The 60,948-nt window shown below is 45.0% G+C and overlaps 1 protein-coding gene across 1 annotated transcript; it reads left to right on the plus strand.

Annotated features, from left to right (window-relative positions):
- Positions 1–25,605: 25,605 nt before the first annotated feature.
- On the plus strand, positions 25,606–60,481 carry CCDC68 (coiled-coil domain containing 68). Its single transcript, XM_063128694.1, has 11 exons — positions 25,606–25,626; positions 29,101–29,243; positions 31,173–31,262; positions 35,482–35,619; positions 38,073–38,198; positions 40,029–40,157; positions 43,738–43,820; positions 47,886–47,991; positions 54,151–54,234; positions 55,522–55,598; positions 60,392–60,481. The coding sequence occupies exons 1-11, from the start codon at positions 25,608–25,610 to the stop codon at positions 60,429–60,431; spliced, it is 1,035 nt and encodes a 344-aa protein (XP_062984764.1). The 5' UTR covers positions 25,606–25,607; the 3' UTR covers positions 60,432–60,481.
- The last annotated feature ends 467 nt before the right edge of the window (positions 60,482–60,948 follow it).

The raw sequence follows: 60,948 nt of genomic DNA on the forward strand, positions 1-60,948 counted from the left end.
CCTGTGCTGCTGCCCTGGAGACCCTTCCAAAGCCAGGGCTCACAGGTTTAAGCAGCTGGTAACCATCTAGCATGTCAATGTACATCCCAGGAATATCCAGACGGAAAATGTGCCATGGCTCTCAATGTTAAAACCAGGGCCCAGAGGTTTTTGAGTAGGAACAGCTTTCCTCATTATTTCAGCTTTGCCTTCCACTCCTCACCTGGTCACCAGAGGTAACCGGGAATTCCATCCAGGTGAGTGAGATGGGGAGGGTCGTTCTGTTCCTCTTCTGTCCATTGGGTCCATTTCCATGCAGGCTGCCAGGGTGGGGCTGAGGCCATAAATGCTTCTTACGCCTCCGATCAGCTGTGAGGCAGGGGGGAGGCTCTTGGTGACCCTGCAACTGCGAGAACTAGCCGTGCAGGGACCAGGCTTTATGGGGGAGCGGCAAGGCATGGAGAGGAGTTTGGGTACCAGGGGCAGAGCCTGAGGAGGGGGCAGAGGGGGCCAGACACCACCCTCTGGGCAACTTTTATTCATTACATTTCTATACTGCCCAAGAGGCAAAGCTCTCTGGACCTCCAAATGTTTTGGCCTACAACTTCCATGAGCACTCACTGCTGTCTAGGGCTGATGGGAGCTGTAGACCAAAATATCTGGAGGGCCACAGGTTGCCTTCCTCCTTCTTCCTCCTCCTCCCTATGAAGATGCTTGTGGACCTGCTGCTATTGCTGCTACTTGCCCAGGTCCTGGGTGGCTACTGATCAGCCATATCAGTAAGATTGGGGATCTGCATAGATTGTTTACCTAGCCAGCCAGTGGTGCAGCTAGGGCTGGACTTTGGTGCCAAGGTCAAATGGCCCAAATGATAACCCATAGAGCAGCAGGAGCACATGGGCCAGCATGGGTATGCCAGGGCCATCAGGACTAGGGAGACCATATGGAAAGGAGGACAGGGGCTCCTGTATCTTTAACAGTTGTTTAGAAAAGGGAATTTCAGCAGGTGTCGTTTGTAGGCATGAAGCACCTGGTGAAATTCCCTTTTCAGCACAACAGTTAAAGCTACACTAGAGTGACCAGATACAAAAGAGGGCAGGGCTTCTGCAGCTTTAGCTATTATGATGAAGAGGGAATTTCACCAGGTGCTGCATGCCTACAAATGACACCTGCTGAAATTCCCTTTTCTATACAAGTGTTAAAGATACAGGAGCCCTGTCGTCCTTTCCATATGGTCACCCTACCAAACTAGCAACCATCTCGGTTGGAGAACCAGAATGCGTGGCAATTTGGCCTGGAAGAATGTCTACATCAGTGTTCCTGAACCTGTTATTGTGCAGATATTTTTGGACTTCAAATTCCTTCAAGCATGGCCAAAAGTGTGGGTGGATGGGTGTTGTTGACCAAAACCTCTTAAGAGCCTCCGACTGAGGAAGACTGACTAATGTGCCTGATGTTATCTTGCTAGCAAATGCCAAAGGTGCAACATAAGGAACAGAAATGGTAGTTGTTGAGTTTCTGCTCTTTGTAACTAGAAGTGGTCCATGTCCCACTGACACATAGTAGGCCTGAGAATACTGGCCTGGTAAACCAGCATCTTTGAGGTTAATTTGGCACCATTCCAGGTACGTGTGTTTCCATTTTGTGCTGCATTGCTATAGTGTCCAAAGAAAAGCCTTTGCATCTTAAAGCCACATCTGAAATGGCTCTTAATAACTCTGTCAAGCATTGCCCAATTATCAGAGGCAGTAAGCCTATATTCAGCAGTTGTTGGGGAACATGGGTGGGAGGGTGCTGTTGCACCATGCCCTGCTTGTGGGTTCCTGGTTGACAGCTGGTTGGCCACTGTGTAAACAAAGTATTGTATTTTATATTATGCTTTTATACTGGTTGTTTTATATTTTGAGTGGTTTTAATTTTTGTAAACCACTCAGAGAGCTTCGGCTTTTGGGCGGTATAAAAATGCAATAAATAAATAAATAAAATCCAGCATGGCTATTCTTATGTCGTTCAAGAGACAAATGATCGGTCACTCTTGTGTGCAGGAAACAGAATTAATTAACTACCATGCAGTGCTGATAGAGGGTCACTAGACTTCACCAAAAGCTGTGAACTGAAATAAATACCTTTCATTTACACACACACACACACACACATACACACACACATATATATATATATATATATATGAATGAATTGGTGTGATTTAAGAGCCAAAACAAGAATTCGTTGAAGGCCTGAATATTAAAACACACAGTACACAGTATAATTATGATGATGCTATACAATGTTTCATCAACGGTGATTCACAAGTCACTTAAACTGTTGTATTCTCAATGAAGACAACGGAAGGTGAGTAATTTGAGTATCAATTTTCTGAGCATCTCCTGCATGGAAAGCCCCTTTAAAGGAATGGAAGAAATTGTGGAGATAATGGCGAAAACTTCCAGTGTTGGCAAAGCTGGCAAATTCTGACCGATTGGTTGAAGAAGAACGATGTCAAGATTACTTTGGCCACGCGCTGAAGACATTCTCCCTTGGATGCAGATTAGAACTGCGAAAGCAATTGCTTGGAAACCGCCCCCCTGTCCCCCCACATCTGTACCTAAAATATAACCTTCCAATGCAATGTCCCAAGTAGCTACCAAAGGATGTCTAAGAGCGGGAAGAAATGTGAATCAGCCAAACCTGATATTCCAGAAGGAATCTTATCTGATTAATGAGAAGACTTCCTACACAGGAAATTACAGCCTTCATACAGACTACAACGTGATGTTGAGATATGATATCTCAGCAGATGAATATGCGAGATCTAAATAGGCAGGTTGGTATGCTTTGTCATATCATAAGTCTGAAATCACAGGCAGAAAATGTGCCATCACCATATTTACTAATCATGATTTCCATTCCCTGACTGCTGGTCCTAATGTAGCCAAAACAATACTACCCACAAACAAAAGGGAGATATCAGCAGGTTCAGGGGAGCCCTGAGGGTTGGAGAAGTATAAAAAATCCTTAGCAGGGAAACCACTTCCCTTTCAGAAACTCCCCTGCACAGCGCTCAGCATGTGCAGTGGTGTGAAATGCTGGTTGACTGCTGCAGGGGACAAGAGGGAAAATGGAAGGGAGTGGCTGGCATCTTGAACAGGGAGCACGTCATTTTGTGACAGGTCCCACATGTATCCTCTATTTCCAATCATCAGAGGTGAGTGCCGTTGCTTATGGGCTCCTCTAAGCTGAGCGATTTATTGCGTGCTCCTGATTGGGCACTTATGGAAGTTTTCGGGTTAATTTCAATGATGTCAATGACCAGGATAGTTCCCGCCAAAGCCTATGGAAATCCCAGGATAAAATGAATCACTTTTAAAGTGGTAAATAGCTGGGAAACAGCAGGATCTCGTTGCCCTTCTCCTCTTGTGTAATTCAGCCCATAGCAATCATGCCAAAGAACCAGGAAGCGCAAAAGCCCTGGGTAAACAATGTTATTTCCCTTAATGTAGAGACACTCTATGTAGCCATAAAGGGACAACTCACACAGAAGAGGGAGACATCAGCAAGCTCAGGGAAATTCCAAGGTTTGCAGAAGTTAAAAAGTGTTTCTTTTGCTTTCTTTCTTTTTTAAAAATAAAAGAACCTTAAGAGAAGAGGGGAACCCCAATACAGCTCAGTGCTAGCTGAATATTGAAGTTGGTGGTTGGAAAACCCGGGTAATGAGGAATGTAATAAAGCATCATAGAAGTGAATGCAGCTGGCTAAGTGGCTCTCTTGCTTTCTCTTACATACACACACACATTTTGCCTTTAATTCTGAGCCTCTTGCTGGGAATTAGACATGCTGTGTCAGCAACTTCTTGGCAAAGCTAAAAACATCATGATAAAGCTATAATTTGAGGAGCAGGGTTTCTTGGGATCTGGAGATATATCTGTGCCACTTAGTCCTAATCTACACAAAGCAGAATATTGCACTATGAAAGCAGTATGAAAGTGGCATATAAAAGACAGGAGCCACACTACTGGTTTGCAATGGTACAGAAGTGCACTGACAACTGTTAGGGCTCATTGACATATTTTTATTTATTTATTTATTACATTTCTATACTGCCCAATAGCCGGAGCTCTCTGGGTGGTTCACAAAAATTAAAACCAGACAAAGTATAAAACAACAGTATAAAACCATAATATAAAAAACAATATAAAAGCTCAACCAGATAAAAGCAGCAATGCAAAATTGCAAATTTAAAACACCAAGTTAAAATTTATTTATAGACTATTAAAATGCTGGGAGAATAAAAAGATCTTCACCTGGCGTCTAAAGGCATATAATGAAGGTGCCAAGCGAACCTCCTTAGGGAGCTCATTTCACAGCCGGGGTGCCACAGCAGAGAAGGCCCTCCTCCTGGTAGCCACCTGCCTCACTTCCTTTGGCAGGGGCTCGCAGAGAAGGACCCCTGAGGATGACCTTAGGGTCCGGGCAGGTACATATGAGTACATACCATATACCACCTTCATACCGATATATCCTGCTTGGTGTGGCTCCTGCCTTTTACATACTGCTTTTGTACCTCTTTCATAGTACAATATCCCGCTTGGTGTTGAGTAGGCCTTACTTAGATCAAAACGGCCCACTGAATGGGCCACGTGCACGTTGTTTACTTCCTCTTTCAAAAGAGGAAGTAATGAGGGACAAAGGTGAGGCAGAGAAGTGATGGTAAGGAAACGTAATTTTCCCCTTTCATCTTCATGGAAGTCAAGGGGGATAATGGGTGTGTGAATTAGCAGTGCTGGCGCCAGATTTCTGAGGGCTCCAAACCCAGGAAAATAACACATATTTTGTACATGTATATACACACATGGTTCTGATCCAGGATCTGCCTTCTGCGAGAAGAAGGGCTCTGTTTGCAAAATGTTCCTCAGACTGATTATTGGGGATTCCCTTTCCCCTCTCACACCACAGCTTATCCCATTCAGCAGGGTCTCTTCTCTTCTCTTCTCTTCTCTTCTCTTCTCTTCTCTCTCTCTCTCCATAGTATTTCCACAGGGCCGGGGGGCTGCTGTGGAAAGGAGAGGTAGCTATATTTTTTCCTGATGTCCAGCCAGAATCCGGCTTCCTGTAACTTGAGCCCATTATTCCATGTCCTGCATTGTAGGATGATCGAGAAGAGATCCTGGCCCTCCTCTGTGTGACAACCTTTCAAGTATTTGAAGAGTGCTATCATGTCTCCCCTCAATCTTCTCTTCTCCAGACTAAACATGCCCAGTTCCTTCAGTCTCTTGTCATAGGGCTTTGTTTCCAGACCCCTGATCATCCTCATTGCCCTCCTCTGAACATGCTCCAGCTAGTGCTAGGATCTCTTCATCTGGAAGTACCTCAGACCACATTGGGAAGTTCCCCTTAGTTTTTTGCTTTCTTTTGGAGCAAATGGCCTGACTTACTCACTTAATTCATCTAGAGCTCTATGCTGTGGATTCCTTGGGTGGTGTCCTGCACCCAGGTCACTCCAGTATGTGACATGCTGTGGTTTGATTGTGTGGTCTCTTCTTGCTCTAATATTCTGTGATATCCTACAGATACCCAAGTGATGTAGAATCCAGCCACATGGAAACACCTTCCACGCTGCTCCATGAATGTCTGACTCTGTCATGCCGCCACTGGAGGAGTCCTCCTCAGAGGAAGAACTAGAGCACCCAGAAATCCAGGTCACCCCAGACCAGGGCCTGCCTCCAGGCCCTCAGGAGGCTGAGCCCTCAGGGGAGATGTTTGCAGGGCCATCCCTGTCCAGGGAAAGGGATTCTGTGGGTCTCGGGCCAGTCACTGGCCTCTAGCTTTTCATCTGAGGAGGACTTTTCCAGTGGCATCATGATAGACTCAGCCAACAAATGTCGAACTCACAATAAAGCAGACATGTTGAGCAGCTTTATGCAAAATGAACCAATTTCCATATGTATTATCTGGGAAGAAAGACACTTTTCTTTCATGTGTAGACTTTGATGTTCTCGGTGCAAAATTTGAATGAAGGGTGATTTACAGTACCTGAATTGTTCTGCTTATTATCTTCCAATCTAGTATGAGAGTGGCAATAGACTTTGAAGCCATGCCCTGCCTTTCCTGGTTTGCAAGTCAACATGGAGAGAAGTCAGAACTGATTTTGCTTTCTCAAGGACTATAACCTTTGGTTGGAGGTGGGAAAGGAGTGGCCCAGACAGAAATGCTCTTTAAAAAGACGTTGCTTTGTAGATAAGCTGTATTTCTAGGATGTAGCTAGTAGTGATTTGATTTTAATCTGAGATAGGATTCACAATATTTTAGCTCTAGAACCATCAGGACTAGAACTGGGAAACTATAGATCTATCTACTAAGGTGAGCTTGTCTGGTGAGCCATGAAGGCTGCAGGTTGGATGCAATGGACTGTGAAGTACAGGACTAGTGTCATCTCTTAGCATCTGCCGTGGCTGTAGTGCCCCAACAGTCTGGGAGCTGCCATTTCCATTTCCTAGTGCTTCCAACAGCATAATTCCAGGGCATTGTGGTAAATTAAAATGGGGGGGGGGGGGAATCCTAGATTCTCATTGGGAGCTGCCCTGAACTCATTGGTGCATTGCTGGCACCGCCCACCACGGCTACCACTACTTAAGCCCAGCAGGGAAGCCACACTGGTGTAGGATGTCTTTCAAACCTGAAGGCAGACCCAGGCCAGAGCTAGACCTAAGGTTTATCCCTGGATCGTCCAGGGGTCAAACCTGTTCATCTTGGTGACAAACAGGGGATCCAGTCCTCAGGCAGGGGTGAACCCTGGATGATCCCAGGATAAACCTTAGGTCTAGCTGTGGCCCCAGTAAAGTGTTCCGAGGCTCTGGACTGATGCCACCACCCTCACTAGCCATTGGCTGCATGTGGAATGTCTCTAATGGCCTCCAGGTCACTTTGCCTGGGCACAACAGTGTCTGGCTTATCACTTTCTTACTCTCACCCAGTGGCTTTCTAAGGCACAGCATTTATTTATTTATTATTAATTTCTATAGTGCCCAATAGCCAAAGCTCTCTTAAAGGAATCTGCTTTGAAAGCTAGGCACCAATGGGAGTTACTGTTTTTTCTCTGTGTCCTAGCCAAGCCAGGGGAGGAGGTATTTAGATTCTGATCACACTGGGGAATAAAGACATTTGCCTCCCTTTCTTTACACTCAGTATTTATTCTATGGATTGCTCCCTACTGTACATGCACCTAGAATTGAGCAAAACCGGTTATGTAGCTGCGTATTTACAAAAAGTCTGCTATGGCCCTTATCTTGGGTCCATTCCTTTTGTGCATCTACAGCAGGAGTGGGCAACTTGTTGTCCTACAGATATTTTGGGCTACAACTCCCATGATCTTTCACTATTGGCTACGCCTGATAGGGGTTGTTGGCCAAAACATCTGGAGGACCACAAGTTGCCCACCATGATCTGTAGAGTACTTTTACTTCTACGGTTTCCAGAGGGGTAGCTGTGTTAGTCTGCTGTAACAAAAACAACGAAGAGTCTTGTGGCACCTTAAAGACTAATAAGTGTGTCCTGGTTTGAGCTTTCATGGGCATTGTCCAGGTGCATTCAGTGTTAACCTCAAACTGGAAGATTTATGCCAACATGTTACAGGATGGTGGGAGGAAAGTAAACTGTGGGGCCAGGGGGAATTGTTGCAGCAAAACAACAAAGGCCATGGTTAGACCTGCTGATATCCCGGGGATCGCCCTGCTATCATCCCTGTGCATTCACATGACACAAAGGGGATCCCGGGAGCAGGGAGGGATGATCCCTCCTTTGCCGAGGGATATCGGCATAACCTTTCAGCCTGCTTTTTCTGTGGTCTTGGGATGATCCCGAGACCACGGAATGTGTGGGTGGGCATCGTGGTTTGCCCTGGTTCCTCACGAGTAACCGCAACGAGCCGGGAGCTGGGCACAGAGCTCCTCAGGGGTGGGTGGGGATTTTTTTTTTTTTAAACTTACCCTTTTTCGCACGAGCGCTCATGTGCTTCATCCCCTTTGAAAACAAAAACAAAATGGCGGACGCAACGTCCGTTTCCTCCTAGGATGTCGCGTGCCGCGTGTAGACAGAGGGGAGATCTTGGGATAACCACATCATGAGATCCTCACCCCTCCGTCACACTAGACCAGGTAGGTCTAGACATGGCCAAAGTGTCCATGGCACCTTGCTCTAGTGTAAGCTTCTGTGGAGAAGTCTAGATGCCAACTTTGTCCCCTATCTACTCTGGCAACACTATGACAGGTTCTAATCATGCCATCTACAACATTTGGGGTCCATACAGCTGCTCAGCTTCCAATGGGATATATGCCATCAATGCCCTTCTGCATTCCGCATAGGACAAACAGGCCTATCTCTATGCAAAAGAATCAACAGACACAAAACTTACATTAGGAATGGCAATATTTAAAATAATAGGGCGGACATTTCAGACTCCCAGGATACTCTGTCAGTGGCTTTAAGGTGGCCATTCTTGAACAACGGAATTTCAAAGCCAGAAAGCAATGTGAAATTGCAGAAGTCTAATTCATCAAGGTATTCAACTCTATATTCTGTGAGCTGAACAAGGACAAAGGATGTGAGTTTTTAATCACACCTCATAGGTTAATCTGCTCGCCATTGCAATTATGACAGTGTGTAACATTTATAACATTTTGGGAATGGCAACTGTTAAAGTAATTATCACTGTCTGTACTTTTTTGCATTTCAGTTCCCTCTGACCACATGACCTACATCACCCTCTCCCCTCACCCCCATCCCACACAGACAGCATATATATTTAAATCTTCCAATTTATATCCTGATGCTGAATTCTGAAACTTTCATAAAGTTAACAAACATAGTCTTTGAAAGAGGGTTTCCAGTAGTTTTGCCTGAAGGTTGCAAAGATATGGCAAGTATTTAAGAACACAGTGAACAGATTGCAGCAATGCTGGGCCCTGAACCAATCAACCTTCTTTTCTTTGGAGGATATTTGCATGCACAGTTTCTATTGGTTGGAAGGCTTAAAGAGGACAAACCCACACCCCACATGCATACCTTTAGACTAGTGGAGTTGTGGGTAACAACGGTTAAAATCCTGATCCTGTGACAAGAATTATGGTAAAAACAACAGAACTTATTGACAACTGGCAAATCTCACGCTGTTCAGAATGATGCATGAAGCAACAGCCATGCTACTTCCTATTTAAAAGCATGCCTTTGCAAAGTGACAATGCCTCAATTTTATGTTGGCAATTAGGCCTTGATTCAGTCTTACTTATCAACCATTTGGATCATGCGTTTACAAAGGAAGAAAGGCAGGTGGCTACCAGGAGGAGGGCCTTCTCTGCTGTGGCACCCCGGCTGTGGAATGAGCTCCCTAAGGAGGTTTGCCTGGCATCTACACTATAATCTTTCAGACGCTAGGTGAAGACCTTTTTTATTCTCTCAGCATTTTAACAGTCTATAAATTCAATTTCAACTTTGCTGTTTTAAGTTTGTATTTTAAATATGTATTTCAGTACCGCAGCTGATTTTATCCTGGTTGTGCTTTTATGTTGTATTTTGTATCATGTTTTTTTATACTGTTTGTTTTATACTTTGAATGGTTTTATTTTTTGTGAACCACCCAGGGAGCTTCAGCTATTGGGTGGTATAAAAATGCAATAAATAAATAAATAAATAAATAATATGATTCACATGACTGAAATAAACCAAAGGGCACCACTGTCCTGGTAGTGGGCAGATGAGCCTTCGGGGGGCAACTGGAGACTTGCACTGAGGGGCCCCTTCTAATGCTATCTTATTGTTATTAATGAATGAATGAATTTCATTTATAGACCACCCAATAGCTGAATCTCTCTGGACGGTTCACAAAAAATTACAAACTATAAAACAGTATAAAATTTTAACCTAATATTATGTTTTAATTTCTTGGATTTTATAGTTTGTATTTTTTTGTGAACCATCCAATAACTATAATAATAATAGTAATAATACCCACCACCATAGAAAGAGTGGGTGGGGGGAGATAAGATTATGAAGCCCGGGGCCCCGAAATTAGGCAGTTGTATTTGGTGTTTTTTTTTTTTTTAAATCTTTGCTTTGGAGCTCCAGGTAAACTTTTGCTATTACATTCTTTCCTCTTGCTAGATGGGCGAGGCAGCAAACATCCCCCTTGGGGTGTGTAAGTATGTATGTGAAGCACTAACTTCTTTTCATGGGTGAAATCCAGCTTTCTCCTGGGGACGATGGGAGATGTAGTCCAACACACCCAGAAAGCAACACCAGGCTGGGTGAAATCGACCCGCAGGCCCCTGTTTCTAGCCGGGAGGGGGTGGAAAGGTGCCGCGCGCGGAGCTTCCCACCTGGAGGCGCGTGGGAACGCGGCGGCTTCCAGCTCGGCCGGCTCAAAGGGGCGGGCGAGAGGGAGGAGCTGGGCCCGTCGGTGTTTGGAAGGAGCCGAGCAGGAACTCCGCGCAGACGGGAGAAGGAGCGGCAGAGGTTGCGGGGATCTTTGCCCGGAGAGGGATACAGACACACACACACACGAGAGGCGCTTGGACTGGGGTAAGACCAGGCGAGGGATCGTCCGGACGCAGCCCCCGAAGGCTCATCCGCCCACTACCAGGACTTGTGGGTCAGGTTCCCCGCCCGTCCAGGATTGATAGGGAGGTGTCTGGATTCCGCTTTGGAAAGCCTGCCCCTCCCTGGAGGTAATTCTGTGTCGGGTCATGAAGCCACAGCCGCTGCGGGTTTTTTCTCCCCAAGCTGTTTTCTCCGACAGCTTTTTTGCTTCTGGACTCACACTTTGGGGGCTGGGGTGGTTTGGGGGAGATTTATTGATTGATTTATTACATTTATATCCTGCCTTCTTACCCCCTTGTAAGGAACCCAAGGCGGTTTACATGGTTCTCCTCTTCTCCATTTTATCCTCACAACAACCCTGTGAGGTAGGTCAAGCCGAGAGTCCGTGATTGGCCCAGTGAGCTTCATGGCTGTATAGCCACTAGACCTCCTGAGCCCCAGTCCAACACTCTAACCACTACACACAGGGTCTCTTTTGGAGCTTTTCTGCGTTTAATTGGGGAAAGTGAAAACTGTCACCCTGCTTTGGATGCAGAGAGTTTCAAAAGAAGGGAGAGGAAAGGTATGTGCGCTTGGTTAAAGAATTCTGTATATCTCAGAAACTTGCTTACTATTATGCCCGATTCCAAGAAAAAATGTCCCGTGTCTATTTTGGCCACTTGGGGGGCATTGGATCCGTTCATAAACTCATGAAATTGAGGAAGGGGACCATGGACAATGCTTAACTTTTGTGGGTGTAGGTGACGGGACCCTGGGGGAGGGGAACTAAAATCTATCCGAAAGCAACACTTTTTGATTTGGACATCCATCTCTCTGATTTTTGACTTTCTGTAATTTAATCCAGAGGGAAATGCGCTCTGCCACTGGGTAGGGAACTTTCATTTATTCTTACTTCATAGTATTATTATTTTTCGGTGTTTACATGAATATTCATTGTATAGGTTTGGAACACAGGAATCCGCCTTATACTGAGTCAAACCAAGGGTCCATCTAGCCCAATGTTGCCGACACTGACTGGCAGCCACTCATCAGAATCATAGAATCATAGAATGGCAGAGTTGGAAGGGGCCTACAAGGCCATCGAGTCCAACCCCCTGCTCAATGCAGGAATCCACCCTAAAGGATCCCCGACAGATGCTTGTCCAGATGCCTCTTGAAGGCTTCTAGTGTGGGAGAGCCCACAACCTCCCTAGGTAACTGATTCCACCGTCGCACTGCTCTAACAGTTAGGAAGTTTTTCCTGATGTCCAGCCAGAATCCGGCTTCCTTTAACTTGAGCCCGTTATTCCGTGTCCTGCACTCTGGGAGGATCGAGAAGAGATCCTGGCCCTCCTCTGTGTGACAACCTTTTAAGTATTTGAAGGGTGCTATCATGTCTCCCCTCAATCTTCTCTTCTCCAGGCTAAACATGCCCAGTTCTTTCAGTCTCTCTTCATAGGGCTTTGTTACCAGACTCCCGGCAGGATTTTTCCTAGCCTTGCCTGGAGATGACGGAGTTCGAACCTGGGACCTTTTGTGAGCAAACCAAGTGCTCCACCACTGAGCCACAGCCCCGGAGCTCCTTGACCAAGCACCTGGTTGATAGATGATAGATGGATCTTAGACTGTAGTTTTGTCCGCAGCCTCAGTTTTCCTTATGAATTCTAGCAATAGATTAGTTAGTGCTGCAGCAACTGCCTTCTGGAATGCTCATTCTAATTAACAGATCTACCATCTTGACTTTGAGATGTCTCGTTAAGGCTCATCTCTTTAAGCAGGCATTCCCTGAGGTGTGACTCAGCTGGTTACAGTTTTATTGTTGGTCAGGAGTATTTATTGTTGTAGTGTTATGTTCACGCCTTTGATAATTTCATTAGAAATTAGATGACTGGGAAAGGAATTGAAAATAAAACAACCAGGGCCATATTTAGTTAGTTAGTTCCCAGGTACAAATTTTATTCATGGCTACCCTAAATGGGTTTTTGCCGAACACATATTATCACCCATTATTACATAAAAAAATTGAAATTAGCTAAACTCCATACAGCAATTACTCCCATCAGCACACATCTTCTACAGTAAACATATCCTAATTTTTCATTGTACTCTGTATATCTATGGTATATCTATTATTTACAATCATCCACCTGAACGTGGATTAGTTAATGACGTCAGGAAGGCTGAAGCTGAGAATGAGCTGAGTGCAGGACACGGTCATCAGGAAAAGCTTCCTGACTGTTAGAGCAGTATGACAATGGAACCCATGACCTTGGGAGGTTGTGGGCTCTCCCACACTAGAGGCATTCAAGAGGCAGCTGGACAGCCATCTGTCAGGGATGCTTTAAGGTGGATTCCTGCATTGAACAGGGGGTTGGACTTGATGGCCTTATAGGCCACTTCCAGCTCTACTGTTCTATGATTCTATAAGTCAACTTCAACTTACGGGAGCCCTATGAATCAGCAACCTCCAGTTGCATCTATTGTAAACCACCCTATTCAGGTCTTGTAACTTCATGTCCATACCTTCCCTTATGGAGTCAATCCATCTCTTGTTTGGTCTGCCTCATTTATTTATTTATTGCATTTCTATACCGCCCAATAGCTGAAGCTCTCTGGGCGGTTTCCTTCTACCTTCTGCTTTTCCTAGCGATATTGTCTTTTCTAATGAGTCATTTCTTCTCATTATATGCCCAAAGTAGGGTAGTCTCAGTTTCATCATTTTTGCTTCTAGTGAGAGTTCTGGCTTAATTTGTTCTAGATCCCAGCTATTTGTCTTTTTCACAGCCATGGTATCTGCAAAACTCTCCTCCCTTGTACAAAACTATGGTTTGTGGCCACACTTAGAATACTGTGTACAGTTCCGGTCGCCATCGTACCTACAAAAGGATATTGTAGAGCAGAAAAACGTGCAGAAAATGCCCACTTAGGGGCAGACTTCCCTAGCCAAGGGACCCTTGGTAGGCCAAGGGACTGAGTTATACATCTACTCTTCCCAGCACTGTGGGGCAGCCCATCCCGCAGGAAATGGAGTGGACAACCCTCTTTCTTAGGTGGCTGTACGGGCACACTATGGCGTGGGCCATGCCTGGGGTGCCCCTAGGCAGGTGAGGCAGGCTCAGTGTGGCAAATGCTGACAGCTGAACTTAAAGCCTTCACTGTGTTGAACAAAGTACTGTTCAAACCTGTTCGAAGCCGGGTCTGTTTGCTAGTTTCAGTCACTCAGACAACTAAATCACACTGTAGAGGAATTAGAAGAGCTGGTGTAGTAGCTAAGGCTGCAACATTACACACATTTACTAGGGAAAACATCATACTGAAGTCAGCGGGAGTTACTTCTGAATGAAGATGCTTTGGTGTGTTAAGCGCAACAGAGAGCCAGAAAGAGACTAGTTCAAAACTTAACTTTATGCCATGAACTCATCAGGCGACATTAGGCCATCTACTGTCTTCTAGCACCCCTTATAAACATAAGAATAATCATATTGGCCTACTTTACAGGGTTGTTGATGGGGATTACTGAGAAACTGCCAAAGCAATTTTATTGTTTAAAGAGCCTAATATAAACGTTAAGTATATCGCTCCAGCAATGTGTGTGTGTGTGTGTGTGTGTGTGTGTGTGGTATTTGTGAGTCTGATTGCTTTGGGTAATGTGATGTGCAAGTGTTGTAAGTACCTATTGGACAGTACATGTGACATCATTACAGCCCAGTGCCACAACTTCTGCCAGTTGTGTCATTTTTGTGTACTTTTAAAAAGTGTATAGCACTTCCAAAAACCTCTTTAAAAAAAGACACAGCAACAAGACACCTAATAGGGCTGACAGCATAACGGGGTATTTTTGCCACGCCAGAGTCTGAGGCTACATTTTCTTCAAAAACATCCATGATAACTGTTTCATGTACGACCTCTCCCTGCTCTTGGCTGGGACCAAAGTCCACTGGCCACCACTAGTATGGCAAGGATAGCCTATTTCCTGGGTGACTCCTCCTAACTAAATCACCGCAGGGCTGTTTATCTGAAATTGTTTTTGCAGAAATCATGAGTCTCTGATTTTGCTCCTACTTTTCCTCACAGTAACACTGAACTGTAAAAAAAAAAAATTGTACAAAACGACAAATGGCTATAGGCTGTTTAACTGTGTGATGAGTTCTTGCATATTTATTACAAAACCACTTAAGTCTCCAGTGAGTTTTCCTCCAAAAGGAAGCCAAACCCTGGAACTTCTCACTACTCAGAGAAGGAGGGAGTATCTAGCAATAGTTTAATGATAAAAGCTTTGTATGAACAATAGGTTAAAAAAGGTTCTCTGGAAAGGTGGCTAGCATTTGCTGTGTCATCTTACTTATTTATTTTATTTATTTATTATTACATTTCTATACCGCCCAATAGCTGGAGCTCTCTGGGCGGTTTACTTACTTTAAGATGTAATACTGTAAAGTATTTTATCCCACTTTACAGTCAAAAGATGTCTAAGAATTTGTTCCCTTGAAATGTGTACACATTTTATTTAGTTACCTTGTTATTAGTAGTAAATACAAGTCAGATCTGCAACAGAATGTTGCAGGGGTGGAGTGCTTCTGTTCAGTGTGCCAGCCAGCCAGCTCTGCCTACTTTCAGGAGACTCCATTCCATACCCATTCCTTCCCTTTTCACCTGTCAGCATTTTGTGGTCAGCATGACCAGTCCTCATTGGGCTATTTTTGGGCTCCCCCTCCCTTAATTTTTTTCCCTAAAGTATTTTTTAAAACCTTGGGCTTCCCTCATATCCTTCTTGTACATGGGTAGTACTGTTTTGGCTACACCAGTATTCACACTCATACATTGAGTTTCAAATCAGTAAATTACATGAAGCTGAAAGATCTGCAAGATAAATATGTGCCTGTCTGCCACTGGGAATATTCCTCTCCTCCATCTGATGATGACTGAAGATGTGAGTTGGGAAGTTCCATGCACGAGTGGCATGGAGCGTGGCCAATTCCCAATCACCCCAAAAGAGGAAACGCATCAGCAAAAAGGAGGACAAAAGAAGGTACCGATTTGCATAAGATTTGCACATGCTAACTGATATGTTTTAAATATTAAGACGTATATAAGTACTATTAATAAATAAAATAAATATCATTACATAAATAATAAAATATGTGCAAATTTAGAAATTCTTATTATAATTTAAATAGAAATACGATACTTCTCACCATAGTGTAGAAGATGGTGGCCAGGCGGCCTGTGTGCTTTACTCAGCTTGCTAGCCAGGTGCTGTTGATAGGCAACTTCAAGGCCCAGCTATTCCTTTGGACGGCTCTTTAAATCGGACTTGGACTAGACAGCCTTTTAAACAGAGGATGCCTTCAAAATAGAGGACTGTCCTCTGTAAAAACAGCAACAGGACACATAGCCACTCCAGTGGCATGCCGCCTTTTCAGAATTATGGTTCTGCTAAGCCGGCAGGTCGCCCTATCCTGCATTTGCTGGTCTGTGACAACTGGCTTGCAACTCAAGCCCAACACTCTAGCTCACCTGTGATTTGGAATGCTCAGTGCTGGAACACTGGAGGTCAATTTTGTGTACCAAAGTCCTGAGGGTTAGTTTTGAAGAAGACAGGTTAATTTCCCCCCCCCCCTCTTTTATGCTTTTCTGATGAACAAGGTTTTTTGGATTATGGTTGTAGCAAATGTCCACTTTCTCCCCGTTGTGTCAGAACCTTAATCAATTCGATAGTATATCCCTGTCAATAAGCAGTAAGAGCCCCCAAGCATCTTTTTTTAAAAAATAAATAAATAAATCCCTCCGACCGTTTGGACACCTTACAAGTTACCAAAGAGTACATGCAATGTATTGCAAATATAATAAAATGCCAATCAAATATGTCCATGTTTATACCTGGACAGTTATGCTTGCTCAAATAATAATATTCAGGTTTTGGCAGTTTCCAAAACAGGCAAGAGTTAATAAGGCAAAACCAGGTGCCTCAGGGTGAGTATTTCTGAATGTGTAAACGAGAATCTGAGCTCAGCCCTTCCTTGTTTGCAGTAGTCGTTTGTAAAAGGTGATTAAAGCACACAGAAGTTTTGTTGGAGGAGATGTGGAAGTGCAGCTGACAGACGCAGTTCCAATGAGAGAAATGGAAGGATCTTAGGAGGCACATGTATCGTTTTTGGAACCATGGGGTCTTACTATGTCAAATGCAAGCATATCTTGCCCCCCTGAAGTTGAGTTTTGTTGTGTTTCTACATAACTTTGAAGCAGAACCTGGATGTGCACCGTGCTGATTGGCTTGCCTCCTGTGAGGTCAGCAAGAAAGCTTTCACGCCCATCCTCGGAGCAGTTCTGCTTTCCTTTCTCAACCATACTTTAATAAATTAATAAGAGAGAAGTGAACAGGTTAATACCCAAATGTTCATCTGCCACTGTAAAGATATAGAAATGTTCTGATGTTTGGAATAAAGGCAAGACTAATGGCTGAATCAAACTTTGATTTGCTGTCATTTCAGCTGCAAACCCTGCAACAGAGGAATGATTTTATATATATTCATTCATTTCACTTATGTCTTGGCTTTCCACTAAAAATAGTCTGCTGTGATTCCCTTTTTTAGACTACGTGTCGTTACTCTCTGTTATGGGTGAGCAACTGGAGGCCCTCCAGATGTTTTGGCCTACAACTCCCATGATCCCTCACCATTGGCTAGGGCTGATGGGAGTTTTAGGCCAAACCATTTGGAAGACCACAAGTTGACCACCCCTGCTCTCCATTTGAAGGTCAAGACTGTTCAATAGTGCCTTTGGCCAGTCAATACTTAAACAAGCAAGGAGGGTTCTCAAGTACATGCAAATACTTGCTCTTGCTCAACTTTTTATTGATTTATTTATTTTATAAATAAATACACTTATTATGAAATCATTTCAGTTGATTAACTGTATGTCTTTTTAACTAATTAATCAATTTAATTACAGTGCCCCAGGGAATGATGCAAAGCCATGATGAGGCATCAATCCCACGTGGCATTATGTCCCAAATTACAAGGAAGTTCTACTGGACTTCTGAAGGCAGCCAGAGCACGCATAGCTCTGTGGCTGGTTGGACCAGGAGAAACGGTCTAGCGGCTGTTGCTGCCACCCTTCAGCGTCTGCCGCCTGAGACAGTTACCTCACTTTGCCCAGTGGTAGGGCTGGCCCTGAAGCCTGGCCTGATTTCTACCAGAATAATACAGCAAAACAACTTTCAGGATGCTTGTACGTGATTCCTTTTGCCTACTGGGTGTTTCCTCTGCTATTTTATTGATATTAGGATTCTCCTGGTAGTATTTTGAGCTCTGATCGGGTGACTTGTACTTTTTAAAGAGAGACGAATGGGCAACCAAACCTAAGCTTATGGAGATATTTGCTTATGCAAATCCTGACATTCTTTCAAACCTGTCTGCTGGCATGCATAAAACAAAGAAGGAAATTCCCCTCCACCCACCCTTGTAGTTCATGGAAAGCAAATAACAGAACTGCTAAACAATTATTCGGTTCAGGATGGGAATGAGTATTTGCAAACATCTTTGTAATAATCTTGGTAATATTTGTCTGGCAGTTCAGTAAAGCTCAGATGTGATGTTCAGATGGAGAGAGGGGGGTGGTTGGTGGCGATGGCGTGGGTGTGTTTTTTTATAACCATGTAGAAAACATGTGGCTGCATACTGCCTATTCCCTTACGGTGTAATCGACTATGCATGTCGATTCAGGAATTAACCCCATTTAGTTCAATGGGACTTACTCCCAGGTAAGTGAGTACAGGGCCTAATCTACACCTAGCAGGATGCTGCACTGTGAAAGCAGAATATAAAAGTCAGGAGCCACGCCAAGCAGGATATAGCGGTATGAACGTGGTATATGGTATGTGTCAGTGGGCCCCAACAGTTGTCAGTGGACCTCAATACCACCATTTATTTTATTTTATTTTTATTTTTGTTTATTACATTTTTATACCGCCCAATAGCCGAAGCTCTCTGGGCGGTTCACAAAAATTGAAACCATCATAAAAGAACCAACATGTTAAAAGCACAATGACAAAATACAGTATAAAAAGCACAACCAGGATAAAACCACGCAGCAAAGTTGATATAAGATTAAAATACAGAGTTAGAACAGTAACATTTAAATTTAAGTTAAAATTAAGTGTTAAAATACTGAGAGAATCAAAAGGTCTTCAGCTGGCGACGAAAGGAGTACAGTGTAGGCGCCAGGCGGACCTCTCTGGGGAGCTCATTCCACAGCCGGGGTGCCACAGCGGAGAAGGCCCTCCTCCTAGTAGCCACCTGCCTCACTTCCTTTGGCAGGGGCTCACGGAGAAGGGCCCCTGTAGATGATCTTAAGGTCCGGGCAGGTACATATGGGAGGAGGCAGTTATGTGGCTCCTGCCTTTTATATACTGCTTTCATGCCACTTTCATAGTGCAAGATCTTGCTTGGTGTAGGCTAGGCCAGTCCTTTGAACAAACGCCAGCTTACTTCTCACTATTAAGCCTGTGTGTGGGCTGCAGCCAACTGAATGCCCCTTTATGCAAGAAAGTTCCCTGGACATAAAACTCTAGAATGTCAGGGAGAAGACAAGGCGGTCCCAGATTTTTCATTTTATGGAAGTCCTGCTGGATCAGACCAATGGTCTATCTAGCTCAGTATCTTGTTTCCAACTGTGGCCAACCAGATGCCCCCAGAAAGTCCAACTGCAGGGCAGAAAGGCAACAACCCACCCCTGCGCTCTGTCTCCGCCTGCACAGCAACTGGCATACAGATGAACACTGCCTCTGAACCTAGAGCAGGGATGGGCAATTTGTGGCCCTCTAGATGTTGCTGGACTGCAGTTCCCAGCAGTCCTAGACAGCATAGCTAGCAGTGGGGGTTGCCTGGAGCTGCAGTTCAATAACAGCTGGACAGACACAATTGCCCACCCCTGATAGAAAGGTGTTATTAAACATGGAATTAGCTTTCTTTATCACCACAGTGCACTGAGTCAACATTTCCCTTAAACTGTCTATCAGGATCTTTGCCCTGGCTTGCCAGGATCCACTTTGGACCCATTCAGCATATGTATGTGAAGCGAGGATTACTTTGTCCCAGTGAGTGCATCACTTTGCACTCATTTGCCATTTTGTTGCCTTCTGGCATTTTTTGGAGCATGCCAGCATTTCCTAAGCCCTGCCAGGCTCTTCCTGGCAGGGTGGAAGTTAAGGGCCCTTTCTACACCTAAGGATTATCCCAGGAAAATGGAGGGATTGTCTCTGCCTGCTCCTGGGATCCCCTGTGTGTCATTTGGATGCACATGGGTGATCCCAGGACAATTCCAGGATAAACGGCTGGTGTAGACATGCCCAGGGACTCGCAGAGTTCGCCACCCTCCTTCTGTTGTTTTTTTCTTTAAAAATATTTCCTTACAATTCCAATCAATGGGAGAAAAAGGATTAAGAGCCTAAGGACATAATATGAGCCCTGCTGGATCAGACCAAGGGTCCATCTAGTCCAGCACTCTGTTCGCACAGTAGCCAATCAGCTGTTGACCAGGACATGGTGCAACAGCACCCTCTCACTGGTGTACATACAACCTCTTAGCAGCCTTCCACCTCCAGATGTGTTGGAGTATATCTCCGGTACACATACACACACCCCTCCCTCTGCTAGTCATACTGTCTAGGGGATGCTGGGACTTATAGTCCAACACATCTGGAGGGCAGGAAAGGCTGCTTTAGACCGCCCTGTGTTGAGGGGGGCGGGAAATTGGTGCAGGATTGGGATGGCTTCTACATTCCACCCATGCTCTGCCCCTGACACCTCCTCTCTCTTCTCTGACGTAGGAAGAGGAATGGCTGCAGAAAGATCTGTGTGGCCTGGCATGGGGTCTCCATCTCCGACTCTGGAGGGGAGATACTTTTTTTTCCCCTGTGGCTCCTGGGATATGACATCCCAGGATTGCAGCCCTACTGCAGCATCCTGTTTCCAACAGTGGTCAGCCAAATGTTTACGGAAAGCCTGGGCAACAGGCCTTCTCCACTGTTTGTCCCCATCGACGGACACCAGCTACGAACCTAAGAAGAGCCCTGCTGGATCAGATGAAGAGTCCATCTAGTCCAGCATTCTGTTCACACAATAGGCAACCAGATGCCCAACAGAAACCCCCAGGGAGGACATGAGTGTAACAGCGCCCTCCTGCCCATGTTCCCCAACAACTGGTGTACAAAGGCATACTGCTTCTGATAATGGGGGTAGCACATAGACATGAGGACTAGTAGCCCTTGATAGCCTTCTCCAGGAATTTGTCCACTCCCCTTGTAAAGCCATCCAAATTGGTGGCCATCACCACATCTTGTGGACGTGAATTCCATAGTTCAGACATACTGCCTCCAGAAACAGGGCAAGAGAAAATACAGATCTGCTGTCTGTGAATTTGTTTATCCCTCTTTTAAGCCATTTGAGCCAGCGTCTATAAGCACATCAATGTGGTTTCCATTCTGGAACAGGCACCCAAATTTTCCCAGGAACGTTATATTGAGTCAGTCGGGTGAATCATTCCCTCCAGACAAACAAGACAGGTCCCTTCCAGACTGGAAATGGGGATGATGACACCATTTGAGACCGTTGCCTTCTTGGGTCTCATTAGAGAGAACACCAAATCATGGATTAAGTGGGATAACTGGAGGGTGTGTCATGGTGCTGACAGCTATATCCTGGGAAGGATAAACAAACATAGAGGTTGTAGACCAACCGGAGTATCTGGGATTAGTGCTTTAAGTAGCAACTATGCCGCTGTTAAGTTCTTTTCCCCATCCCCCCCCCTTTTACTTCAATGCCCTATCAAAGGAAGTGGCCACCAGTGAAGCTGGGGCACCCATAGGGCAAATGGAGCATTTGGTTTCAGTGCAGCCTTTTCCCAGGGACCGGCATCACAACAACGGCTCCTGGTTATCACCACGCCAGCACACTCACTGTTGAAGCCTAGAGTGGGTCTGTCTCCTGTTACAGAGGACAGTCCTCTCTTTGAAGGGCTGCTAGAGGACCGTCCTCCATTTTGAAAGTGTCCTCTATCTGAAGGGTGGTCCAGTCCAAGTCCAGAAAAAAAATCACTAAAGAACTAGCTTTACTAAAGAAGGGAGAGGTGGGTCTTGAAGGTGTCCCATCAACCTTTAGCACCCAGACAAGACTGAGCAAGGTGCCCAGGTTAGCTGGTCATAGTCTTCCATGCTGTGGTCTACTTATTTTCATTCAAATTTTAATAATTATTTCTAAATTTGCATCTTTATATATAAATTAGCATATTATTTTTATTTATTCTTTATTACATTTCTATGCTGCCCCATAACCAAAGCTCTCTGGGTGGTTTACAAAAAGGTTAAAACATTAAAAATCAATATACAAAAATTCAAACCATAAAAATATAAAACAGACGGCATACACAAAGGCACCATACATCTGAAAACAACTTTGAGCTGTCAGCCAAACTTAAAAATAGATCCGGGATCGATTAAAAACTCAACATATGCTGCTGAATGCCTGGAAAAAGAGAAAATTCTTGACCTGGCACTGAAAAGATAACAATGTGGGCGGCAGGCGGATCTCGTTGGGGAGATCATTCCACAATTGGGGGGCCACCACTGAGAAGACTGTTTCTTGTTGCTGTTATCCAAATTGGTGCCTTCTTTTTGGTTGGAGTCCTTTTTTTTTTTTTTGGCGGGGCAGGGCGGGCGGTAATTCTCAAATGGCCACCTTAGCCTTTGCCCTAGAAAGGATTGCATAGCGTGTATACTGGTCCCCCTATTCAAGAAATCTCCGTCTTTAATAGAGAAGGGTTGATGTAGCATAGGGCCTAAATAACTGCTTTGTGAATCAGAAAGCCCCAGGTTTGAATCTCGTTGCTGGCATGGGCTCACTAGTGCTAGTGCGGTGCAGTGGTTAGAGCAGCATTCCCCAGCCTGGTGCCCCCCAAAGAGGACGTGGACTGCAACTTTACCATGACCAATCCGGAGGAGACCAAGTTTGGGAAGGCTGGGTTTGAGAAGTAGCACAGAGCTAGGAAGATCCAGGATTAGGGTGGCCTCTTATGAATCACCAAAAGAGGACACCATTTTTCATAAAATTAGCATATGTTAATTTATATGTACAGATGCCAATTTAGAAGTGATTATTATAATTTAAATAGAATAATAGTTATAATTATTAGAATTTATTATACTTTACCATAGAAATAGAAATCTCACCTGTGTGTGGAAGACAGTGCTGGGATGAGCTGTGTGCCTCGCTCAGCCTGACCTCGAGGGACTGACTGTTGATGGGCCAAAGTTCTTACGCTTCATTATCTTTAAACTGGACTTGGACTGGACAGTCCTTCAAGTAGAGAATACTTCAAATAGAGGATGGACCTCTGGCAGCCCTTCAAATAGAGGACTGTCCTTTGTAAAAGAGGACATGAAGCTACCCAAGATGGCATTTACCGCTCATAGTCAGAAAGGGCTATAACTCATTGGTAAAGCACATGAGTTGCATGAAGACCGTCCCAACTTCAACCTTCTGGCATTTCCAGTTTTGGTTGGGAAAATATCTTTACAACCCGGAGGGCTGCTCCCAATCCGTGGGCTGTGGGCTCTCCCACACTAGAGGCATTCAAGAGGCAGCTGGACAACCATCTGTCAGGGATGCTTTAGGGTGGATTCCTGCACTTAGCAGGGGGTTGGACTCGATGGCCTTGTAGGCCCCTTCCAACTCTGCTATTCTATGATTCTATGAGTGTAGATAACACTGGAGTAGATGGACTAATGGTTTAACAGCATCATATGTTCCCAGTGTTCCATCCAATGAGGTGCTCGAGTTTCCACTTTTACAAAATTGGACTTCTTCTTCTTCTCCTCCCATCCTCTGCATCCCTTTGGCCATTTCCCCAATCCTGCTCTGTATGGTTACCTAGCTCTCTGGGAGCAGATTTGTGGGCACACGGGGGGCAGGAGCTGCACGGAGGAGTGGAGTCTGTTCCAGGGTTGGATGGACACAGATGGTTACAGACCCAATGTGGTGCAGTGGCTAAAGTTTCGGACTGGCAATCAGGAGATCCAGGTTCTAGTCCCTACTCGGCCATGGAAACCCACTGGGTGACTTTGGGTCAGTCACAGACTCTCAGCCCAGCCTACCTCACAGGGTTGTTGTTGTGAGGAGAAAATGGAGAGGAGGAGGGTTATGTACGCCGCCTTGGGTTCCTTGGAGGGAAAAGGAGGGATATAAATGCAGTGATAAATAAAATAAAATAATACAAGCCCTAGTTTGTAAGTTCTTGTATTAAAAAGCGTTTACGTGGGGGTCATTCCATGGAGCTGGTTGGTGGGAGATTCAGGACAAATAAAAGGAAGGACTTCTTCACTCAGCGCATAGTTAAATTATGGGATTCACTACCACAAGATGTAGTGATGGCTACTACTTTGGATGGCGTTAAAAGAGGAGTGGACAAATTCAGGGAGGATATGAATCCTGATGGCTATGTGCTGCCTCCAGGATCGGAGGCAGATTGCTGGAGAACATGGGCAGGAGGGTGGTGTTGCACTTGTGTCCTGCTTGTGGGTTTCTGGTCGACAGCTGGTCGGCCACTGTGTGAACAGAATGCTGGACTAGATGGACCTTTGGTCTTATAGAATCATAGAACAGCAGAGTTGGAGGGGGCCTACAAGGCCATCGACTCCAACCCCCGGCTCAATGCAGGAATCCACCCTAAAGCATCCCTGACAGATGGTTGTCCAACTGCCTCTTGAATGACTCTAGTGTGGGAGAGCCCACAACCTCCCTAGGTAACTGATTCCATTGTCGTACTGCTCTAACAGTCAGGAAGTTTTTCCTGATGTCCACCTGGAATCTGGCGTCCTTTAACTTGAGCCCGTTATTCCGTGTCCTGCACTCTGGGAAAATCAAGAAGAGATCCTGGCCCTCCTCTGTGTGACAACCCTTTAAGTATTTGAAGAGTGTTATCATGTCTCCCCTCAATCTTCTCCAGGCTAAACATGCCCAGTTCTTTCAGTCTCTCTTCATAGGGCTTTGTTTCCAGACCCCTGATCATCCTGGTTGCCCTCCTCTGAACACGCTCCAGCATGTTGATCCAGCATGGCTCTTCTTATGTTCTCCCCCCCCCCTAAAATTGGATCTTTGATTTAATAGATCAAAAGGTTTTTATCTGAGCAGTCTAACTCATTAATCTAGTAAATGCTGCAGGCCTTGTGAGGTGGACAAGTAACTGGAGCTTCAGCAGCAGGAGGGAAGTGAAGGAGAGGAGGAAGGCCACAGCAATGGAGCCTAATTTTGAATGGAGGGACAAGTGTGGAGAAGGGAGAGGAAGCCATACCTCGGTAGTTGTACCCTTGCTTTGCACACGGAAGATCCCAAGGTTCAATTCTTGGTGTTTTGAAAGATCAGGTAGCAGGTGATGGGGAAAAGAACGTCATGGCCATGGCTGAGAACATGGGGAACTATTGTTAGTCAGAGTAAGCAATACTGGACTAGATAGAACAAAGGTTTGACCTGATAATGAGATGACAGGTGTGACATGAAGTGTCATCACACAGGGGGAAATCGCATTTGCTTACTGTCGCTTCTCCGCCCGTGTGTTTGTCCCTCATTACTTCCTCTTTTGAAAGAGGAAGTAAACAATGTGCACGTGGCCCATTCAGGGGTCCGTTTTGATGGTGCTGCTTCTCCTTCACACAGCAGGAGATAGTGGCAACATCCATTTCAAAAAATCGGACATATTGGGGTGGTTTTTGGCGCATCTAGTAGGCTAGAAGGGGTGGGAGGCAGATGACACCATGAGTGCCCAGAAATGAGCGTGCAATAAAACGCTCATCTGACGGAGCTCATGGTGATGAGCAGGGATATGAAGCAGGAATGTCCTAAGGTGTTGGGCCTATCACCTTTTCCTCACATCTCATTTCCCTCCTTTCAATTCTTTTCATCCCGCAGCCATCTCTGAACCTAGGCTGGCGATCTTTTTGCCCTCAGGATAACTGCGATCACGTGCGCTCCCAAACAGCCTTTCAGGAAAGGGGCAGTGTCTCTTTCAACATGAACCATGACAACTCAAGTATGTACTGGCGCTTGCTTTGTGGGGGCTGGGAAGTCCTTTGACCTCCAAGCCAAGTGGGAGGAGTTTTTTTTAGGGCAGGTGGGGGAAGGTGTGGCCCTCCAGATCCATCAGCCCTAGCCAGGACAGCCAGTGGGGAGGGATGAAAGGAGTTGTAGTCTCTGGCGTTACCCACATTTCTATTCTCTTAGGTATGTCTGTGTGAGTATGTTTAGAGAGTGCAGAACGTTGGACTGAGTGGGTGTGGCTGGTGATGCTGTGGAAAGTAGGGGAGAAGTAGATATATGGGGGAGCTGAGTGGTTTGAGGGGTTCGGTGGGTGATTGGGTTTAGAGGGCAGATGTGTTTAGATTTGTGATTTCTTGTCAGGAGTTGTGTGAGGAGTGAGTGAAAATAAGATCATAAGGACTAAGGATTGTTATTATTAGATTTATTTCTACCAGAATTATTAAGAATAGGCAGGATTGGAATAAAATTCAAAGGAACTAAGAACTGTAAACTACAATAAACATTTTCTTTATTTTGCTACCGCAAAACCACGTGTCAGTTTGGCTGTGTCCCCTGCTCTATTGGTTCATAAATAAACACGTTACATTAAACCTTCAGCCTGCTATATTCACAGAAAAGCCTTTTCCAAAGCTCCTTACCTTTCCCCTCTGCTATAAGGGAAAGGTTATACTTTTCTTTTTACCCCTTCCTCGGGTATTTAAGTGGTGGTGCTTAGCCTGAGGGAGGTGTGCGCGTCAAGGCCTTGTGTGTGAAGTGGTGGCGTCGCATAGTCCAACAGCATCTTGAGGGCGACATGCCCCCAACATGTTTTGGGGCGTTCGTAAATTTGTAGGATTTTATGCTGTGTCTTCACTCTGATTGGGTTAAGAACATAAGAACTGCCATGTTGGATCAGGCCAAGGGTCCATCTAGTCCAGCATTCTGTTCACACAGTGGCCAACCAGCTGCCTGTGGGAAACCCATAAGTAGGACATAATGAAATTTCTCCTCCTCCCTCCCAATCCCCTTTCCTTTTGTGTCATGTCTTTTAGATTGTAAGCCTGTGGGCAGGGACTGTCAAGAAATACTTTTGTAAGCCGCCGTGAGAGCCTTTTTTGGCTGAATGGCGGCATAAAAATGCTTAAATAAATAAATAAATAAATAAGCATTGAACAGGGGGTTGGACTCAATATTTATTTATTTATTTATTGCATTTCTATACCGCCCAATAGCCGGAGCTCTCCGGGCGGTTCACAAAATTTAAAACCATTCAAAGTATAAAACAACAGTATAAAACCATAATATAAAATACAATATAAAAGCGCAACCAGATAAAAACAGCAGCAATGCAAAATTAGAAATTTAAAACACCAAGTTAAAATTTATTTATAGACTGTTAAAATGCTGGGAGAATAAAAAGGTCTTATGGGCCCCTTCCAATTCTACTATTCTATGATTCTATGATCCCCTACCTTCAGAGGAGCCAATATACAGAGGCATATTGGCTCAAAAACCTGAAGCAATATATAGCCATCATGACTAGTGGCATTTTAAAGTTTCATAATCAACATTCCGGGTGTTTCCAGAGGAGGATTTTTAGGGTGCAATCACCCTGCCTCATTCACAGATACAGCTGTGAGACCAAGAGGAGTTGAAGCTACATCTGGAGGGCGCCAGGTTGGGGAAGGCATTTGCAGATGCACAAACTACACATAATCGAGGGATGGGATCTCCCCTCCCTTCCTCTCCTGTTACATTAACTTTAAAATTATAAGGGCAAAGCAGGCAATAATGCTGGCGGGTTGTAGAGATGAATTCTGAATATGTAGGCAAGAGATTATTCCATCCAACACTGGATGTCACCGTTGTACTACACAAATATCTCTGAAATTCAACATTAGAGTGGCGTAGGAGGCTGGGAGGCTCCCATTCCCTTCTAGCGAGTGATATAGAGCGCTCTCTGTTTTTCTGTCTTGCAGCCAAGGAAATATTATTGTCTCCCGACGGCTGCAGATATCAGCCCCAAATTAATATTTCAGCTCTTATATGGACAGGCTTCATTTCGTAGGTTCTGTTATACGGGCAGGCTTCATTTCGTAGGTGCTGCCATGGGTCATATTGGATGCTACTTTTATGTCTTCAGATTGCAGAAACTTACGCTCATTTCAACATGAAATTTTATATTCATGTTGAAATGAGCATAATCCATGCAGCCAAAACGATTTCCTGGAAAATACTGACTCTGCCACACATCTGTATTGGTTTGGGACCTTGCTTCTCCTCTTCTTCTTCGCTCCTCTTTGCCCTCTCCCTCATTTGCCCTCACTGCCTTTTAAAATGTCTTGGCCATGGCAACCCACATGTTGTTTACTGGTATCCATGCTATCACAACCTCTGGAGCTTCAACATGACATTTTCCAGCATCACCAGACAAATGGTACCAGATTGCCAGGCTAAGAAATTATATAAAAGAGTAGTTCGCAGGGAATCGTTGTTTTTTAAATCTGTGTCTTGCAAAGAGGTTTGCTGGTGGACGTTGGTGGTCTGGGGTGGGTGGGTCACCAGACATGATTTAAGCACTCCAGCCTTGCTGTTTTATCCTGGAAAAGAGCTGATGAACTCAAGATGATGCTTCTTGTTACACTGAAAGATCCCATCAGAACATAAGGAGAGCCAGTGTGATGTGAGTGTTGGGCTGCAGCTTGGGAGATCCGGGTTCTAGTCCCCACTCGGCCATGAATCTCAGTGGGTGATTTTGGGCCGGTCTCTGACTCTCAGCCTAACCTACCTCACAGGGTTGTTGTGACGATAAAATGGAGAAGAGGAGGATCGTGTAAGCTGCCTTGGAAGGGGAAAAAAGGCAGGATATAAATGTAATAAGGAAGGGGCGAATATTTTAGGTCTGTAATGGGCCTAAACCATTTAAGTTTGTATAGGACAAAGCAACCGGAGGTCTGGGAGTCAGCAGTGAAACTGTTTCATGCTGGTGCATGATGACTGGTGCGTGATTCATGACTCACCTTCATCATGATATGCTAGGGTGACCATATGGAAAGGAGGACAGGGCTCCTGTATCTTTAACAGCTGTATTGAAAAGGGAATTTCAGCAGGTGTCATTTGTATGAATACAGCACCTGGTGAAATTCCCTCTTTATCCCAACAGTTAAAGCTGCAGGAGCTATACTAGAGTGACCAGATACAAAAGAGGGCAGGGCTCCTGAAGCTTTAACTGTTGGGATAAAGAGGGAATTTCACCAGGTGCTGCGTGCATACAAATGACACCTGCTGTAATTCCATTTTCAATACAATTGTTAAAGATACAGGATCCCTGTCCTCCTTTTCATATGGTCACTCTATGATATGCTATGAAGCATCCCAAACCTCCATGCTATGATGTGCATTTGATCATCATGCCCACTGGTTAGAGACTGAGCCTTTGCCATGTGTATAAGACCATTTAACCTACACTTGTGGCCCTTGGATGTAGATCGCCCCAAAGCCTGGATAATGACTACAACTCTAGTGGTGACACAACACATCTTGAAAGAGGACAGAGGGACGAAGGGGGATTTTCTCGTGTATGGATCCACTACATCGGAGATTATTGAAGAAACTGAATATATAAATAAGGTATGTCATTTCTCCATGAGCGTATGAAGGGGCTTTATATGGAGTTGGACCACTGGCCCATCTAGCCCAGTATGGACTACTCTAGGGTGACCATATGAAAAAGAGGACAGGCTCCTGCAGCTTTAACGGTTGTGGTGAAGAGGGAATTTCACCAGGTGCTGCATGCATACAAAAGACAACTACTGAAATTCCCTTTTCTATGCAATTGTTAAAGATACAGGAGCCCAGTCCTCCTTTCCATATGGTCACCCTAGACTATTCTGACTGGGAGAGACCAAGATCTCAGCAGAAGGTCTCTCCCAGCCCAGGCATGCAGTATGGTCAAACCTTATAGAGCTGGAAAAAGTGCAGAAAAGGGCAACTAAAATGATTAAGGGACTGGAGCATCTCCCCTATGAGGGAAGGTTACATCAGCTGGGATTGTTTCGCTTGGAGAAGAGGAGGCTGAGGGGAGACATGATAGAGGTGTACAAAATTATGCATGGTGCGGACAATGTGGACAGGGAGACATTTTTCTCCCTCTCTCAAAATACTAGAACCGGGGTCATCCCATGAAGCTGATTTTGGGAGATTCAGGACAAATAAAAGGAAGTACTTCTTCACACAGTGCATAGTTAAATTATGGAACTCCCTACCACAAGATGTAGTGATTGCCACCAATTTGGATGGCTTTAAAAGGGGGTTGGATAAGTTCCTGGAGGCAAAGGATATCAATGGCTACAAGCCCTGATGGTTGTGTGCTATCTCCATTATTCGAGGCAGTAAGCCTGTGTGCACCAATTGCTGGGGAACATGGGTGGGAGGGTGCACTTGCACCATGTCCTACTTGTTCATCCCTGGCCGATGGCTGGTTGGCCACTATGTGAACAGAGTGTTAGACTAGATGGACCCTTGTTCTGATCCAGCATGGAACTTCTTATGTTGTTATGTTCTAGAGCATAAGAATATAAGAAGATCCCTACTGGATCAGACCAAGGGTCCATGTAGTCCAACACTTTGTTCACACAGTGGCCAACCAGCCATCGGCCAGGGATGAACAAGCAGGACATGATGCAACTGCACCCTCCCACCCATGTTCCCCAGCAACTGGTGCCCACAGGCTTACTGCCTCAGCTACTGGAGGTAGCACGTAGACATCAGTACTTCCAACAATTTGTCCAATCCCCTTTTAAAGCCATCCAAGTTGGGGGGCCATCGCTACATCTTCTGTTAGTGAATGCTATAGTTTATACACTGTATGAAGAAATCTTTCCTTTTAACTGCCCTGAATCTCCCACCATTTAGCTTCAAGGGATGACCTGGGCTTCTGGTATTATGGGAGAGGGAGAAAGACTGAACTATGGCATATATCTATATGGATGAATGGACGGTTGGATCTTCACATATTACTTTTTCTTTTTTAAAAAGTTGTCACATTTGAAGATTTAACATTTGAGTTATTTTCAGGTAGATGTTTGAAAACATCTGTATCTTGGCAGAAGCCATGGTTAGTTGTCGAACGTACACAGCGATAAACCTTGGATTTCCATTTTGTTGTGTCATGTGTAAAATATTCTGATATATGACAGAATCCTGCTCAGCTCAAGCAGAAATAATTTAAAGAGCCATGTCAAAATGTTGACGCTGCAGTACATCTGTCTTTAGCGGATAAAGTTTGTGGCTCATTCACCAAATACAGCTGTTAACAACTTATGAATTAGTTTTCCAGTAAAATGCATAGAATGCCAGAATTCTGAATTCCATTTTCAATTGCACTTCAAAATTGTCAACAAAAAAAACCCCTGTTATGTAGAAATTGAAATTTCCAGAAATATAACAGCCACATTTAATACAACATATGGTGTTTGGTGAATCACATTTGTATATCTGGCTTAGATTTACAAGCATAGAATATCACGGATATGTTGATTTTTCCATTTCCTCCTGCAGATTAGATCCACCCTAGCAAAGGTTCAACCCCTGCCGAGTAAACGTGGCTTGAGTCATGGGGTTCCAGATTGCCTGTCGCTGGATTCAAAGGTATGGATGGATATTTTTGTGCTGAAAATACGCGTTGTAATGGCCAAGCTGTATCTGTCATGCATTGCAGTAAGACAGCCTTCCCCAACATGGCGCCCACCAGCTGTGTTGGACTACACTTCCCATCATTCCCAGCCAGCATGGGAGAGTGCTGTAAGCTAACCAACAACCAAATCATGGTCTCAACTTTAGCTTTCTTAAAAGCAGTAACTAAGAGCAGTAGCAATAACTACCTACCGTCCACAATTTAAGCACTGCCTTGAATTATGCATGTTTTGTTATGCTGATGAAACAGCAGGGCTCACCATTTCCCCTGGAAAGCAGGCTGCAGGGTCATGCTGCTTGCTAACTAGAGGTTTGCAGGCCTCTCTGAACACAGAGAGAGTTCAGTGTTCCTAAAGAACGTTAAGGAACTGTGCTTGGCTTTTAGTTGTCTGATGCCACCAATTTGCAAAGCTCGGCAGAAAGAGTTTGCTGCCCAGTGCAGTGTTCCAAGTGCTAATTAATCTTGTAGGCAGAGAATATTGTCCCAGGGGAATCAAAAGCTGTTATTTATCAGGTCTGTTGTGCTAATGCTTTCAAATATGAAAGCCCCAGGGAGCTGAGCAAATAGAACATGATAGTTTATTGCCATGGGCTGAGAGAGGGGGAAAAAATGTTTTGGCTTAGAATCTTAAGCACTCTTGGGTCTCAGTTCAATGTGGGGCCAGAGCTGTTGGCTTGCAGAATTCATCTGGGCAACTCAAACGACACCTGCCTGCCGGCAGCTGCTTGTAACATTGCCACCATAATTGGAACCAAGGAAGATGCTGTATATATCAGGTCAGATTGTTTCTCTATCTAGTCCAGGGTAGAGAACCGCTTTTCCTTCCAAGGAATCCCATTTCCTTGGGAACAGTCTTTCGGGGGCTGTTTGCCTGTGGTGGATGGGGACAGAGTCAGAGCTCCATCACACCAGTGATTTAGTGCACTCTCGCCATGCCTGGTGTGCGGATTTGCAGCACGGTACTCACATGACACCGTGCCTGTCCTGCTGACACCCTGTCTCTTCTCCAGCCTTTTCCATCTTTTCCTAGAACACCTAAAGTCTGGATTATTTCCCCCAAGCGCGTTTTCCTTTGTTGGGTGTGTGTGCTGTGATGGTAGCATTGCTGTTGGCTTGAATGGATTGCATCAGGTCCTGGCAGGGAAGAGAGATCTCTCCCAGCAGCTGGCTCCAAGCCTCAATATAAAACCCCAACCTTGCATCCCAGGCTCAAAAGCGTGTTTTTTTTTAAAAAATAATCATAATCATACAATGCCCAAATCTCTGCAGAGACAGGATTGTACTCCCTCGATGCTCCCAAAGAGCCAGACTAAAGGGATGTTTCATTTTTGCTGGGCAGAAAGGCGGTCTGGTTGAAGTACTCATCTGACAGGACCTGCTTTGTTAAGAGGGGAAGGAGCAACCAATGAACTGGAGGGAGAAAGAGAAGGGGTGGGGTGGAGTGGAAGAGCAAACAAGCGAAAGAGCATTGGAGGTAAAAACGCAGAGGCAAAGCAGGGGAAAAAATTACGTGTGATGGAGCCCTCAGTTCACACAGTCTTCTTTCTCTTTCTCCCTGTCTCCCATTACCATCCATCCATTCACACATAAATCAATCCATTCACACACACAGCTATTAATCCATCATCCCTTCATTTTCTTTTTCTCTTCCCCTTTCTTTCGCTTTCTCTGTCCCTCCCCCCAGACCTCTTCATTCATTCATTCTTTCATTCATTCATTCTTTCATTCATTCATTCATTCACACACACCCTCATGCCCATGCATGTGCACACACCTTTCTAGTGCTTTTACTGCTTTTAAATTATATATTGTTTTAACTTGGTTCATGGTTTAATTTGTTTTTAACTGTGCATATTTATTGTTTTATATGGTATGCTTTTATCTGTATGCTGCCCTGATATTGGGCGGGATACAAATGTTTTAAATAAATAAATAAATAAATAGTGCCCCAGCCTAGCAGGCAAAGTTGCACTGGTACAGCCACCATTTGCTGGACTATCATTGACTTTAATTCAACAAAAGTGTGTGTGTGTGTGTGGAGTGAGGGTAGGCAACAAACTCCTCCCAAAGCTCCCGCCTTTGGAAAACAGCCCTAACACTTGCCAAATACACAGAAGGTTGAATCAGAGAATTATGGGCCTGTTCAGACAACATGCTAAGCTATGTTTAGGCCGCTAACCCTGTTACAAAAAATGGGTAGAGAGCATGTTTAAACCATGGTTATATATCAAGCATGGTTAGGAATGATTCACATGACACGCTAAGTCATGGTTCATATGGCACGCTAAGCCGTAATGGGCCTGTTCAGACAACACGCTAAGCCCTGGTTAGGCCGTAATTAACCCTTTTGCAGCAAATGGTTAGTGAGCATGTTCAAACTGTGGTTATATAGCCACATGATGAGAAATGGTTCACATCACACTATAAGTTATGGTTTACATGACACGCTAAGCCGTAATGTTTACATTAAAGTACTTAACCACTTTGTGTGTTGTCTGAACAGGGTCATTGTTTAGCTCAAAATGCTTAACCACCATGGCTTAGTGTGTCATCTGAACGGGGTCAACATGGTGTGTGTGTGTGTGTGTGTGCATCTGTGAAAGAGAAGACTGCACAATTGCAGCGCTGTGCGTGCCAGCTATATTTCCCAAATTACCGTTGCAGGCACGGCTTGTCGTGTCTTCTGAACATGGGCAGCAACCCTCAAACAACACATGGGCTATTGTTGGATTATTTGAGTGTTGCTACTGTCCCCCAACAAGCCGTCCTGCCCAGGTTCGGATTAGACGGCAAGACAAGCCAGTGAAGGTAATTTGAGAAATCTGGCCAGCCGTTGACCAGCTTGCATGGCGGATGAAATAAGCCTTCTCTGCAATCCAGGGAAAGGGAAAGAGGAAGGAGGGGGAGAGAGCGAGAGAGCAGTCAGTTCTGTTAGTTAGGACTGAATAACTAAAGCCATTGTTTATTGGGGATTAGATCACAGGTTTTTCTTTTTTAAAGAAACCTAGAGACATTTTGTCGATTGGAGCAATCTTAATTGCCAGCACAATATCTGAATTGGATCTTCCTGGGAAGAAAGTCAATGGGTTTATTATTCATTCCATCTTTCTCTGCTTCCATGCTGGTTCCTTGGAGGGTGGTCTCTTCCCCTCCCAGCAGGCAAGTGTGAAGTGAGCTGCTAGAGGAGGAAGAGAAGGAGGGACAGGGATCACTGGAGAAAAGTCTGGCATGGCCCAGGAGGGGGGTCTACCCAAAGGGGAGGTAGGACTGAGAAGGAGAGTCCATAGGACAGATGAGAAGGGGCTGTGGTGGGATCCAACCCCCACGCTGTCTGTCCCCTGTCCTTGATCTAGCCTGTTGTTGGGTTATTTGAGGGCTATTTCCCACTCCAGCGATCCATGCCGGCCAGGTTCGGATGACACGACAAACCGTGCCTGGGCGGGTGATTAGGCAAATGGTGCCTGGCATGCGGCACACCTTAAACAAGCTATCATGACTATACAAAACTGGCCTATTGTCTACTCTGGCTGGTAGCAGATCTTCAGCATCTTAGGCAGAAGACCTTGCTACCTTACCCTTTTTACGGAGATGCCAGGGATTTGATCCTTGGACTTTTTGTGTGCAAAGTATGTCCTCTACCACTATGCCAATGTTGATCAGAGTTGCTTACAAAATTTTCCCCACTCAATTATACTCCCTGTTTTTTGAGGTTCTGAAAGACCTCCTTTTGTTTCTGGACTGACATTGGCACATTAGGAATCAGCCCTTTGTCCATTTTTGAAATTCCATGTGTTGTCCGGACCCTAGCACATATGCCATTCTGCCACAGTTCTCAGTTCGCTTTTTTGCCCCTTTACAGGTTACCAATGCACTCAAAGCATACATGCTCAGTGATTAAATTGCAGCATGGAAATTAATTGTGATGTGATTGTGCAATTGCATCAAGTGTCCATTTGTGTGTGTGCTAATTTAACCAATCTCTGCATGTGCTTATGCACATCTGTAACCTGTGAGTATAAAAAGATCTGAGCTGAAAACCACAGCAAACAATGCATGTCCTCGTCCTGAAAATCAATTCAACAGGCAGATGGAGTGAAAGATGGGGGCAGTTAGCCCATAGAACAATAACAGAATGGGGTGAATCAGCTCATCTTTAATGTGATTTTGTATTAGCCACATTTCCAAGAACCTGGATTGGAAGCCGATAAAGAGGCCTTAGCCTCCAGCTGCAAGGAGACCATGGAAAAGATGAAAAACACAGAAGAAGAACTGTCACGGGTGAATAAAGAAAACGAAAGGTTAAAGATCAAGGTATGTCCATATTTCTGTAATGTAAAAGAAATATTTCTGAAACTACACAGAAAATCCATTTGCATTTCAGATTAATTCTGTTAAAAAAATGTGACTCTGAATTGGTTTTGAAACTGGCCTGGAATACTCAAATAGCTGAAGGTAAAACAGTACCTGGACTTTACCAACTCCAATCTGCAGCTGGAGAGGCCTCATGATTGAACGCTCTTCCATATATAATGAGCTTCTTGCTTATATAAAAAAGAAAGCTTTGAGGAAGAAGAGTGGTAGGCAAGCCTTCTACCTCTTAAGTTAGTTTTGTACATGTTGGGATATCTTTGTTTTTCACGAGGAAGCATTCAATCATGTGATTTCCCTCCCTCTTGCACTGTGCTTTGGTACAATCCAGGAAAAGTGCCTCATCTGCTGTTGGTGTAAAGTAGACCTGAGTCTATAGTATGGAAGGTTCTAGAATCGTATGGGTTGCCGATGTGGAGCATTTGCTTGAACTATGTTAAAACAAAAGATTAGGGTGGGGTTTAATGTACATGTTTGCAACTTATTAGACCAACCCTTCCCAACTGAGTGCGCTCCAGATGTTTTGGCCTACTACTCCCATAATCCCCTTCAGCATAGCTGTTGGCCACTTCTAGTTTCAGAGTAAAGAGGATAAGCACTTTGTGGTTGCTAGGCAATAGCTGGAGGCAATCCCACAAGACTCAATCCCCATCGAGTCCAACCCCCGGCTCAATGCAGGAATCCACCCTAAAGCATCCCTGACAGATGGCTGTCTAGCTGCCTCTTGAATGCCTCTAGTGTGGGAGAGCCCACGACCTCCCTAAGTAACTGGTTCCATTGTAATACTGCTCTAATAGTCTGGAAGTTTTTCCTGATGTCCAGCTGGAATCGAGCTTCCTTTAACTTGAGCTAATTATTCCGTGTCCTGCACTCTGGGAGAATCAAGAAGAGATCCTGGCCCTCCTCTGTATGACAACCTTTCAAGTATTTGAAGAGTGCTATCATGTCTCCCCCTCAATCTTCTCTTCTCCAGGCTAAGCATGCCCAGTTCTTTCAGTCTCTCTTCATAGTATATCTCTGACGCATATCTCGAGGGCAGTCTGTATGGACGTACATGCACAGTGCACATACGTAGATGCACATACATGCAGTCATTAGGATTGTGTTAAAAGGGAGTTTCAGTCATTCTAAGTATGTATGTGTGGACTCTCCTCCCCTGGACTCTCTTCCTCTTTGGCTGCCACCTGGTGGTGCCAGTCAACTATTACAGCAGGTGTAGGCTGCAGCTGCTAATAATACCTGAATGCTAAAGAGAGATAGCAAAGCATTTGCTAAATATCTCAATGCTTCTTTTCCCTTGAAATTAAAATTACTTAGTAATTGGTAAACCTCCCTCTTGGTTTGCTCCGGAATTTGGCTCCGCACGTGGAGCTATTTTACAAAAAATAAAAATAAACTTCGTTTGTTCTGAGCTTAAGAACGTAAGAAGAGCCGTGCTGCGTCAGACAAGGGTCCATCCCATCCAGCATCCTGTTCACGGAGTGGCCAACCAGCTGCCCTGTAGGAAACCCCTAAGTAGGACATAAGTATAACAGCACTTTCCTGCCCATGTTCCCCAACAACCTTCCAGGCCTCCAGAAAGTGTGCATTTCCCCCAGCACACCATTAGCATGGCCGGGGGAATTGAGCACGTTCTGAAGGCCCTGGAAAGCGCGCTTTGCCTCCCCCGCCAATTGTGGCCTTTAAGGCCCTCTTAAAATCCTGGATTAAGAGGGCCTTTAAGGCCAAGTTTGGTGCAATGGGGGAAGGGAGGCAAAGCACGTTTTCTGGGGTCTCCGGAAAGTGAGCAATTCCCCCTGTTCTGCCCTTTGTCCTTTCCCCCTGCTGCGGCCGCCATTAACACAGCAGGGGAAATTGCCTGGTTTATCCTTCCACTACCTCCAATCAGCATGGGTGGGGAAAATGCAATTTCCCCACCCTTGAGAAGTCGTTCCCCCCCCACCCCACTGATGGGGGCCCTAAGGGCACTGTTAATAGGGTGTTTAAGGCCTCCATTGGTGCAGGGGGGAGGAGGAGAGAAACTCAATTTCCCCAAGGCTGGGGAAATTATGTATTTCCCCCCACTGTGTTGATTAGTGGCCACTATAATGCAGTGAAGGAAAAGGACAAAGGGTGCAGGCAGATTTTTGCCCCAACGCTGGTTTTCATTGCCTAAGGTACCACACTTTTACCCTGAAATATTCAGAGTTCTAGCTAAGTTTTGGAAATGCGGAAAGCTGTTTGAGTTGTTTTTGCTTGACCTGATGTGCTGTCTGGCAATGGTTTCAATATTATGTTTTTGCTCGCCTTTCATACCTATTTGATGTATGTATCTACCTGTTTTAAATTGCTTTCACCCACCTTGGGGAAAAAAATTAAACACGCCATCCTTGCCCTCCGATTTGGGACTTTTCCAGCTGGAAGCTTCAAGAGCAGCAGGGGCAGAGGGCGTGAAACACGGGGCACAGAAACTGCAGGAGGATTTCTCCAAGCGCTCTGAGGATCTCAGGAAAAGGCACGAAGGGACCATCCATATAATGAAGGTAAATGACTTTGAAGGGGGAGTCTTGTACGGAAGTCTCTGGTCAGTAGCAACTCCTGGCTACTTTGAATAGGTGGTAGAAGATGCAGATCTAGGGACAGTTGAAGGTTTTGTTGGGTCCATATTTTGAAGTGGGCCAATCTGAACTGCACCTTCCAGAGGCAGACAGCTCCTGGCCTGCCGGCTGTGTTCTGCCATTGGTAGGGCTGAAAATGGGGAGGTCTGAGTGGGGAAGGGAGTCATGGGTGGCCAGGGAGGCATGGGATCCTGAGTTCCCCTTGTTCCCCTGCCCCCAAGCAAAGCCAAAAGTGACACCAGTTTGAGAGCTGATAAAGGAACTTCCTTCCCATTGCAGGCCATGTGTGTGTGTGTGTGAATAAAACCTCTCTGCCTTCTACCCTGGCCGATGGGAGCCACAAGACTTAGGAAGTGGCAGTTCATCCACCATGGAACTCCCCCACTCCACACACACACACACCACATTAGGAATGCTCCGTAACAGTGCAGAAGAGGGACATCTGAATGCATTATTATTATTATTATTATTATTATTATTATTATTATTATTATTATTAGTATCCCGCCTTTTGCCCAATACTGGGCCTCAATACTGTAGCGCTTTTCCTAGGACAAAAGGCTGAAGGATTTGGGGCTTTTAGTTTAGAAGAAAAATGACTATGAGGGGGACATAATAGAGGGGTGTACAATTATGTATGGCTTGGACAGAGTAGGAAGGGAGAAGTTTCTCTCCCTCTCCCATAATAAGAGAACTCAGAGCCATTTGATTGGCAGAGCTTCAGGACTGACCTGAGGAAGACCTTCTTCGGACAATGGATGATGAACTCATGGAATCCGCCGGCACACGCTGTGAGGCTGACAACTAGCTTAAGGCTGGCCTGTACGTGCAGCAGATACAACCCAAGGGCAAACTAGACAAGATGTTGATGATTTGAATAGTAGCCAAAGGTGGCTTCTCTTAAAATGCAAATCACACCTTCAGAGAAGGGATTTTTTGACAGTACCATGTCCTGGACCCCTTGAGCAACTCTTAAAGGATCTCTTGCCTCCTTAAGAGTCCCACCTTCCTTCTTTTACCTTTCCCTTCCCAGTAACGTGGGGTTTAGGCTGTAGACGTGGGGTGATTGGAACATCAGACACTTTAGGTTTAACACAGCAGTTTACTGATATATTCAAATGAGCAAATTACAATTAAACGTATTTAGTCAATAGAGCTGTGGCAGGGTCTTGCGATTTACTGTTTTACTCTGTACAGCACCATGTACATTGATGGTGCTATATAAATAAATAAATAATAATAAGAATAATAAGAATAATAAGAATAAGAATAAGAATAAGAATAATACAAAAAGTATTACAAGAAAATCAAAGTTGCAGAAATGCAACTTCTTTTACCCTAAGCTTCACCTAGACTTCTTCAGGCTGCTTCTTTCTTCTCCTTCCTCATGCTCTGGTCTACCTGGCTATATAGAACTGACTGGGGACATTATGCCACTGAATTGCAGCCGTTGGGGAGGAGGTGTTGCCATCATGTCCTGCTTGGGGGCGTTTCAGAGGTACCAGGTTGGCCACTGTGTGAACAGAATGCTGGACTAGAGGGACTTTTGGTCAGATCCAGCAGGGCTCTTCTGATGTTCTCCAAACATATGCCTTTCACCTGGGTGCGAACCCAGCTCCAGTGGCGAGATAGCCCAGGAAAGCAGCCACTTTGCAACCTTGAGCTGAGTAAACGGCTTAAGAATTTGCTGCTGCGGGAGATCAACCCTGTTTCTACATGTCCCTCAGCATTTCGATGTTCTCCTCCCCTTCATAGGCCCGCAAGCTCGAGCAAGAACAAAAATTAAAAGAAAGCACAGACAGTCTCAGCCAGCTGAACGTGCAACTGCAAGAAAGGTACGAGCGGATCGAAGAACTGGAGAAACGAGTGCAAAGGATGGAAGAGGTGAGCCTGGAGGGTCTGACACCGTTTCATCAGCCACCTGTGCAGGCCATCCATTCTGCAGGAACCCAGGGCAGGGGGCACACACACACACAGCAAATTTATTTATTTATTTATTTATCTATATATATAAAAGCCCAGAGGCCTCCTCCAAGCCACTTATGCAAATAGGAGAGAAGGCAGAGGCAGTGGATTGGCCTACTGGTTGGTGATGTCATCGCCAACCAGTAGGCCAATCCACTGCCTCTGCCTTCTCTCCTATTTGCATGTTCTCTCCTATTTGCACTTATAGGCCAATCCACTGCCTCTGCATTATCTCCTATTTGCATGTTTAAAAATTCTGAGCTCACAGGGCCTTCTATGGAAGTTCCAAGAAAAATAACTGCCATCTAGGGAAGTTCCAAGATAGAAGGCCAGAGGGCGCCTCCAAGCCACTTCTAGGTTTTGCCCTCTGGTGCCATCCAGCGACGTTTCTCAAAACTGTGGCCTTCTATGGAAGTTCCAAGTTCTGAAGAAAGATAACTGCCAGGAGCTTCCTGCCTAGCAGACAGGCCAAAACCCACTAAACTCCTCACCAGACTGCTCCTCTACACCTGTCGTATGACAGGCTTTTTTGCTAGTTTACAATATTTATCTACCGCTCTCCATTCAAAATTTTGGAGCGGTGTACAAGATAAAATAAAAACAGTGTACAAGATAAAATAAAATAGAAACAGAATCAAAACACGTTGAAATAAATTTTTTAAAAAAGGAAAATGCAAAGTGGCTGGTTATCAAGGGAAGGCTCTCTGGAACAACGGCGTTTTCAGGTGGCGCCAAAAGGAATGCAGAGTTGGCGCCTGCCTGTCCTCCAGAGGCAGGGAATTCCATAGGAGGGGGGCCACCACACTGAAGGCTCTTCCCCTGGTGGACTCCAATTGGAGGGTAGCTCTATGTGGAACCACCAGGAGCTTGTGGGGTGGGGTGGGGGCTGCCAAATATGTCACTGGCTGCCAAAGCTTCTAAAGATTCTTAGTTTTCATCTTTGAAAAAAACCCACATTAAAAACCCAAATTGAAGGGTGAAATCACAGAAGGCAAAGGAACATAGGAAGCCAGATTATACTGATTCAGACTCTTGGTCCATCTAGCCCAGTACTGCCCACACTGACTGGCAGCAGCGGCTCTCCAGGATTTCAGGCAGGATTTTCCCCTCGCCCTACCTGGAGAAGCCGAGGATCGACTTGAGACAATCCAGGTGGTTGTGACCAAATCCCATTTAAATCAATGGGACATAACGTAGTCAAGCTTAAGTTGCAGTTCATTGCTTTCAGAGGAGTTCACATTTTAGCTAAACGAATAGAACAAAAACCTCGACACCCCTTCTTCTAAGAAAAGTGTTTTTTGGAAGGGGGGGACTTGGGGCAAAGAAGCAGGGGAGGAGGTGCTTAACTCACATCCCGCCAACCACTTCACAGCTGCAGCCGTCCTCCCCCTCCTCAAAATGGCTTTCTTCCGTTGGAGGTGGGCAACCTTTCCAGATGTTTCAGCCTTCAGCTCCAGTCAGCTCTAGCCAGCATCACTGATGGATGAGGGATCATGGTAGTTGTAGGCCAAAACATCTGGAAAGCTCACAAGTTACCCTCCCTTGTTCTAGATGCATGTTTTCCTTGATCTGCAAGTGCCTAAGCGCTAAAGAAAAACACAGCCGTACATTCATGTTGCACATTACATGCTATAGCTGGCTTAATTGCACACATCGGGTTGGACATCTAGGACCTGGTGTGTGTGTGTGTGTGTGTTGTGTGTGTGTGTTACAAATCTGAAGATTTTTCTCAGCCCAGCTGCCTGTTGAGGATATTTATCAGCAGCAGTGGATATATGTTTTTCACCCCAGGAACAGAAAATCGCTGCTATTTGCAGGTTCTTTACATGGGAAAGGATTCTTGCATGGCCCTCTCTGAATGTGTGTGCAAGTAGATTAAGATCAGTAATGCTGCGTGACTGCGGAGACTGCGAATCTGATGTGGGTGCAAATAGGAACCATCTGATTTTCCAAAATTTCTTACTCCATTGGTAAACAGTAGAAGGATGCCAGTTGATTATGTTTTTGAAACAGTTTGCGTACAAACGCCCACAATTTTTTTTGTTTTTCTTTGTCATCGTTCGAGCGCACTGTTGAACTCTCTTGCAGAACCTTTCCAAGCATTTCTGGCTGATTCACCAGTGCTAGCACTTTCTTTGTAGTAAATAGGGATTAGCAACAAGAAGTTATTGCAGCGAACGTATTCCTTACACATCCAAGCATCCCCATCTGTTCTGTTATTAACTTGGAAGCCAAAAGGATCACATTCCATTGATAGAGTCCCAGCCAAAGAGTCAGACTGAGAAGCCTTTTGAACGTGAAACAATTAAAAATGTGCATTGCTTTGCTGTAGCCCTGACAAAGCTATGCTTTTGAGAACTTTAATACCATTTTCCCTTTTGAGCACTCTCATCCACAGGGTAAATCCAATGAATGATCTTCTACTGAAGCTTCAGTTTAGTAATCTCCCATCTGGGAAGTCACAAAGTGGGAGAATTTGGATGAACTTCCAAAATTTTTATTATTTTGTTTATTTATTATTGCATTTATATCCCGCCATTTTTCCTCCAAGGAACCCAAGGCAGCGTACATAATCCTCCTCCTCTCCATTTTATCCTCACAACAACAATCCTGTGAGGTAGGTTGGGCTGAGAGTCTGTGACTGGAAACCCCAGTGGGTTTCCATGGCCAAGTGGGGACTAGAACCCGGATCTCCCGACTCCCAGTCCAACAGTTTAGCCACTACACCACACTGGCTGGTAAGCTCATGATAATTAGGAATTATCATGAGCTTCCCAGACAGTGAATTATGGGGGCTGTAATCTCTTGTACACCCCAAAGCCATTCTATAACACTGACCCACTTCACACGATCATCATGGCTTAAACAAACCATGGTGGCTTGTTTATGCTGCTGTGCAAACCGGGCGTCATTTGCCTAATTACCTGCCCAGGGAATTTGTTGTGTCATATGAACTCGGGCAGCATGGCTTGTTTGAGAAGGAAACAACCCTCAAATAACCCATGTTCTGTTGTTCCCATGGTGATTGTGCGAACCAGGTGAATCCGTCTCTCAAGGAGTTCCATATCTTAACAGGAATAGAAATCAAAGCATTTCAGAAAATCAGAGTGTACGTATGTATGTGTATGAATGGGAGGGTGTATGTGTGAGGATGGTGTGTGTCTGTGTGTGAATACAACATGTATCTTTTATGTGTGAAAGTGTGTGTGAGAGAGTGCATATACGAACACTGGCTCCACTCAACCGCCTGATGTCCCAGGGTCAATTCAGCCTTTGGACTGAAAATGTTTCCACCTCTTAGCTAGAGGCATAGAGATAAAGAACCTTGCCCTTTGTTCTGTCCCGATCCAAAAAGTCAGAGCTGCATGAAAGTATGCCAAACAAAAATTAGAGTCATGGAAACTTTGCTATTTTCCCTTTCTTGGAAACTCTTGGCAGCTTTTTATTCCTCAAAAATGGGCACAGAGTATGTGATCCTTGTGACTTTGCTCTCTCCTAGGAGAAGAAAACGTTGAACGAAAAGAAACGATCTTTAAAAGAAAAGCTGCACCAGATGATGTCAAATGCAGAAGATACTAAAAGGTTTGCAAAAACGGCGCTCGGTTGAAAAAACAAAACAAAATAAAAATCAATAGAATTTAATGGGTTAGGGTGGATCCAGATTTAGTCATACCTAGAGTAGACCCATTGAAATGATTTGGACCTAAGTTAGTCATGATTGATATAAGTCCCACTGATTTCAATGGTTTTAGTCTAAGTATAATGAAATCTGGATGCAATCCTTAAACTTACACAATTTAGCCTCTTAAAAAAAAAAGTTTGTTCTATAACATTTCCAGTAGGGTGTCCAGATGTGATCTGATTTTAATAATACCACCCTCCCAGTAATTAAATAATGCTGCCTGATGCCTCTGGGATGAGCCACTGCCTGTTTCTTAAGTGGATGTCCTTAGGGCTGGTTCACAAATGAATTCCTCCCTCACTGCCCCAGACTATGGAAAGGACATGGATCAGTGGTGGAGCACCTGCTCTGCATGTAGAAGGTCTCAGGTTCAGTCCCCAGCTTCTTCAGGTAACGCTAGGAAAGAATCCTCCCTGAAACTCTGGGGAATTGCTGACGGACAGTGTCAACAATATTGGGCAAGATGGACCAGTGGTCTGACTCAGTAGAAGGCAGCTTCCTGTGTTCCTAATGTAGTAGAATGGAGCAGTGAATTTCCAGTCCAGATACACACTGCCTACATGTGCATCACATCATGTCACAGTGGAAGACACAGTGTGTCTTCCACAAAAGGGAAGGATGGGTTCTGCAGATGGGATGCAGTCTTGTGTTCATAATATATATGCTCAGATCCACATTGGCCCCTGCACTGCATGTAGAGCCGACTTGCTTCTGGCTTGTGTGAGCTTCCTCTTAAATCCATCTTCACATTCGTTCTGGTACAGTGTTGTTGGGACTGTACCAGTTCAGACTCCAAATTGGAGGAATGCAGATAGCACTGAAAACAGAACACGAGCACATCACGGGATTGAATCTTTCTCCCAATTCGTCTAAGGTGGGTTTTTTTAAAGTACAGTAAGCATTTTGGGCCTTAATCAGAGTAGACCTATTAAAATGAATGAGACCTAACTTAGTCATGATTAACCTAAATCCCATTGATTTCAACAGGGCTACACTAAGTGTGATTAAGTTTAGATCCAACCCCAAATATTAGTTTTACAAAAGGGAAACATTTAAACATACATACAATCTGAAGTGGTGCAGTCCACTATATCCCATAATTATTCTGAATGTGTGGGGTGACCAACATTTGATTACCTGGAGACAAGTGAGTGATCAATGGCTACCATAGAATCAGGTTTCTCCTCTGGCTGTGTTTGGACAAGATAATAGTCAATGGTGGGATAATAGTCAACTCCATGGTTGATTATTGAGGGGGTACTCCCCACACAACATGATTTTAAACAACTGTGGTGGAGATTGAGGCCAATGTCAAGTTGACTATTAGTCAAAGGTGTGTTTGATTGATAAATCCCCCACTCTCCACCACCCCCGCCCTGGTCCTCCTGCTGGGATCCCATCAGCTATTGCAAGTTCTGCTGCTTTCGTCACTCTTGCCAGGGGACTCTGTAGTCGCCAGAAATAACCAACTGTGTGCAGCAAAATAGTCAACAGTGCCGACACACGGCACGCTAACCAACGGTTGTTCAAATAATCAACTTTGCACAGCGTTGGTTATTTGCGTTGGTTGTTTTGGCGAAATAACCAACCATGGTGTGAAAAAGTTCCAACAGACAACACAATAACCCACCATTGACTATTTAACCCACCATTGACTATTTAACCCACCATTGGTTAGCGTGTCGTCTGAACCCAGTCAGTGTCTGCTTGATGCTGCTTGAATTACTGTCAAAAGGACAAAAGTGGCAAAGACCGTCAATGGTTGAATGAAGAGCTATTGCAGAATATTCCTTCAGTTAGGCTATGAGAGCAATTGTATAGATTCCACCCCATGGACGATCCCCACTTGAAACACATTTAATTCCTGAATAAACTACTGATGGGCTCCTGTGATTTTCGTTTGTTTGTTGGTATTCCTTGGTGCTGCAATGATAGCTCTTCTGTGCATGTGTTCAATGCCACTTGACTTAAGCTTAATTCCCCCTGCCCCCAAGAATGCTCACACAAACTCTAACCATAAACGGATGCGAAGCTCAATCCTACTTCTTTTATTACTTAGAGAAAATGAACACCTTAGACCGTCCTTCCTCAATCTGGTGCCCTCCAGAGGTGTTCAACTGGAACTCCCACCAGCATGGCCGATAGCCATGTAAGCTGGGAATGATGGGAGTTGCAGTCCAGCACCTATGTTGGAGAGAGCTGCCTTCGGCCCAAGCTAGACATTACAGGGGCGATGGTAACCTCTAATGAAAGAGCAGACATGTCATGACATCACACTCAGCATGTCCCACAATTCCCCTTGGAAGCTGAAGTGGGGCAGGGAACTGCTGAGGATGGCAAGGTTGCATCATGCATCCGGATGCTGCCGAGCAGACTTGGGTCTTTGGCGGCCTCAGAAACGCCTTGCTTGCGCTTCAGTGATTGCCAAATAGGAATCGCACCATTTGAGGTGTTTTCACAAGCCTGCTTCCCTACATCAAAGTTTCAGTGCGCCAGGGGGACTCAAACAGCATCAGACAATCCGTGCTCTTGGACAGGTCCTGCTGCTTTGCCTACTCATTCCCCCCAAAACTCCGCAGCATCGTTGCTGCGAAGCAGCATCAATAGCATTATATGGCAGGAGGTGTCACGATACAGGCTCTGAACACCAGACCCGGCCGCAGCTACTCCCTGCTCAAGCCAAGCACCACTATGTGGAGAAAGGGGTTTAAAATGGAGAATGGATTTTAATATATATAATAATGCGCTGTGAGTTATATCTGCTGAGGTGAATGATTGTCAGAGTGGGTGTTATATGTGTAAACTTAAGATGATAAATGCCAAACAGACACGTGGGACTTTTGTGGTAGTTTAAAAACAAGACAATCAAAATTTATTTTTAAAAGTTCATAAGCTTTGTTTCAAATAACAACATTTAAAAACCTTTTTGAAACCTTTCATACAGTCCGGTCACTCATTCACATTCGCGCTTTCCTTTTTCTCACACAATCACTCTTGAACTTTCTTTATTCTCAGTATTGATTAATATACATCCACTACGTGCACACCACACAGATACCACTCACTACACTGACTCTTAGATTTCCCAGAACTTAAGTACCATAAACACAGAGAGCACTACAGACTCTAAGAGTACCTAACAAGTCTCCCTGAAAAGCTTTTTCAAACCCCTCAGTCATTCCCTTATATATCACTCCTCCCCCCTCCCAAGACATTCTAACTCCGCCCACTCAGGCCAACATTCTAAAAACCACAGACTTACAAACTGCAGACATACATTTGGAATTGACTTGTGGGGTGTAACTCCACAGGAGGGAGTGTGGGCAAAATCACAGCACCATTGTCAGACGGCGGTAACGGGCAGCAATTTCGAGGAACCGAACACCATGAAACTCTTCCCCTCTCGGGTAACTCTGTACAACAAGTCCCACACTTGGAAACCCTGTAGCAGCACATATGCTGCTACAGTTCATTGAATTTATTGCGTTATTAATCATAACTGCCCTTACTTTTGTTCCCCAGACTTTAATATCGCCACAGAGGCCATTACTAGGCTGCCCTGCGTTCCTACACCTACCCTGCACTGGGATCCGCCCCTAACTACGCCCACTCCCTTAATCTGAACTGAAGCCACCGCTGACAGACAACCGTGGTGACATCGGAGCAACGTAAAAAAGTTGCAGTGAAACGAAACATCGAAAAAGCGCAGTTTTGTGGGGAATATCACGTTGTGGCTGCAAGTTGGCAGCTGCGTCATAGAAACAATGGGTCGCAAATGCACAGTCGCGACGGGGAATATAGACAAGCCCCCCCCCCCGGCTCATGGTCCCTGTAGCTAATAAAATGGGGGCCATCGTCCCTGACGTTCTTGCAGATTGTTTTGTCCCAGTTATAATGTGGCTTTCCAGCCTGTACTGCTTCTCCAGTGTATCAATATTCTCACATTTCATTCTTGTCTCTACCAGCTGTGTAACGGTTCAGACAGAGATCTCCAGACTTCAGGAACAAATTAGCCACTTGGATCACGTCATCCATTCCCAGCATCAAAACTTACGCGGTCTGATTCACCAGGTTAGAGTTCTTTAATCCTATATACAAATAGCAAAGCAAAGCTTATGCAGCCAAAATAGCGCCATCCAACCCCCAGTGGGAGGAATCAGCAAGCTTGAGCAGAAGCACACAAAAAATGTTAAGGGGAAAAAATCCTGGGGAGAGGAAAATCCCCCCCAAACATCCCTTTAAGGCTGGAATATGCTCAGTGTCCATGGAATGGTGACCATTTGAGGATCTGGGGAGAAAAACAAAACAAAGCAAAACAGGGTGATGGGGAATGGAATGGAGCATCTAAGAAAAGGACATGGGTGGCTGGAACCCAGAACAGGAACACTGCAGACGGCAACATTTTGTTGCATGTTTCATTTATTTGATTGATTAAAGAATGACACTTATTCCTGGAGGGTTTTATGTGAATTCTTCCTATTTGCTTGGGAAAGACTTACCAAAAGCACTTCATTCTATTTATTTTTTAAAAAATGTTTGGCACATGAGCAGTTCAACCCGTGCGGTGCAGTCCTGAGCATTTAATCCTTAGAAGTAAGCTTCACTGTGTTTAATGAGGTTGCATAAGACTGTTGTAGCCCATCATCATGAACCAAGAGCATGTCTACACCTTAAGGGTGTAGAGGGAGGGAGGGGGGAGGATCGCAGACTTACCTGCTTCCACAATCCTCCCCCAGCGTCTTGATGGCCGTGCGACGTCCCGGAAGGAAAGAGGGACATCGTGGCCGCCATTTTCTTTTCAAACTTGGGAGAAGAGTGCAATTGCGCTCCTCTGCAACAGTGAGTAAAAAACCAAAAACAAACGCTAACCCCACTCCCCACCCCCCACCTCGATGGGCACAGACTACCCCCACACAGCTCCGTGCCCATTTTAAGAGCCCCGTTACTCACGGGAAGGAAGGAACGAGCCAGGAGCAGCAGCCTCATGGCCCGCATTCCTCGGGATGGTCCCAGCACTGCAGAAAAATTGGGTTTTCCTCAGTTCCCGATATCCCGGGGGAAGTCCATGGTTTTCCCGGGATGCCCCCGGGATCCCCTGTGCGTCATTTGGACACACAGGGACAATCTTTATTTATTTATTTATTTAAGGATTTTTATGCCGCCATTCAGCCAAAAAAGGCTCTCACGACGGCTTACAAAGGTATTTCTTGACAGTCCCTGCCCACAGGCTTACAATCTAAAAGACATGACACAAAAGGAAAGGGGATTGGGAGGGAGGAGGAGGAGGGGGAAAAGGAAAGCAAATTCAGGCACTACAATCTTAGTTGGAAAGTTCAGCAGTTACAGGTGACAGCAGGAGGGAGGGGGCTCTCAGCTGGAGCTGGACCCAGGCACGGTGGAGAGGTGCCTGGCTGCTGTTTCCTCCCTCACTGGTGGCCTCTCCAGAAATAGTTGGTAGCAGGAGGGAGGGGGCTCTCAGCTGGAGCTGGACCCAGGCACGGTGGAGAGGTGCCTGGCTGCTGCTTCCTCCCTCACTGGTGGCCTCTGCAGAGACAGTTGGTAGCAGGAGGGATGGGGCTCTCAGCTGGAACTGGACCCAGGCACGGTGGAGAGGTGCCTGGCTGCTCCTTCCTCCCTCACTGGTGGCCTCTGCAGAGACAGTTGGCAGCAGGAGGGAGGGGGCTCTCAGCTGGAGCAGGACCCAGGCACGGTGGAGAGGTGCCTGGCTGCTGCTTCCTCCCTCACTGGTGGCCTCTGCAGAGACAGTTGATCTTGGGATGACACCGGGATATAGGCATGGTGTAGACATGCCTCCAATTTAGAACTTCTTTTTCAGGCTTTGGGGGGAAATTGTTCACTCTCACTACTTATTTGGGTTATATTAGATCTACTATTGTGCTGTGTATAATATTTAGGGGTGTGCACGGACCCCCGATCCGCCCCGCTGGCCGATCCGAAAATTTCGGATCAGGCCTGCTCCGCCCCGCGCTGCTCCGCCCATAGACCACTCCTCTTCGCCACAGAGCTCCGGCTCCGAATTGGAGCTCCGCAGTGGAGGGGAGTGGCGCCAGGTAAGGCCCCCCTCCCTCCTCTCCCTTACCTGCAGAGCCCGGTAAGGGACCAAGGGGGAGGGGGGCCTTACCTGCATCTGTCCGCGGTCCCTCGGCTTCTTCAATTGAGCCCGTGGCTCAACCAGGAAGTCTGGGCCGCAAGTGCGGCCTAGACTTCCTGGTTGAGCCGCAGGCTCAATTGAAGAAGCAGAGGGACCGCGGACGGACTCAGGTAAGGGAGAGGAGGGAGGGGGGGTTACCAGGCCCTGCCGCTGTCGCTGCATGGGCGACAGTGACAGCGGCAGGGCCCGGTAAACCCCACTTACCTTTCTTGCGGAGCTCCGGATCGAGGCGAAGGATCCGCCTTCACTTCGATCCTCTTCGCAACTCTCCGCCGGCCACCCAATCCTCTTCGCCTCCACTTTAAGGGGAGGCGAACCACCCCGCTCCGCTTCTAATTCGCCAGTCCGATTAGAAGCGGAGCACATCCCTAATAATATTGTGCAGTTGTTTACGGGAGTTTGGCAAGAAAGATGGCGGCAAAATGAGCGGCGGAACAAAAGGGAGAGAAGTTAGCAATAACAAGGCCGCCAAGGGAAGAAATACAGATTCAAGGAACAGAGACAAAAATGACAAAACAAAGAACTTGTCAGGCATATAAGGTACCACACTTCTAGCAGGATCAATATATATGGCCAATTCAACAATATGTTATTAATTATTATTATATTTATTTATATCCCGCCTTTTTCCCAGTAGTGGGACTCAAGGCAGTTTACAAGATTAAAACACATAAATATAAATTTACAAAAGTTAAAATAGAATTAAACCTGCAGTAAAATTAAAAACATGCAGTTGTTGTATTAAAAAACAGCAACAGATTAAAAGGGAGGGGGATCCAATACATCAACACAGGTCCGGAGTAGTTCCAAAAGCCTGCTGAAACAAAAAGGGTGCCTCCGAAAGTGTAGCACAGAGACAGACAGCCTAGCCTCCCTGGGAAGGGAAGTCCAGAGCCTTGGAGCAACTACTTACCCAAAAAACCCCAAAGTATCCTTAAATAACTCGAATTGTATCATTTGAGTTATTTAAAAATATTTTTGCTAAGTATATTGTTGAATTGGCTATAAATGATTAACCCTGATAGTAGGGGCACACCTGCTGAAACCTTCCCTTGTGTGAGTCTCTGCTTTGCAAAGTGTATCAGCACACCGCCATCTTGGGTATATGATTGTACGTTCAACTTAGTTAGCAAGCCACAGACAACATGATATTTTCAGATTTGCACAGGGAGAGAAGCCCATTTTTTCTTTCTCATAGCAAAATCAACTCCGTGTGTTATCTATCTATCTATCTATCTATCTATTTTAATTTTAATAGTTGCTTCCCTTTGAATTGAAGCAGCTTCTCAGAGCGGTTTATGGCACCATTTAAAACCCATTACATTTTTTTTTTTTAAAAAATGATGCAAGTTAAAAGCACCACAAGTAGCATTTGGTCATTTCTCGTCTGGATTATTGCAATTTTCTCCTGACTGGCCTTCCTTCTCCTCACGTTGGTTCGTTGGTTTCTATTCATAGCTTTGCTGCTAAGATCATCTTCTTGGCTCATCGCTTTGATCATGTCACTCCACTCCTGAAATCCCTTCATTGGCTTCCAATTCACCTCAGAATCCAATGTAAGCTTCTCCTGCTGACTATCAAAGTTTGTCACAGTCTAGCTCCTTCTATCTTTCTTCTCTTATCTCATATTATTGCCCTGTTTGTGGGCTTCACTCGTTGAATGTTATATTTCTTGCCCACCCAAGGGTTTCTACTTCTCTTGCTCAGCTTCGTCCATTTTCTCTCGCTGCCCCCATGCCTCTTCCAGAGCATTTGCGGACCACAAGTTCAATTACGGTCTTTAAAGCGCAACTGAAAACTTTTTCTTTTTTCTCAAAGCTTTTAGAACTTCAGTTTGATCGTACTGTTTTATAATGTTGTTGGTTTTATTGACCCCTGTGCCTGTTTGGTGCATTCCCTACCCTTTCTTGTTGTTTTATTGTGATTTTATCAGCATGTAAGCCTATGTGGCAGGGCGTTGCGGTTTTATTATTTTACCATGTATGGCATTGTGTGCATTGATGGCGCAATAATAATAATACTTAATAGCATGAGCAGCATAGAGCTGAATTTAAAATCATCACATCTAAAAGACCTGGGAAAATAAAAAAAGAATTTCATGGAGCTCTGAAAAGATATCAGACTTGGCACAAGGGGCGGTTCTCTGAGGAAAGAAGTCTAAAAATAAAGGGTGAGTAGATGAGCGGAACCATCTGGAGTTGACACCTGAAGGTTCTCTGAGGCAGATGTCTATGGCCATGGTGGCTGGGGATGATAGAAGATGTAGTCCAACACTGTTATCTTTTCGGCGCCAGGTCAATACTTTTCTCTTCTCCCAGGCATTTAACAGCATCTGCTGAGTTTTTTAACTGACCCCAGAATAGTTGCTTTAAACAGATTTTGTCTGTTTTTGTTTCTGTTTTATGCTTTTTATGGTTTTAAATTGTATATTTGTTTTTAATGTTCACTGTTTTAAACTTTTGTAAACTACCCAGAGAGCTACAGTTGTTGTTAATTACATATAAATGTAATTAACAACAACAACAACATCAGGATAGTACCAGGTTGGTGAAGATTGCCTTAAGGTACCATAAAGTATGTGGGTCCTAAACCTTATGAATATACCACTTTATTATGCCTCTGCCAGAACCAAAATCTGCCATAAGGCTTATGCGAAATGAGAAACCTATGGTGCAGTCCTATTGGTTGTGCCCTCGCTGCTCAGGAGCCTACGAACTCAGAGGCATCCAAGATTCCTGTGCTCTGTGGTCCTCCATCTCTGGTGATTTTTGCTAGACAGGCTCTTCAGCCTGTCTAGTGAGGTCACTTCAGAGGTAGAGGGAAATGGCTGGAGGAGGCTCAGGATATCTCGTATCCTGGCCTCCTCCTTCGCGGTTGCTTTTCTAACCTCAGAGGGAAGACAGCGCAGTTCTTTCTACACTGGCTGTCAGGCGGCGGGAGCAGGGGGGAGGTCAGATCTCCAACTCTTCCTTCCAAGGTCGGAGCGCTGACCTTGGGAGGTTTTTTCCCCCAAGCACTCCTGTGGTTCCTGGTGTTCTCTCCAAGGGACGATAGGATTATCCGGCTAGGGTAAGTAGAACTGCTGTGAAAGCCTGAATTGACTGGTTTGGCTGGGCACCATTCTTGAGAGGTCAGCTTTATTGAATAGACACGCAAAAAGGAAAAAAGGACGCAACCCAATCTGTAGTAGCTATTCTGAGAAAGGGAAAACGGTGGTACACCTATATAAGAGAAGAAAAGAATTTAGTGTGGAAAAGGGGCCAGACAAAATGACCTGCGAAAAATTATAATGTTGTGGTTGTCAAGTGAAGAGAGAGCCTAGGAAAGGTCTTTTATGTAGCGACTAGCTAAAGATGCTTCCTAAGTCAGCACTGATTACTAGAAAGGGCTTGCTTAGATGGGGACGGATGGCTTTTGATGGCTGGTGGCTACTAGAATGAACCCTATCTGCTCAGGGAAGGTCTGGAGATAAACCTTTTGGCAGCTTGAATTTAGTCAGTGAAATTATTATTATTATTATTATTATTATTATTATTATTATTATTTATTTATTTATATAGCACCATCAATGTACATGGTGCTGTACAGAGTAAAACAGTAAATAGCAAGACTCTGCCGCATAGGCTTACAATCTAATAAAATCATAGTAAAACAATAAGGAGGGGAAGAGAATGCAAACAGGCACAGGGTAGGGTAAGCAGGCACAGGGTAGGGTAAACTAACAGTATAAAGTCTGCACAACATCTGACTTCTGCAGAAATCTGACTTCTGCAGCCAGCTGACAGGAGAGGAGTGGTTTGCTCCGGGGAAAACTGATGCCACACCATCTTTGTGGCATCACAAAGCACCATCTTGCTTCCCATCATTCAAAACAACACACGTCCCCTGCTGCTCTCCTTACAATAACACCGAGAATCTAAAACTCTACCACGAGAGCTGTCTTCCACTCAGGGCACTGATAAGCCGTGAAACAGTCTCCTAATTTCATGGATGTGGCTTCACAAAACTGCATCTAGCAAATTTGTGTTACTAATTTTATTTCTCCAAATGGCTTTTAGATTGAAGAACTGAATAACGATCTAAAACATCAAGATGAAAGAATAGAAATCCTAAAAGAAAAGATCGAGATGCTGCAGGCAAAGGTAAAGGGACTGTCTAGAGAAAGTGCGCTGGTCAGGGCCGCCCCATGGCTGGAGAGGCCATAGGATTCCTCATATCCCACCTTCTCCCCTCCCCCTGGATCACAACCTTTCCCATCCTTCCGAGGCCGCATTTACAATCTTGGGAAGCAGCCGGCTTGGTTCTTTCTGCCGTACCTACGAGGGGCAGTGAGGAGGGATTGGGTCCAGCCACTTCTGCAGACGTGCCCCAAGAAGACATCGGAACTGATTCTGAGTCAGATGGGGAGGGGCAAAGCCTTGTAGAGGCACCAAGGTCCTCCTTGCAGGACCAGGAGGCCCGTGAGAAGGACAGTTACAGACAGGAAGAAGCCCAGCCATCAGCTAAGTGTTCGGAGGGCAGTCAGGTTGGGCGCTCTGAATCTGTGGGAATGCAGAGACTCCTAACAAAGAGGAGACAGTAGGAATCGGAGACCCAAGAGTCAGGCATCAGGGAAAGAGGGAGGAGCAATACAGGGTCACGAGGTGTTCTAACAGGCTTGCAGCCAGGTAGGTGACCCAATGGAAAGATTCATCTTGAGAGCAGGACTTGGTAGGCCGGGGCCAGGTTGGGAAGTGGAGCTTGTAGTAGTGAGGGGATGTTTCATAGCAACTCTCTTTCATAGGATGTTTTTTAGTTTAGGATGTTTTTTAGGATGTTTTAATTGAGAATTATGTATTTGATCGTTTATTGTTGTTCCCCGCCTCGATCAAAATGGAGAGGCGGGCAATAAATTATTATTATTATTATTATTATTATTGTTGTTGTTGTTGTTGTTGTTGTTGTTGTTGTTGTTGTTGTTGTTGTGCCTTAACCCAGGTGATTACTTGAAGTCCACATGATCCTATATTACGCAGAGTCTCTTAGAAAAGCTTGTCTTCAATGGATGTGTGAGGGTACTGTCTGTAGCCTGAGGTGATGCCTGTTTGCTTGTAGTTTGCATAATAAAAGTATTTGACTGCAAAGAAAGCCAGGGGCCTGGTGTCTGGCAGGATCAGATTCTGGAGTCTATGGGATACTCTCCCAGGACCATAGGATTCTTCTCTATAAGACCCCATTGTTGAAATGTACATTTTCTAAATTCAGCATTTGTCCTTGTAACACTACACAAAGGGCAGCTCTGTTTATCCAAGCTTTTCATTTATGTGAAAACGTTCAGTATCCTATGAGCCATTTGGATAAATGAGGCTGGTGAGCACATCTGCCTGTCTTCCATTATTAATTGGTGCTGAAATGAAACAAACTTACACAGTTTTTTCCTACACTTCTAGAACAAAGAACTGAAGTACAAAGTGGAATTCTACTCTGGCCAGTCAAAAACAAAGTCTTCCAAAGCTGTTTCAGCAAAGTAAGATTTATCTTCTTCTATATTTTGTGGTGATCCAGCAACTTACATGTTAAGAATTGTTGATATATATCCTTTGGTATGCGGACATTTCAATTCCTCTACCCCCTCTCTCCACTGCCAAAGAACTCTGAGCCAGCACTGCCAGAGGACCCAAGTTAGGGTGACCATGTGTCCTCTTTTACAGAGGGCAGTCTTCTGTTTGAAGGTGTCCTCTCTTAGAAGGACTGTCCTGTTCACTTCCAGTTTAAAGATAATGAACCTGTCCACATTTAGCACCTGGACAGAAGGCTGAACAGGCAGACACACAGCACAGCTGATCACAGTCTCCCACACACTGGTGAGATGCACTCTATTTGTATTAAAATTATAATAATTATTTGTAAATTTGCATCTATACGTGTAAATCAGCACATGCTTAATTTATGCAAATCACTGTCCCCTTTTGTCTTCCTTTTTTGATGATGCATGTCAAGAGAGGGGTGGATTCCTGCATTGAGCAGGGGGTTGGACTCGATGGCCTTTTAGGCCCCTTCCAACTCTACTATTCTATGATTCTATGAGAGGAAGGGGGTGCGCCCTGACTCCCGGCAGTGTAGGCAGGGGCAAAAAGTGGACTAATAGTCAACTCAATGTGGACTAATAGTCAACTCAATGCTGATCCTAATCCACACCACGGTTGATTATTATCATGTTGTGTGATGAGTATCCCCTAGATAAACAGCTGTCGAGTTGATTATTACCCCGCCGTTGACTATCGTGTTGTCTGAACACAGACATCTTCTCCTATGCCATTAAGAGACCGTGGAGCACACTGTCATTTTTCTTGGCCTTTGCCAGCAAACAGAGGAACCCTTTTCCACAAATGCCACTTGAGTGAGAGAGACTCGCCCAAATGAAGCACACGTGAAATGGCCTACAAGCTGCTGTTAACATCCCTGATCCCTGCCTTCATTTCAAAGGGACAGCTTAAAATGGAGACAGCAAATATGTTCCCCAGGCCCACCAGGCGGATGGCTATTGCATGCCAAATTCATCACAGCCTTTTGGCTCGGGTGGTGGGTTTTCAGTGTGGGCCCCCTCTGCTGAAGGAGATGCCAGTCTTATGATACGTTGCTAGTTAATCTGGAGGTCCACCACCTGTCCTTCTGTCTGTGGGAGTCTGTTACAGACCAGCCACTTAACTTTTCTCATAGTTATTAATAAGCAGCCCATCTGCTACTGAATAGTTCTGCTTTCTGGTATGGAGAGAGAGAGAGAGATTGGATTTCAGGAAGGTTACTGTGCAGAGAGGATAACTGAGTTGTTCAGGAACGCTTGGTTGAAATCTAGCTGTCTAAACTACAGATTCTAAATACAAGTCGGCTGATTAAAAACTGCCTTAAATCATCTAGCTTAATTCTTTGCTGCTGCTGCATATCCGCAGCCCGAGGCGGAAGCCGCTTCACTGTACCTAAGTTTAGGTCTAGCCTATCATTGAATACATGTGTAGGAGCTCCATGTATGCATTTCAGCACATCTAGGGCTTTGCCACCAGCTTGAGGCTAGCTTCTCTCCTTGGGTTGGATCCAATCTTAGTCGTGCCTAGAGTAGACCAGCCTTCCCTAACATGGTAGCTACCAGGAAATGCTGGCAATTAAACCAGGGACGTCCTGCATGCAAAGTATGTGAACATGGAAGCCAAGGGGAAATTCTTCCATGGGTGGATCTTCAGTGCAGCCACCATTAGAACTGGAGAACTGCTTAGGGTTGAAATAGACATTTGTCAATGCCTTTGGGATAATATCTAGTGGGGTACAACACAGCGCAGTGATGTTGAGACATACAGCTTGGAATCTCTTCTGACATGGAGCTAGACTTTTTTTTTAATGTAAGGATCAACAACTATGCTGGATCTCCTGGAATGTGCTGCCGTGGTACAGAGACTGACCACATGATGGGGCCAAAGCACATGATAAGTGGCTCGCACGTTTCGTGGTGCTACTACCATATGGAAACATTTCCTCCAGTTGGTTATTGTCATGTTTGAATTAACCCTCAGAACCAGGCTGCAAGGGATGTGCGAGCTTTATATTCCATGACTGAGCATATTCCTCACTCTGGGCTAATTCAGACATTATGCCAAACCGTAGTTTGCCTAGATTGTTTTTTTGGGAGGACTTGCCTTTGCTATGTAAACTGTAGCTATTAAGGGTAAAGGGGGAGGGCTTGCTGGAAAAACCTTTGCTCAGTTACTGGTCCACAAAAGCTCCCAGGCTGCTGTTGCTGAAGATATAGTCCTGCCACAGGAAGCAGGAGGGTGGAAGAGGCAGAGAGCGCAGATGTTTTGCCTAGATAGTCTTTCCTGGTGGACTCGTCATTGCCAGGTAAGCTGCAACTCCTAAAATGAGGTAGGAAAGGGTCTCCTTGAGTATAAGGAGGGCTTGTTGGAATTTTTTTTCCTTTGTTTTGTCATTGGCCCTGTTCAGAAGACACCTTAAACCAGTGGTTCTCAACTTTCCTAATGCCGTGACCCTTTAATACAGTTCCTCATGTTGTGGTGACCCCCAACCATAAAATTATTTTCGTTCTTCTCTACACGATCCATTGTCATGGGATGGTTTGCTAATGAAAATAATACATAACAATAGCTTTAATAATACAAAAGATGATACATGACATAGTTCAGTCAATACAGTTTCCTAAACCATCGGAAATATGTGTTTTCCGATGGTCTTAGGCGACCCCTGTGAAAGGGTCATTCGACCCCCAAAGGGGTCCCGACCCACAGGTTGAGAACCGCTGCCTTAAACCATGGTTCTAACCACGGTGAATAAGGCTATTTGCCTTAGTCACCATGGTTAAAGCCGTGGTTTAAGGTGTCTTCTGAACACAACCCGGCTTTCTGGCTTAACCACCATGGCTAAAGCTGTGGTTTAAGGTGCCTTCTGAACACCTACTGGTATTCTCAGGAGACGTAGCCCATTTGACATTATGTCCCTTCCTCTCACAAGGGGGGGGGGGGCAAAAATGATGACGTCAGACATCATGGTAATAAAACTCTCTCCATTGAACGCAGAGCACTCAGAGCGTAGAGACTTTGCAGGGAGACCTTGAAATTGGTGGTTAGCCTGCAAGGGATATACTGCCTGACGTGGTGGACAGATGTCCATTGGCTTTAGAGGGGAGAGATATCATCTCACCTTCTGACATTGAAGCTGCATGCAAGATGCCACTCTTGGTACCAAAGAAGCTATTAATGTTATTGCCAATCTCAGTACCAAGAGTTCCAGCCTTGGTACCGAAGAAGCCAGTTATGTTATTGCCACTCTTGATATCAAGAGTTCCAGCCTTGGTACCGAAGAAGCTAGTTAAGTTATTGCCACTCTTGGTATCAAGGGTTCCAGCCTTGGTACCGAAGAAGCCAGTTATGTTACTGTCAGTAGAAAATACTGAGCTAGATGATCCAATGGTCTGACTCTATATAAAATTGGAGCACCTTGGAGAGCTCCTTTAGAGTTCTGACTGGTTCTGACGGAAACCCGGAGTGGATCCACTGCCCCACTGACCTTAGAGTCACCAGCCTCCACTGCTACCCTCCATTCTCTTGCATATGTATAAAAGTTCCTCAAAGCTATCAGGGAATTCTACAGGCTGATGTGTTCAAATCCGGATGCCTCACCTCCGAACAGGGTGAGTGAGAACTTGGGGAGTGGCATTTTTCCTACTCCCAACCCCAATCAACTAAAATTATTAGTGGGAGAAATAATCTCCTTAGTTGTTGAGCACTCTTTAGTTTGGGTGGGAAAAACATGTGGCAGAGGTTTATAAAACCAGAGCAGACAAACGCTTCACTCTGCAAGTAAAAAAACACCTGTGGCTGAATGAAACTGATAGCAATCAAGCTTAATATATGTAAAAGAAAATATAGCTTCACATTTAACTTATTGCTATGGGATGCAACCTGCCAATGACACAAATTTATTTATTTTTGCATTTATATCCTGCCTTTTTTCCTCCAAGGAACCCAAGGCGGTGTACATAATCCTCCTCCTCCTCCTCACAACAACAACCCTGTGAGGTGGGTAGGGCTGAGAGTCTGTGACTGGCCCAAAGTCACCCAGTGGGTTTCCATGGCTGAGTGGGGACTAGAACCCGGATCTCCCGGCTCCCAGTCTGACATTTTAGCCACTACACTACACTGGCTGTCACACACCACACTGATTCATTTATGGATTAAAGAAATATATGGCAATAGTTCTAATATATATATATATATATATATATATATATATATATATATATATATCAATCATTACAAGATGTTGAAGGCTTCTCCCAAGGGATAGATATTGCCATTTTATTTTCCTAGTAAATCTCTGCTCTACCAACAACTAGACATTATTGACAGGCAGTCTGTTGAATTAGATGGGCCACTGATCTAACATGGGCAAATATCCAATGGTGTCCGGCCATTAGTACTATTTATATTGTGCTAGCGGAAACCAACACTTGCATAATGTCAATAGTGCTTGCTCATATGACGGCTTTCCTGGGAAACCCATTGCGCTAGCAAGCACAATTGACATTGCACAAGCATTGGTTTCTGCTAGCGCCATGTAAATAATGCTAGCAGCTGGACACCACTGGATCCTTCTCATGATACAGTGGTTCTTAGGAGCTTTCAGATAAGTTCTTCTCACAGACTCATTTCCTAGTGCTGGCACAAGATCAGTTTGAACATGCTAAATTGTCTGTTTCCCCCCACCCCACCCCAGACATAGCTTTGCTCATTTGTAATCTTCTTGTTTTCCTAGGATGGCGCAAGCCTTGCCATACGCCATACTGCGCAAGTGAAGCACTGCTACGCAGCGGGACCTTTTTTTCAGATCTGCCACAAGGATCACATTTTTGTTGATGTCTTTTCAAGGATAACTCTTCTATGCAATTCTGTTGGGAAACACTCTGCATAGGAAAATCTCCCACTCTGTTTGTGCTTCTGGGCTCTCGGTAGCACAGATGGGATCCTGGAATGGTCTTCCAATGGAAGAGGCAAAATCAGATGTGGGGGAAGACATGCAGGTGGCTGGAATGTGGGGAGGAAGGCCTTCCTCCTTGTTATTTATTTATAGATCCTTTACCTTCGCATAGCAGCTATTCCCACAAGTGATGGACATGCACTGCCTTCAGGACTGAGTCATCCATACAGAACTGATTTCAGCCAGCAAATTCTGTGTGCCCATCCGTCTACACTGAAGAATATACAGTGAAATGGAAACAGAGCCCAAAGAGCTATCTCAAAAGATGTGATACGCAAATGGAAGCTGCAACAGACTGAGCCTAGGGCTGCATAGAACAGCCTTAAATCCATTTA

Source organism: Elgaria multicarinata, chromosome 6 (genome assembly GCF_023053635.1).
Source record: "Elgaria multicarinata webbii isolate HBS135686 ecotype San Diego chromosome 6, rElgMul1.1.pri, whole genome shotgun sequence".
Classification (NCBI taxonomy): Eukaryota; Metazoa; Chordata; class Lepidosauria; order Squamata; family Anguidae; genus Elgaria; species Elgaria multicarinata.

Coding starts and splice junctions, on each gene's coding strand:
- CCDC68 (XM_063128694.1), top strand. Junction 47,992..54,150: donor TACGCGGTCTGATTCACCAG/GTTAGAGTTCTT, acceptor AATGGCTTTTAG/ATTGAAGAACTGAATAACGA. Junction 54,235..55,521: donor TCGAGATGCTGCAGGCAAAG/GTAAAGGGACTG, acceptor CTACACTTCTAG/AACAAAGAACTGAAGTACAA.